We start from the raw sequence: 72,089 nt of genomic DNA on the forward strand, positions 1-72,089 counted from the left end.
CTCCCCCTCCTACCACCATTCCCTTCCCCCGTGAGAGTTCAGCGGATAGAGTACCACAGGGATAGAAGGCGTCGCTGCTCAAAGGGTACCGGCCGAAGAGCATTCGACTGCGGTAACGAGGGCAACTCTTGAAACAAGGACCTAAACAAACCCATATTTCGAACTGCCAAAGCTATTCAAAAGACTAAAAAACCACGTCAACAACTCCAATGGTCAGCTTCTCTCTTACGAAAAAATTGAGAAGCAAGGTGTGAGAATGCAAGTTACAATTATTTAATCGTATTTTCTACCAAATGTCTCAGAACATCAAGTTTTATTTTCTGATTGCGGAGGTAATGCTTATTTAAACCTCCAAATCTGGAAGTATTTGACAGAGGAATTCCAATTAGAATATCTTTGGAAAGCAATAAAGTTACTATAAGTACCGTACTCTGAAGTGACTACAAGCTTAGAAAACACACGGATATGTTACTTAGCTGTTACATAGAAATACCTATAAAAGGGATCTCTTAAATATTCAGAATCCTCAACTGACTCAATATCTAAACGACTTCGGAAGAATTGAATGACTGGCATAGAGCCATTGCCATAAGTTTAACCGTACTGCAGATACTAACACAAGGAAATATCAAAAACATTTGTCGATGAAAAGAATGGAGCTAATTTCAATTTAAGATTATTAAGAGAGAGACGGCTATCTAATAAGATTATTCAATTAGGTGTAAATTTGAATGAAAGCCGTAGAACCAATAATAAGTAGCATCTGGACTTTTAATATTCCAAAGGAACCAAGCTACTGATTCACCAAGTGCCAGCATACTAGGAAAGACACTCGTCAAGCGCATTCAGAAGAAGTTGATATTCAAAGCGAATACGCAAGTGAAGTAAAGATTTAGAAGCCACTTAAGAAACAAGTTAACAATGCAAAGGAAAATTCATCGCCTATATCTGAAGAATTGCATCAAGAAACCGAAACGCACACATTTCCACGCATATTTTCCCTGGAATTTGAAAATTTCAAGAACTCCTTACAAGATTGTTTACTCCTTTTTTTCCTAGACTTGAGCATGTGAGAAAATACCCCGTGAGAAAATCTTCCATTTCTAGTAAAGCCTAAGGATTAGCAATGGCAACAATTTGGCATATAACATAATAAAACGTCGTGTAATATTGAAATTAGCTTACCATTCATTCCTCAGGATCACTCTCCAATGCAAAAGAATTCCAAGAAATATCAATCGTATAACTGACACACCACAACCTTCACATGGACTTGATATCCTGAAAATAATCAGAGAAAGACAAAAATTAACATAATGCCGTTATCATGCATGAACCGAGAGTAGGAAATACATAAAAATTGAATGCTGAAATATTATCGCAGCACTATCCGCCTATTACGACGACGGAAAATATTAGGTAAGGAACGAGGTTCGTGAATAATGATAGTTCATGCACTAATTAAGAGGCCGGGAAGAGAAGAATTAAGGAAAAAACCGAAAGGTCTTGGTTGGTTAAATTCCTAGCAAATTCCCGATAAAGTTAAGCAATCACAACCACTTGGCGACTTCAACATAGAAAAGGCGTCTCTCAAAACGAAATATTAAGGAATATATCTTGAGGGATCTCCGAATAATACTATGCCAGTGATAACTGCAAGGTCAGGAAATTCGCGGTGAAATGACACAGCCTTAAAAAATATTCAACCAGCTTGGTGTCAAAATCCCGAAAATTCTTTCACAATTTTCCATCGGCAAGTGCTAAGACGACGTGAAAATTCGATTACAAATACCTCAAGTCAACGATGTAAGACAAATCATTGTATTTTAGCTGTTCTCAAACCCCTTTAGAAATCACTCAAGAAGCACGTACGGATGACCTTCAAGCACTACGTCGACTACACACAAATACTCAAATCAGATAAAATTAAAGACTAAATTTAGTGACTAGATTATCACAATATCACCACTTGATCGCTACAATGGACAATTGTCATCATCTGATACGTGGGATATGCACACAACATTACTGAAACTAGATTACTGGGCATCGTACTCATTGATGGACAATTTGGACGTATCCCGTACCACAACAGCATTCAGACCACGAAAGTAAATAAGCGATAACAATGAGGCACGGATTGGAAAAATATTCCCGCTATCCTTGTATCTTTGGCAGGAACAATGAAAGCATAAAAATCACTGCCGAAGATATCACGAAAACACTACCTTCAAGTGTTGAGGTTCTTTGCTTAGGGTTACACATGTTCTTAAACGGAATAAATCAATTAGCTCACGCATAATTATCGGCATTAATGACATCAATTTCACTGACATCTTAAACACTAAAATAAAAAAAGTAGATAGCGTAGATATAAAACAGGGAACCGGTAACTGAAACATGGCTTGGTGACATACCTCTTAACTCGAAGACGACTTTCAGCAAACTGAGACGGGTTGAGGCTCCCGAAGATTCGTAGGTTGAGCCGGCACGTGATTGGATAACACCTATGACGTCACGAACATATGGCCGATGTATTTTCGTAATTATTTATTAAAATAGACTTTCAGTTTTAAATAAATGAGTAGAATGTTATCGAAATTATTTTTAAAATGCAATATTTTATTTAAATTCATTTAAAATAATTTAATTTTCCAAAGAACGCTTATCCTTTCCTTGCGGTGCGTAATAAGTTCGACAGTATCAGTGCTTGGGCGCTTTTGACTCTCAAACGCTTTCATTGCTCTATTCAACCAGACGTCGCTGAATTCCATTATCGATTCCCCCCACCTCCTAACTTTGGCGAAATTTCTTGTCTTGTGACCGTCAGAAGAATATGACTCATTCTCGAGTGTCATTTCAAAGACTACTTCCTCACTGCGAGTGTTGCAGTGTCTACACCAACGGACCACCGTCCCTAACTTCATCAACATCGGCGGGAACACAGGGCACGCTTGGGAAATTTAAAGGAGTGAGAAAATGTGTGCATGTGAGGTTAGAGTAGGAAGATAACCTATTGCAAACAGTGGCTTGCTGAGAAGAAATTCACGTATTGACCGAGATTTAGTGAGTGAGTAAATTATTATGATTTTGTGGACTGTAAATGCTATCATAATCAGCATTCCATTTCTTAAAGCGCCGGTTGTCGGCAAATTTCTGTCATATTACGACAATTATGGTCGTATTTAGCATTTTATGTTTGAGTTGCATTAGTTAGCTATCCAATCAACAGCTGCTTTGGGAGTGATGCCGGTAAAACTGATATTTTTTCAAACTTTGGTATTCTCCGATAGATTCTCAGTCAAAAAAACCGTCTTAGTATTTTTTGAATCTCTCTCTTGTTGTGTATCTATCTTTTATTTTCGGTATCTTATGCGCATTTTTGCAGCGTACTTCTTTGTTACTGTTTTCCTGGGCAATGATCCTAAAGTAACCTTGGATCTGTTTTACTACTTACAAAGAATGTGAGTGCGGAGTGAGGTGAAAGTTTGGTGGTGACGTGCTTGAGGAGCAGAAATACACGAGAGGGATAAAGATTGCGAGAAAGTTAATGTGCAAGTCCTATGACTTTATTGCACTCACCATAGATGACTCAGCTCTCCACTCAGTTCTCCTATGATCTATCATTTTCATGTTTACGTCTATCCAAACCAACCTTCGGTCTGAAGCATTGAGTGAGCGATAACATTTATTACGTTTTTGAAAACCCCTCAAGTATAGTATTGTACCGCATCTTGAATTTTCAATGGCGAACTACGCGCCGTCACCATAGTAATTGGGAAGCCCGATTAATAAACCGTGAATTTAACAGGTTACATTGGATGGACTATCTGCATTGTTTTTCACATTTCAGTCCCAAAAGAGTTTTAAGTATTACTTAGATTTCTCGCGTTACCTCCCTGTTTCGCATAATGATTTAATTAAAATCCAACAAATATGGTCAGTGATTGACATTCTCAATTGCCGTTTTTCGTATTGAATCATCTCATCATCAGTAATGTAGATAAAGATGACACCTTAATACCAATAATTTATTAAAACCATAAGATTCATACTATAATTATCTAGTATACCAACTTCCAATAACCTTTCTCATGTTGTTCTCTTATGTGTTATTTTTCAGTAACGCTGAACAATACCGTTTTTCTGGATATCAACCCTAGTTTTCGTCGGGACTGCTGTCACAGATATGACCATTAATTGAGAAGAAATTTGTTCGAGAGGAGAACATATGGTACGAGCACGTCGGCGGAGCAGAAATTCACGGGAATAATCCTGAATACGTGAGTGAAAGAATTAATTGTCATTTACATTCAAGTGAAATTGGAGTCTATAGAGGGCTACAAATCCTCTCCCAGGCTCTACGTCGTCTCACTCTCACAAATGTGAATACTAAATCCTCCAAAAACAAGATGACCCACCTCCTGTCCCGTAACTTTTAATTATTATCTCAATAGACCACTATGTCTCACCGGAGGAACTCCGCACCCATCATAAGTGATATTTTGGGCAACATTTCACAGTGTTTGGTGATTATTCTAAAATTAGTGGGTACCGCCGTATAGCTCAGTAGGTATGAGGACGGGGAATAGGGTTACTCGAACATCCCTGCAAAAGGTCCCCTCTTGGGGAGTAAATTTAGCCTTAATTATCGTCTATTTATGACTATTTCCCTTGATAAATTTCACCATTTCCCGCATTAGTACTGAGGCTAGGGTTTCAATGCTGACATCATATTATTGGAATTGCGCGTCTCCTGTATATAATGGAAGAAAAAGATCGAAATATTGATTGTATTCACTTAGACACATGTCCTCCGCCGATGAAATCCATGGCTGTAACAAGCGACTATCGGACCGATCTTTTTCCTTCATGACCTTCAATTCTCGGTACATTTCTGAGGAACTGTTTGAGCCACCACTTTCAAACACTTTCCTCACACCTACTATGACCGACGACCTCAAATTTGAATAAATGGCATTGTAGATTGTAGGAATGTAAGGGAATAGTAGAAACTGTAATTTCGTTGTTATTGTTTCCAACAGCTCTTCATACAGGCTGTATATCAAGTGCACAATAGACACAAGAATTAATATGAATTCATCACATTTTGTTTGAATCAAATATAACCTTATATTAATGTATGTAAGTGAACTTGCTTTTCGTCAAATGTGAATCCGTATTTTCGACGTCCGTATTAGTAACATACTGCACTGCAATGCTAAAGTCCTTTTCGATAAAAAGAATCATTTGACTAACGATGGGTTAAAACAATGAATGAATTATTCTTATAATCTCAGAACATACTGCGCATCAATCCTGAAATTCAATTTAAAGGAATTAATATAATTAAGAATATTTTCATTGGGTAGACACATCCATCTTTCCTGCTCCCCGATAAATTCAAGTGGAATTTTGTCTTATATCAACTTATCACTAACCTATACTTATGTTACGGAAATTGAAGCTATTGTGAGCCAACAATACCTTCTTTAAGAATTTAATTCCATAGTTAGTTCAAAGCGAGGAGGAGAATACGCTGGAATGATAAGCAAAATATTCCATGTGGGCCTATTTTTACCGGTAGTTGAACCTTTAATGATAATGTATCTAAGAAAAGTCTCTTTAAATTTGTGGACGTGTTATAAAGATTTTGTGGGTGTGGATGCATGTGGAAATGACCGCTTATTCTATGAAGTTTATAGAAAAATTTTGCACATATGATCGACGGAATAAGGATTGGTAGAATGACGGTGACGTCACCACTTTGGTCCCAACATACGTCGAGCGTCAATGGTAATTTTGTATTGCATCACGTAACTTCCATGCGATCAGCGAAAGGGTGGATTACTTATGTTTATTTGTGTACCTACCAAGAACTATCACTCAAGATAAGCTTAGTAGCCTTTCATCAGTGAGTCGACTTGAAAATAATTTAATACATTGTATTTATTAATTTTTCCCTGGGCTCATTTTGTTGAAATTCCCTCGTCACGTTAAATATTCGATTGTCGCATGTGTTTACTGAAGAGATTTCGTGCTATCTAACCTCTTCTAATTATTGCTCTAAGACGGAAAGGCATCATACTTAAAGAATGGAGAAAGTGAAGTGTACGTAAAGGAGGGGGGACGACGAAGTGCTGGAAATGGTGGGTTTGGAGAGACAGCTTCTAATTGAGATACGAAGGAGACAGGGGGTATGGATGGAGCGAATACTTAGCGGGGAAGGGATGTTGAAAACAGTGTTAGAGGGGAGAATGTTAGGTAAACGAGGAAGGGGAAGGGAGAGAATAGGATTTTTAGGGTGGAATGCACGGGAGTAGGCCTTATTACGAATGGAAGGGGGAAGAGCTTGAAGGAAGGGAAGGCTCCCAGAATGCTTTGTAAGTGATCCAGGCAAACCTATCTTAATCGGCTGAATACTTTAATAATAATAATCCACCAATAACACAACGATGAATAGATAATAAGTAATTGAGTTCGTCTCGGGCATAAACTGGAAGATAGGTGGGAAATAAAACCTAAAGTCACATCACTCAGAATATTACGTCATTTTCGTATTCATTCGTTCGCTCGGTCGCGGACACAAATATCACCCAGGAAGAGAAACCTTCTCCAGAATCGACTGATTATGGATCATATCAATCAATCACTTATTCTTTAAATAATAGGAAAACACGCGCATCGCTTCTGAAATTGAATTTAGAGGACTTCAGTTCATTAGGATTTTTATCACCAGGTAAGCACAACCATCTTACTTAATATCCCATTATAACAAGAGGAATTTTGGCTTATAACTTGAGACTACCCAAAGCAGAGTTACGGAATTTTAAGTTCTTGCGAATTAACAATGCCCTCTATAATTGTAAGGCCGCTGAACCACGCACCGCATCGGAGAACAACAAATCCACTGAGTTGGGGGGTTGGGTCTTCTCTTCGTTACGGTCTAAAAGGAGTATGTTGCTCATCGAGGAAGGGAATTTAACCATCGCAATGATTTTTATGATGGGGTTATTCTCGTAAATGCTTTCTGCAGATGAAATGAGGGCTTCGGGCGACTTCATAACTCATTTACGTGAGGAATTCGCGGTTGATAGGAGGCCATGACTCTTGTGCACTCCATAATAACAGTCGCATTGTTGTCAAATTCCATTCCTCGATGAACTACACACTCATTTTGAACTGCACAGAAGAATAGGCCCTCCCTCCCAACTCGAGAGGGGTTTTCGTTCTCCGAGGCGAAGGCGTGGTTCAGCGGCATTGTCAATTCGGCGTCTATTCCGGGCAACAATTTCGGCCCCTCCGCGGGGCGATTTTCGTTTTTTTCGTTTATTTTAAGTTAGGGGAACGATATAAAAATTTCGTAGCATGAAAAGTTTGGAAATATTTATTTCATATAGCATTCGTAACTTCGAAATACGTGTACTTTTTTACGCCTCGGAAAATGAAATATATCTTTCGGCCATTAAAAAAAATCGAAGAATGGGTTAAATTTAATTTTAAAAAGCTATTTATAATTCGAAGATGTCGTTCTCTCCATAAAAAATGCAATGAAATGCACCAATCAAATGTTTTGCCCGTTACGAATTGAAGAAGACGATCGTTTCGCCGTTCTCATAGTTTTTCGCGTGTTCGTCTTCATTCTTTCGACCGTAGAAGATAAACTTTTACGTTTAACAATGTTTAATGATTAATTGTTGTAGTCGAATAAACAATAAGTAAAACGATACACGATGCGACCCTACAGAGCTTCGGCAGAATTTCGTATAAATGCTTTAAGTTCTGCCTTCGACCGTTTTTGCGGCGATAGTAGGTTATTTTTGTGTACGAGATGAACTTATGGTACACCTTAAAGGCGAAGAATTCTAAATACACCCAGTGTGATTAATAAAGCCAACATAATTGTTCTCTCCCAATCAGTTGTGTAGAAAAATATAATAATTACGAGTAGTTTGAAAATGTCAAAATTATAGTTACTTGGTTGTTTCCATGGATCTGGAACCATTTGACTCTTTCTAGGGAAATGAAGCCAAATCCTAAGATCCTAGTATCATTAATCCTCTTCTGTAACTCTCATGGTAACACAATAGGTAACACAATGTAACACCATCACCACAAGATATTTCCGCACGCAAACCATCCAACATACTTCACATGCACTGAACCATTGATTTCCAAATTCAGATATTTTCGTACTCCACTCAAACCAATGCACTTCACATTGCCTAACGAACGATTTGCGTGTTTTAGATGCACACATTACTTCCTTCATGTTACTGGAAATTTGAAATAATTACTTCACAAGAAGGTAAAGGCAAACCACTCAGAAATGAATTCCAACACTATCGTCACACAGTTACCCAGTAACTGAACTATTTTATGAGTGGCTTCGCACCGATCCCAAATTTTTCCACCCTCAACTCTGAACTGCGTCATGCTGAAGGCATAAAGACACGACCTCCTTCTGCGGATAGTACAAAACGGCCATTCACTACCATTTTTAGTCCATTAGGAAGAAAACAGATTCTGCCGGTTGAGCAGGAGTGATGGGTCGTTTCAACCGCACGACTCAAAGCTAACGATTATCCATGATAGCTTTGTACGGAATCCAGGGTAATCCTTCCCTTCGAGAGCATTTCCAATTATAATATGAAGCGAGGGATGTAAGACCAGCCCTCACCGCGGCATACGATAGAGTAAACTCAAAATTGAATGTGTACGGTGAGACGAGACACATAAGTCAATACAATGGAATTACGAGCGCCATATTTCGCCATTATCTGAAGCATAGTCACACATGAGACGTAAAGTAAGTCTGGCAGTGCACCAGCTGTTGTTTCCACTTAAAATAAAGGAAAGACTGGAATTTATCCGCACTCGCAAGTGCAAATGCGATTACTCATGAAGCTATACACGTTGCTCGGTGCCCCTCCATAACAAAATTCTTCTTGACCTAGGGTGGGCACACAAAAACCCTTGGTTAGATGGTAAGAAAACTAAACAAAAAATGAAAATATGGAACATACATAGGGGTAGACTTTGCTCTAATTTTCGATGGGACGTACCACATTGGTAATCTGTGGAGGAACCGCGTAATAGATAAAATGTTGAGGCTTTATAACAGAGGTTCATATCAGGGGCGGATCCGGGATTTTTTTCTGGGGGGGCACAAGGGTCTGATAAATCTTCTCATATTTGAGCTTAAAAACAAAATACAACAATTACAGTAGAGAATATTCTCTTAATTTAGATATTAAAGTTATTTGACATTATCTTTCTCAAGAGAGGAGAGGAGCCGCTAAAGAAATTTTACCTCTATAAAGCAATTACACGTCTGCTGAGATGACCACTAGCCCAGAGGCAACCATCTTCTGACCCTCCATTTTTCTATACATTTCATTATGTCGACCAATAGCCAACGATGAATTTACCTTTAGGTATTATTCAATCGAAATTTTCAGCCGATTCAATGAAATTTTTTGTTCCCCAAAGACGGCGAATTGACAAAAAATAACAATATATGCAACGTGCACATCGCACCGGCATCCCAAAGAATATTTTTGGAAAAAATAATCCAAGCTATAGTTTGATTTGAATTTAGAGCAGATTATGATTAAATACAGTATTTTAGATATGTGTGCAATAGTCCATGGTTTTATTTTTCATACAGTATGAAAAATAGAGTTCATTATGATTCTGGAAAGGAGTGATCAAGAAGGGCCTCTTTTTTATCCTACATTATCAGTGCCAAATTATATTTTGTGATATAATTAATGAATTACTCTTTCTACTCTCCGTCGTATATTTCTATCGATGACAATTTTTTATTTAGATTGCGAATCGCGAAGCCTGGAATTACTCGTGAATATGTATAGAATCTGTATTTTATCATTATTGGTAATCTGTGGAGGAACCGTGTAAAAGTTGAGGCCTTATAACAGAGGTTTATATCGGGGGCGGATCCGGAATTTTTTCTGGGGGGGAAGGCATAAGATTCTGATAGCTCTTCTCATATTTGAGCTTAAAAACAAAATACAACAATTAAAGTAGAGAATGTTCTCTTAATTTTGTTAAGAGAGTTATTCGACATTACTTTTATCTTATTTTTCAGGTTTTCCTTTTAGCGGCCATTTCTAAATTTGTTACCGTTGTATTTCCTAGTGTTCCTTTCGTGCACACTGCACATACACACGGGCGGCGCTGTTCTTCTAGCTCTCGCCAATTCTTGTTTTGATGCTCGCGAACCTCTCTGCAGCATTTTATTTCTCACAATAATTCTCTTTTCAATTGCCGTATTACATTCATTGTCAAACCAAAAAAATCTTTTTTTGTGGTATCTACATCTACATCTATATAATACCCCGCCAGCCGCCTAAAAGGCGTGTGGCAGGGGGTGTTAGGACACCAGCCGTTTACAGCTAAAAAAAATGAAGTACTCTAACGAGGTTGGTACTAGCGTTTATTAAAGTCCTTTATGGTATGGTATATGGAAACCAAGTGCATCGGAGTCCCACGTTTAAATTTTTACAGGTATACGTTTAAATATACAGACTGCATGTTCAACCTCAAGAATATTGTCCGCATTATTTTTAACATCTGATCAAATTGTTTCTCAGTAAACGTTCTACACAATGACGCTGCTAAACTCTCAAATACATGATGACGAATTTTTATCACTGCAGCATCGAACCTAAAGTAAATGCGCCCCATATTTTATTTTGTTTTGAACGTGTAATTATTAATTTTGGAACAGGGAAAGAGGTTTATTTCATTCTTTTGAGTTGGAGTAGAAACTTAGGTTTTATAGGAACATTTTAACACTTGTAACATCCTATTCCTTTTAGGTTTCTATTCCTATTATTTTGATAATTATATTTTATAATCATATGGATTCTACTCCCCGTAAATATTATTATAGTTTAAAAAGCAAGAATAAAAAAGGTGATACACCCCATTACGGTCGAGCGGTGTAGATGTAAAATTGGGATGCTTCATTCACGCGGATACAGAACACAAAAAGGATAACAGTGTTATGAGTTCGAAAATTGTTAATGGCAGGTGTTGGTTGTCGCTCCCGACAGCCGTACCTCTGAGTAGGATCGCTATGAATTGGCTGGCGACGAACTATCTGTCTACATTAATATCTGGAGCTCCTCCATCTCCTCACTCTTCCATCTCCGAAAAGCCTCAACAGAAAACATACCGGTCATGTAAATCGGGGAAACAAAAATCGGGTGAAAGTCGGAAATATGAAGTTCCGATTTTCATTTATCTGAAATATGAGGGATATTATGAAAACCAGATGAGCATTTCGTTCCTGCTACAAAGGGTAAAGGGCATCAATAAATGCGAGGTGGGACTCGGATGTCAAATTACCGCAACACAAATCTCATATTCCACTATTTTTTATGAGAAAGCCGGTGACCTAACATCCCTCGCTCATAAGCATATTGATGATAATTAGGGGCACCGAATTTTCGCGAACCGCGAAACGCGAAATATAACGCGAAATTTCCAAGGTTGCGCGAAATTCACTTGGTTCCGCGAAATTTCGCGTTTAAGCACTTATTCTGCGAATTTGGCGCGATATTTTCCACCGTTGCCGGTAAAAAAAATACCCCGTTACTTTTAAGTTTTCTTATAAAACCGGTATCAAGTCGGTGCTTTGGAACCGGTTCGGAATTGTTGCGAGGATTTGAATTTGGCGCCCAAACCCGAAATGGTTCGCAGCGTATTCAAGGCCAAGAAGTAAAAAAAAAAAAGATTTGAAAATGCATATATTACTTTCCGATTGCATGGCGTCAATGTTTTCTTTTTCTTTTGAGAGTTACTCCCTGGCACGCGCATTTAAGGGGTCGTCAATTTGTCGCTCTCGCCAACATTGTAAAATTCTGTAGCCGCTGCCACATAGGCCGCTTTCAATCAAGCTGACTTTTCGCCGGCCACGGCACGGTGACGTTCTTTCAACATACTATAGGTCTATGGATGTCTTCAAACGAGTCGAATCACACCGTTGCGTTGACGGCAAGGCGCCCATTTCAATCCGGCCCGGCGATGCTCCGTCTACGGCGTGAAATATGGGCTATGCTACATTGAGGCCGCTTTCAGACGAAACGACTTTTCACCGGCCGCCGTTCACGTGAAATTCGGGCGGCTTTCAGACGAAACGACTTTCTGCGACGCCGTGTGCTGTGCCTTGAACGGCACCAGCGGAAAATTGTTTCGTCTGAGAGTGGTGTTAAGATTGATTCATGTGTATATACAGCAATTCTGCGATATACGAGCAAGATGCATTTCGAGAGCCTATTCGTAAGTTGATAAACCTATGCAAGGCGTCGAGAAGTGTGGTTATCCTGCAGAATGCAACCCCGCATTACAATTTTGCGTTAATTCATGGCCGCTCAGTTTATGAATGTTGTCGCTGTACCGGCGTGTTGAGCAGTTTATTGTTGAGGTTATTAGAACTGTGACAGTGAAGCATGCAAATCAGTTGTCAATTAAAGTAACAATTTAAACTAGTTACATGACAGAATGTATTTTAATCTGACTTGGAAGTTACAAAAAAAACCTGGAGAAAGAACCAGTGGCTGCCTGATGTAATGAGACATGTTGGTCGATCATGCATTCTTAACAATGTGTTATTTAACTTTTTTACTTGGTAAATAAAATTATGGAGGCGATCTTGAGTTTTTTTAACAGACCTTTCTTGCTAATTAACATTTTTCGTGAAATTATTTTCATTCACTTCTTGTGGTTGTTTAATTACCTGAATTAATGGCAAATTTAAAAAGATTTCATCCTAGGAACCGAGTATCGAGAACTGATGGGGGAGAACTAGAACGGTACAGAGAACAGAAATTTTTTTAGAACCGACTCAACCTTAATTTATAGAATTCCTTTACCCTAGTCATCAATGCACAGTTTGGAAAAGAATATGAATCTTCACTTAATAGTCTCAAAAATCTGTGAAACTTCCCATGTGTGAGGTCCTGAAGCAAATAGGATAAAGACTAAAATCAAGTTGTCATTCCTTGCATACAGTGACCCAGGGAGGAATATTATTACAGCCATGGGAAGATTATTCAACACAAGGTGTATATTGACAACTGATGTGAGGGACTTAAGCACAATTGTTGCTAATGTCCTCACATAATCATTGACAGAAACTCAAGAACTTTTTGGCTATTCTGCTTTGAAGGATTCTGTTAGATCAGTTCAGGAAGAAGGAAAAGAATTTTCAGTACTTCCACTAATTCTTGCCCTTTAAAATGATTTTTCCCATTTTGTAGAAAATTGTGTGAAAACCCTGTGGATACCTGTGGCAAATGTAGATGCAGAAAGAGGATTTTCCATGCATGGAAATATAAATAAAAGAACCACTAAATTTCCAAAAAATGTAGAATTAAAGTCAAGTTTGACCAATGGATCTCAATTCCAGTAAAAGAAGGATTCAGCCAATTTTAAATTCCAGAGTGTGAATAATTTCAAAGGGCATATTAAAAAAATTATAGATTATAGATAAACACATACTTGCATGTGTTGATATAATATTTTTTGTGTAAGACCTTATAGACTTTTGTTATCAATGTGTTAAGTAAAAACTATAAGTTTTTTACATCATGCAGGCCAATGAGACAGTGAAATTTAGACCAATCAAAAATATTTCCCATCTATACAACTCCCGCATTTGTCTAGCGGTACGCGGTTGAAATACATACATACATAGAAAAGTGTTTATGGTATGTGTATCTAACAAATGCTTAACTTATTCCTTCAGCATTTGCTTTGACCCTTCTTTATCAAGGTTTTTACCATTAAAAATATATTTCAGATGCTAATAAGCATTTTTATTGGTGAAATTATTGTTCTTGGGAAAAAAGAATATTTGTGACGAGTGAATTTTTATGACGAAACTATTTTTTTATGACGAAATTTTAAACCGAAATTGACAGATTTTTATGACGAAATTCACAGTTTTTATTCACCGATAATCTTTGCCTCTAATGATAATTGAAGGGCGCATTATAGATCGTCATATAGGCATAGATATTAGGAATAAGTATTGTATGGTTACTACATTGATATAAAAAGGGGGAAATAAATAAATGGTCTAAAAATCAGGGTATAGTCAGGTAAATTGAAAATGGAAAGCCTAGAGTTCATCCATTGGTAATCTATCTAGGTATATGTTGAATCCTTCTTCCCCGAATCCGGCTCTAAGGTTGGTGTTGAGTAGTCGTATCAAATTTTTATTCTATATCGGTAAGGATTCAAAAAACAATAAATAGATTGATAAATGTATGAAGAAATGAGTAAAATGCTAAAATGAGATAATGAAAATAGTATCGGTGAAAAAATAAAATACATTTATTCTTATAACAAATATACACAGTAGTCAGAACTGTCGTATTCCATAAAACATTCCAAAATATAATTGAGATTTCATTGGATGAAATCTGGAGATAGAATTTGTCACAAAGTACATGCATCATCTGAGAAAAACTTTTTAAAAAATATTGGGGTATATGACCAACACTTGTAAATTTCATCATGATAAAACATAGCAAAAGAGTAAAATCGGTTTAAAACATCAAAAAGAGTACAAAAAAGGCGTGTGCAGGTGTTTGTCACGCCATTCTAAAGAAGCAATTGGAGATCGTAGTCCTTGAGTTCGGGGATTACGGAGAAGATGTCTTCCCAGTCAATGGTATCCGGGAAGGCGGCACTGGAGTCCATTGATGGGGCGATGGCCGCGTCCTTCGCCAGAGATGGCAAGTTGGCCATCAGCATCTCATCCACTTCATCGCCATCTGGGACCGCCTTCAGCGCCTGATGAAGACGGAGGAATCGTAATTGTTAGCAACATTATAAGAACTGACGATGTGTTTAGGGTGGTTTAGGGTTTCTAGGATTTTAATGCTAATTCTACATATTCAGACGCATCATATCCCTACAAAGAGTAATCCGAAATGTTCCTTGGGTCAATAAAGAGAGGAATAGTGATGGGAATGGCTTTGAATTATGTAATGAACCGCACCTCCTTCCCCGATCGCTTCCGTCTTCCTGCATTTGTCTTCCGATTGCCTCCCTTCGTGACTTTCGTGCACTTCGCCGAGCTCTTCTTCCTCGTGACAGGGTTTGATGTCCGCCGCAGGATGCGAATCACGGATCTCGTCGCCGTGTGCACGTTTCGAATGATTTGTCCGATCGGCGCGAGGGAGTCATCGATCTCCAGCGGGAGGATGATCTTCGCTTGGCTGTTGTTGTTTATTTTGGTCGGCAGATGTTGTTGCGAAGACACGGCGACTCTCATTTTGTCACTTTTATTTGACGATATGCCGTCTCTTTTCAAATATTTCTTTATGAAGCTTATTCAGCAAGCTGTAGATTGGCAACATATATTTATTAAACAACCATTTGTCTGTGGAAAACATTTTACGGATAAAATAATTAATATTCGACGGTGCTGACCTCTGTTGTCGTCAGGTTCTCAGACAGGAATGCATTTTCAGCAACCATCCCAGGTATTTATAGAGAAACTGGGTAGTGACGCTTGTTTATAAACAAAGGCATAGCAACCCAGATGACAGTCCCCGGTGTGATAGTATAAATGGTAAAATTTTAATTTTTCTGTTCATTTTCTTCCTCGTTCCTTCCTCCGAGCATCCGATGATAAAGCGGTTATTGCAATTAATCGAACTGATAACGATTAAGTTGATGTATTGATGACATTTACCAGCGGTGTATCAAAATGAGAGTCGATTTTTTTTATTGAGGTACTGTTTCTTTCGATAAGAAATATTGTTTTATTCATTGAAGGTAGCGTATTATAATTATTTTTTCCTCTTGAATTAAGGTTTGTAAAATGATTTACAGTTTCAATGTGGATCTAAAGCAGGACTTTTAATGTATTACTTAAGTGCTAATCAATTGGAGTGGATTGAAAATTAGTCATTTTCTACGCTTTTTCATTATAGGTAAATGAGTAGTCATGGTATAGTCCCATTTGATCTTTCAGCGATATTCATGACACCGCTTCTTAGATGTTATTTAAAATTTCACGATATGTGGTCGTATTTCCGGCCATAAATAACTTTTTCCGCCCGTAAGTAAGTGCTGATACTATATGCGGGGGAAATAGTGTGTCCCAAAATGTCATCCAATGCGCTGCCTCTATTTTTTAATAAAATAATGGTCAGTGTATCGGAAAATGGTGCAATAAGAACTGCCGGTTAGTGTGTCGTCTGAATCGGCTTTTGGGCGTATCGCAAAGGCCACTTATTCTATTTTACTTGCAAAATTCAACATGATATTCTAAATTAACACATTCAGTGCGGATGACATATATATATGTCATGAGGGCTTTTCCACTCAGGCGGATGACATAAATGTATGTCTTCGGGAGTACGTTTTTCCGCTGGTCACTAGGGTGCTCCGAGCGCGCCTAGCGTTACTTTTTCACCCTCCCGCATTTCGGGATTGACCTTACACCATTGCGGAAGTGTCCGTTTCTAGTTCTACGTGTTCCTTCATTTTTAGTGTTTTTTTGTTTACTTTACTGCTGTTTTTGGAACAATTTGGCAGGTTGAGATTTTTCTTTTCATTTCCTTCGTCTCTTTTTCATCATTCTTATCGTAAATATCATTATCATGTCTTACATATGGTTTATTCTTTTAAGTTTGTTTTTTTGACCTTTATTTTTAATTTATTCATATTTTATGTGCTATCACAAAAATTATGATTAGACTAACTTTTTTATTGAAGATATTTATCCCCGTTTCATACTCACTACATTATAAAAAAAATGATCTTAGTGCGGTGCTTCAGTTAATGATGTTATATTTGAATTTCTTTTGCTAGGAACATTTTTTATTAATGCAAATTACGTTTATCCTGGGTGATTTTTTTTGGGTCTTTTTCCTACTTTTACTGCATATTTTCTTATTCGTTTCCCTAGGTCAATTACCAATCCTCTATTCATTTCTATTTTATTTCATTTTCTGAGTTATTCATACGTGTTGGGTTAGTTGCGGATTTTCTTCCTTTTCATAAAAAAAATAACATATTAATGGCGTATGCAACACTGCATTACATTATCTACAGTATTGGTCTGTATTTTTTTACTTGTTTATTTGTTTCCTTAGCTTTGTAAACGAAATTGCGGAAAAAAATAGACTCAGAGGTATTTTAAGCATTACGGCATTTTACCATTATTTATTCCCTTGAAATAGTATTTTTATCTTATTTTTTAATTTATTCATATCTTATGTACAACCACAAAAAATATTATCAGACTTAGTTTTTGTTAATAACGTGTATTCCCGTCTCAAAACTTACTATTTTATTCAAAAATGTTTCCATACGGTCCAAAAGGTCGTATTTTATACTTTATTAATAATTTTAAAATAATTATTGCAAATTACGTTTTTTTACATAATTTGGGTTTTTTTTCCTAATTTTACGGCATATTTTCTTAGTCATTGCTCCGCATCAATTACTTGTCCTCTGATCATTATGGTGTTTTCATTTTGTAGGTCATTAATACATTCTAGTGTTAGGTACAGATACAGTCTTAATTTTCATAAAAACTAAGGTATTAATCACATATGCAACACTCCATGACACAAATGGTACTATTTTGCTGGATAATTTTTAAGGCTCAAGGTTGGAGTCCCTCCCTACCAGCGGCACTCCCAGAGATTATTTCAACTTGCAAATGATATTTTCTTTGAAATAATCCTCTCATAGACGGAGAAAAATGCTGTAAGCATTTTCCTCCAAAATCCTTCACCAAGGGCCTTCACTAAGGGCATAATGGATTGGAAGCTGTTAGACAGGGAGAACTGGAAACTTGGCTGGGCCTTCTTCTCCACATGGGCGCAATTAGGGTTAACACGATTTTTAACGATTGGAGGTCAGAATTAGTGTGAGTACCGATATTCGGGAGAAAATGTGCCGTGATAGGTTTTTAGGAATGATGCAGGCTCTTCATTTCTCCGCTAACCGTGAAGGCATCCGAAGGACAGTGACTGCAATTTGCCCAGAATGTGAAGGTCAACCAGGGCTCTAAGGCCTTGCTTTCAAATATATCATAAACATTTGTGAGAATTTTTATTGAAATGTTTCAATTTTGCAATAACTCTGAGGTAACATAGATTTAAAAAAATGTTTATCCCATAAATTTATATTTTTCTTGCCGTTCATTGTGTGTTCTACTTCTGTGACTTGAAAAAATTAAATCTACGGCCGTTGAAACAAAAAAAATACACGTAAAGACTAATTCCAAGATATTTCCGCCATTAACCTAAGGAATCAATGGTAGAAGAAGTATTATAAACGGAAATATGAAAAGTTCACTCCTTCATACAAGGAAAATTGCATGTGTGTAATGCGGGTTGCGTGAATTGTCAATTACTGGTGACGGGTGGCATACATGTATGTCATTAGGGTTTTTTACTAATTGCTTGAAATAGAAACAAAAAAAATTGCAAATTCTGTTGTATTACTTCCAAGACCACCGTTATGAAGCAAAATCACCCTTCCGTCACTGGAGGTTTCGGTGAAAATATCATCCGCATTGAATGTGTTCGTTATTTCAAATTAAAGTTGAATACTATTTATGACAATGGTCATTATTAAACTTTCCGATGAGATTGGACTTCTCCTCTTCCATTAGCAATATTGTGATGCTGTCTTGGACTCCGCTGCGATACCTTCATTTGCCCCATGGGGTTTTTGTCCACTGTCTGCCCTAACTTCTGTATTTTCCACTCTTATACCTCTTGTATATTTATGTTTCACTTTTTATGTCGGTGCAAAGGGTTTAGTGGATTAAGAGAGGGAATTTTGGCCTAGAATGAACGTCCAAAATAAGTATGAGCCATCAGTTTGACACACCATACGAAGTGGTCGTGATTTTTTTCGTCCCAGAATTCCAAGTTTTTACTGAATTATCCTCAGAGTAAGAATGGGGAATCCTTACTCTGAGGAATCATCTTGAAATAAACGTGGTTTTTCTCCAATTTTCGCAATGTTTTACTTTATACGTATCATCTATGCCAAATCAAAATCTAGTTTCTCATCAAGCGTGAATAGAAAGTAATTTTTCCCAAACACGCTCATCTTGTTTTTATCGTCTTCAACCATTCCAGCGATTGTAGGCCCTTTTAACAACTCTTTCAGTCTTCATGTAGTTTCAAAATTCTGACAGTAATATGTGAGGCTGGGATCCGGTTGGTGAGGTGGCTTCAATGTCTTTCCCACCTCCTGCTCCCGGGTTCAAAGCCCGGCAGTGGCACAGTTTCTCTCTGAGTCTAGGCTATCCCTGCTTGACTGGCTTGTGCCGGGCACTTCGAGTTCAGCACTCCGTCCGTCGGATGGGACGTTAAGCCGTGGTCCCCTTGGCACCTCTCGATTAGAGCAGGCCAATACCGATTCTGGGTTTATCTCCAAAATTTTTCCCCATCACATCCCTAACGGCGCCAGTGACCTGACATGTTGGTCCCCTCCTTAAATATAATGCCATAAAAAAATTACAACGCACTTGCACTTTCGGAATCAATCAGCTAAAGCTAAAAATATAATATTTTTAAAAATGGAGATCTGCAAAATTTGTCTCTTGGCTAAAAGGCCTTGGAGCACGAACGAAAAGTCGTCGGGAAAAGCCGTTGGAATGAGAGGGCATATTTATTTTCTTTAATTTTTAATCGATGAGAAAGATGTCAGCATGTCACTTTTCCTCAACTTTATTGAGTAGCGTACGGACGAGAACCGGTGTATTCAACGTGGTATGGCCGTTGGCGATTATCTAACAATTTTATCGTTGGGTCCTTCTTCCTCATAGAATGATCCTCCAAGATCGTTAGAACATTAATGGCTCTGCCTGGTTTCGCTGTTAGTAGGGCCCTCTTCGCTTCTATAGCGCTGAGGTATTTTCCCCGTCCCGTTCCTATCCTTTCCCAGAGGCATCGTGAGGCTCCCATCGCGGCGCACAGTGGGCGGAAATCGAAAAAAGCTGGCCAAAACCCAAATTTTTCACTATTTTTTTTAAATGCAAAAGTTACGTAGTATTGTTCTAGAATGTCTATACTTCCAAATACGTTGACTTTTTTAAATTCATTTATGCTCTTTATTTGTGTAATATCCCTCAAAAAGTGATAAAAAATCGCGAAGTTCCAAATCTACGTTTTTTTTTAAATCTCTATGTTTGTTGCCCTGGTGTGTGAACAAAACATAAATATTGTTCTATTGGCGAATACAAAACGATAATATATATATTTTAGATACTATAACGCTATTCATCGTGGAAAACAACACTTTCTGAATGACCATTATATATTAATTAAAAATTAACTGTTTTTCGTTTAAATTTGAACTAAATCAGAGATAAACTTACTTATCTCCGCGGAGATATTATCATCAACAGTTAGAGCGAGGTTTATTCTATGTAACGGAACGATAAAATCCTGCGCATACTAGCAACTTTTCCACTTTTGTTGAATAATGTAAAACAACGCACGGCGCGTAGCTGAGCGGCGTCCCGGCGCTCGGGACAGAGGGTGTTCTGTTTGTCCAATTCTTTGGAAAACTAGGATTGTAATCACACTTGCTGTTCATATTGTATTTTCCACATATTCCCTTTATTCCTTTTTGGGCTATTCCCAGCTCCTGTTTTTTAATCCTTTCCTAGAACTCCGCAGTGTTCAAACTTTGCCCGCGGTTCACCAAGACGGCAAAAAATAGCCTTGTCCGGTCCTCCGCAGGATGACTGACGGACGGCGCGGCATCCGCGGCATTGATGACCGGTCGGTGTATTATCCTCCTCGTCCGGGGTATCCATATGAGGCAGGAAACGTGGACGGCAGTCGCCAACGCGTTGAACGAAGAATTCGGTATTGGCTGCATAACCCCCAAAAAGGAGCTTGAAATCCTTAGACGTGCCTGGATTAAAACACGAATTCAATGTCAACGTTCTCATGGCTAAACATGGACGGAGTAAACATGCCATCAGAGAAGTTAAAACGCTTACCTCCAATTATGACTGCAGTCACCACCACCGACCTCGTTCTCCCCTTCACCTCAATTTCGATTAATTCTTGCCGTTAACAACTGTCGAAGTACCGGGAAAATATTTATGCCATCAATCTTTGCATGCCAAAACCCACGCTCACCACTCGTCTTTCGCTCCTAGCAACTTGAGAGAAATAACGGCAACCGACAGCTTGACGCGCGGGAAAAGATATACGTGTTGCCAAAAGCTAAATTAAAAAAATACATTGCCGCTGAAAACAGGGGTCGCGTATATGTCCGGTAGAAGGGTTCCGTATGTTGGCAAAACTTACGGTGGGTAGCACACTCGCGGCAAGGGAGAAGCAGTTCAAATTCATGAGGGAGAGGGGATACCCAAATGCTGCAGCAGCTCAGTGGCAGGGTAGTAAAGGCATACGGCAAGAGAGATTCAGTGGAGTTATTAAGTTGGCCTGGCCTATGAACCTATAGGTATACCGTCCAGTTCAGTGTCAGTGGAGCTCATGTGCAGCAAGGGAGAAGCAGTTCAAATTCATGAGGGAGAGGGGATACCCAAATGCTGCAGCAGCTCTGTGGCAGGGGAGTAAAGACATTCGGCAAGAGAGATTCAGTGGAGCCATAAATTCGACCTGGCCTGAGGCTATTGTCCAGTTCAGTATCAGTGGAGCACACATACAGCAAGGGAGAAGCAGTTCAAATTCAATGGACTTGCAAGGGAGAATGGCATCAGAGTTTCAGTTGAGTGCTCTTTTTCTTGTTGAGGACAAGGCAGTGCAGTGCAGTGACAAGGTTGTTTCAAGGCAGTTTGAGTGCATTCAGTGGAGTTTCAGCCCAGAATCAGCTCTGTTTCAAGGGAGAAATTTTTACTTGAGGATTTATTTTCGGAAATGCTCCTAGGTCCTATGTGCTCTACATTTTTTTGGGCAAGGCAGCTACCAAAAGTCTGCTGGGAGTGACTGCCACCTGGGCCTCAGCCAAGCTGCTGTCAGCCGTGCAATTGAAGAAGTGATTGGTGCAATGAACTCTCCTCAAGTGCTGACACGTTGGGTTCATTTTCCACAGACACGCAATGAAAGACGGCAGGCCATACAGGAGTAAGCCATTGTCGATTTCTCTCACAGCATACATAAAAGAATACTTTAAAACACAAAGATGCATTTGCCCTTAACTTGAATGTCCCTTACATTTCCATAAGTAGTCATTGATGGATTTAATAGCAACATAAATTTTCATTAATTTTGGATACAGGAACCTTTGACTTGGTGTCAGTCTTTACTGTTACACTCTTTTCTTTAGGCATCTTCTGCACCTAGCAATTGCTGATGAAAATTCCACCTTACCCAGTTCTTTTCAACAAAATCCACAAGTTCAAGGCTTTATAAATGTAAAGAAATAATACAGCATCTTCCAGGAGTGGAAGTATTTTATTTCAAATACATATAAAAATTTGTTACCATTACGTCTGCCACCTCAAATACTTTATAAATCTGAAATGAAAAATATATTGATGTTAATGCCAAAGATTTCTGCTTCACAACAGGAATTACCAAGCAACAGGATTTCCTGGTGTGCTGGGATATGTTGATGGCACACATGTGGCCATAAGAGCACCAGCAGAGAGGGAAAATTTGTATGTAAATAGAAAATCATACCATTCCCTCAATGCTCAAATGGTAAGTATTGTTGAATAGGTGAAAATAATTTATTTATATGGACATTAAATTCGTTTTTCCGTGTTATACTGCATTTTCTAGGTGTGTGATAGCAGGCTAAGAATTTTAAACTGTGTGGCTAGGTATCCTGGCAGCACACACGATTCTTTTATTTGGAGGAATTCTGAGGTGTGCAGAGAAATGAGGGCAGTGTGGGAAAGTGGCGAGAGGTGCTGGTTACTAGGTAGTTATGATTCATGTCAAATTATTAAATCTCATTCCAATAGAAACCCATAAATTGAATAACTATTGAAGAAAATGCCTGAGCAAGATAAGATTGATAGCTAATTGTAAGTTGTAACTATTGCATGCTCTGAAGAATACGTTAAAAATGGTTTAATGACTCAAACCAAGCGGGAAAAGTAAAAAAAAGGAATTTGGGAAGGAGAATTTAGATTGGAATGCAGTTGAAGTTGCAAAATGTAATGTTATAACAGTGATTTAAAACAGAAATTTGTGTTTAAATGGAGAAAAATACACCTGGAAAAATGGTACTGTTCACCGCATCGCATATTTCAACATAAGATTCAGCCTTAAGGCTGAATCAAAATGCCAAATTCCAAATGCCAAAAAAAAAAAAATTTGTGAATAATGATGGGCCAAAATTTTGGCCCATGAATGAAATATTGTGGAAAGTACTGTTGCATTTAATTAAATTCCAATTTTTTAAACCTCATTCCTAAGGGGGCAGTTAATATTATCAAATTTTGCTTGTTGGGCAGCTCCAGTTTAATTACATGAAATGCTTGTTCAGGTGACTCAGGCTATCCACACCAGCCTTGGTTGCAAACACCCATACTGGATGCTGTGGAAGGTTCACTGCAAGAAAACTATACTAAGCTTCATGTGCGGGCTAGGAGTGCTGTGGAGCGGTGCTTTGGTGTGTTAAAATCAAGGTTTAGATGCCTTCACCGCACACTTGAGTATGCTCCTGCCAAAGTGGGAAGGATAATAAATGCATGTGCAATACTCCACAATATGTGTATTGGGCATGGTTTGCCCATACCGGAGGAAGAAGAGGATAATGGGCAAATGCCAAACATCCCACCAGAGCCTTTAAATGCCCATCCTAAGGCATTATTGGGAGAAGCAAGGAATGTGAGGGAGTCCATTATTCTCCGTTTGCAAAGATAAATTATGGGTATGTGTTTCAAAATAATGTGCTCGTTTTTACCACTAACTTACTCTGTCTTCACCTCCCTCAAAGTTTCACAAAAAAATTGAGCAGTCTCCTTGAACGTTTCCGCCATGGATGTTGCAGCAGCAGCCCTCTCTTCCGCTGCTTTTACCAGTCTCTCCTCATACTGGTCTGGTGGGGTATCTGCAATGGAAATTGCACCAGAAAATATTGATGAATGAACTTATTTCTTTTCTACTACATAAATTGTTTGAACTCATGAATTATATTCATCTAGGTCAGGTTTAGATTAGGTTTAGCAAACGCCCCTTCTAATTGAAAGATTATTTGATTAAAAGAGTCTTTGATTACTTGTTGGAGTAGAAGTAGATGATTCAAAAGATTGGCAATATGCATTACCTACATGCTCACTGGTATTTCACTTTCCCACTATTCAACCCTCCTTGAGTAAGCTTTCCTATGTTATAATGGGTACAATGTAATATATAAGAGATTTCAATAATTAACCATAAAGGTTGATGTTGCTGGTTAATCTATTTAGGCATCTTATTCATTCTACTCATAATTCAGAGTAGTATCCTAGTGCAAATATTCATTCATTAATGCATCTAAGAGTGTTTTTTCATTTTATGGAGTAGCTTAAATTTTTCCCTCTCCAAAAGTACAAATTCATGTGTTATTCTGAACTATTACCAGTTAACAATAGCAACAACAGTACTTCTAATGTAACTTTTTAATTTTCAGGTTTACTTACGATGGGCAACTGGCCTTTTCCTCTTACGGCTGCTGGTCTGTAGAGGTGGAGGAGATGCTGTCGGTGTTGTGTCATCTAGGATGGGCTGAGGGATAAAACTGAAGGGCTGAAATTGGGAACTGGTGGATGGTGTAATGGGTGGAGTGGTGGGAAAAGTTGCCGTTTCAGGGAAAGTGTTATGTGAGGTATCAATTTCAGTTGAGGTAGATAAGGTCTGGGTAGGAAGTTGCATTGGTGGGTGGGAATCAGGAATGCCACCACTTCGTTGCTTTGTAACCTGTGAGAAATATTGAAAAGTTTATGACACATGAGGCCTCAGATTTCTTTGATGGTCACAATGGTAAATTCGATACAATGGTTAACTGTTTGAATTAAATTCTTTTCCATGTTGCTTCTACGCTATACTTAGGCCTATTACTATATTGGGATATTCCAAGGTATTGAAATACCGGTTGGCTGATTCAGTTCAGCATTTGACAGCACCAATAAGAAGGATAAAAACTTCCCCAGAAATGACACTTTTCCCACCACTCCACCCATCAAATCATCCACCAGTTCCCAATTTCAGCCCTTCAGTAATAAGTGTATTCATTTAGAACAGCCAGCAATATTGAAAATGAGGTCAGACACCTACCTCCATTTAGACAATCGGAAGTCTTCGTTTCTCATTACAAATTCCTCATTAATAAGGAATTGTTTTGGTTTCACCAATGCCAGGCTATAAGAAAGTGTACCCTCTGCAATGCACCTCATATGACAATAAGTTTCATTGGAGAAAATGAAAATATACTCATTATTGGGCCTGTTCCCTCCATAAGACTTGTTAGACATTCTTCATAGAGATTTCCATTATAAAAAAATATCAAAGTCTGTATCAACCAAGTCTGTATTGATACCAAATAGCCCTGATGCACTGAATTGTGGATTTTACCCCGAAATTGCTGCACCGAGTCAAAAAAGGAACACAGCTGGACATCAGAGAACAGTTGGAAATTTTAAAAATTGTAAAGAGGAAAGAACCCATTGCTAATGACCACCTTTTCCCTTTCCACTCCCCCCTCCTAGACATTCCACTACCACAGAGTATATATACCGGCAAATTCTGATGTGTATCACTAGTCTTGAAAATGGTACAGTGTAACCAAAACTAGTCGTCAATAAAGTGTGTGTTTTTGTAGAAAAGCTAAGAAATTTCCTTCCAAACATTAAAATATCAAAGCCTTTTGAATACAAAAGTTTTTGCTGAATCGTATCAGTCTCATACTTTGTGTGTGAAAACCTCAACCTCATTCTCAATTAGGAAATGAATAAGTATTCTCATATCACTAATGCTGATTTCTTTGTATTCAAACTGGCACTTTAAACCAGTCTTCTTTGGGTGATTGCAACAACATTGATAAAATGTGTTTCTTATTCAATAAGTCAACATATTTAAATCTACTATTGTCAATTAAAAATATGCTATACCAATTAATTAAGGCATATTAATTCTTCCTCGGTTAACAAACCAAATCAAAATGTTTTATTTGATGGGAAAATGGTTTGATCAGCAAGAAATTGCATAAACTTTGAATATACCATACTAAATTAATATTTCTTCTCTATCTCAATGTAATGCTGTGTCTAAGTTATTTCGAGCAAGCAGTCATTGTCATTACTTTTTTGGTCCCCAACTGTTCCTCTTTTTTCCTGGATATAGACAGTTACTTATACCACTTATTTTACCCCCAACTGTTCCGTCTGAAGTGAAGAAGGTTAATTTTAGCTAGTTAATTTTAACTTCCCTAAACTTAACACAGGTAGGAGTATTGATATAAATCATCAGCATTATGGATGTACTCCGTGGTATCCACTCCCAGCTATTATGATGTTTTAAGTGACCTCCATTTTCTGTTTCTAATACTTCCTTGCAAGGTAAGGTTTATTTCAACACCATCATGTTTTAAGAGAAATGTTAATTTTTTTTAGCAGAGAGCCTTATTATTATTCACTCTGTTAATTTTTTAGAAGATGAACAGCCATATTAGGAGCTAAATTAGTATTTTTTGTTTCACAGCATATTATTTGTGCTATTCCTGCCCTTTTATGTAACTGCATTTTTTAATATTGGTTCATGTTTGACCGTTCATTCTACACTCGTCATGGTCTTCATTTGAACAGTAAAGGGAAAAATCATCTGTGCTCAGAAATAATTAAGTGTGTTTTGTGACTAGGGAATCCCAACTTGGTGATCACAAGAAGTGCTCCTCTTGAACCAACAGCTGGTAAGGAACTCATTAATCTTGCTGTCCTGAATGTACAATGTCTCCAAAATAAAATAACTAAATTAGAACTATTTCTCAACTCAGTAAATTGTGATATTCTGTGTATCAGTGAGCATTGGCTTCATGTTGATGAAGGTAGCCTTTATCAGGTGGACGGTTTCAATCTTGCCTCAATTTTCTGTCGCTCTCATCATATACATGGTGGTGTGTGCATATTTTTATCAAAGAACCTTCAATTTAAAGTAATCGATACTACTAGGTACTGCATTGAACTGCACTTCGAAATCACAGCTGTTATTCTGTGTGTATACAATCTCATTGTTCTCTCCCTATATCGGTCACCTAATGGCGACCCTGAAAAGTTTCTTGAACAGCTTGAAAAGGTACTATGTCATTTAATGCAGTTTAATGCTAACATTGTAATTGGTGCTGATTTAAACATTGATATGAGATATTCCTCTAAGAGTAGCAGGCAACTGTCTAATCTCCTGAGATCTTTCAACCTCTATTGTGTAAACAGTGAACCCACGAGGAACAATTCATGTATTGATAATGTGATAACCACTCTTAATGTTCATGCATATAACCTTACTGTCATCGATCCTCTTGTTGCAGACCATATGGCCATACTCTTTCAGTTGATTGCAATTAACAATAGTCCACCTAGGGAATCCAGCACTAGGTACATAAGTCCAATCACCATTCACGGCCTTGAAGTCTTTAAAGGCCTGCTTGGTGGTGTGGATTGGACTAGCTTACTCTCACTCAACGACAGTCATTCAAATTTCTCTTTGTTCTTTGAAACCTTAATCTCCCTTTTTAATGAATCCTTTCCCAGAAAAGCTGTCCCAGTCCGAAAATTCTTTAAATCACGTGGCCACTCAAACAATCCCGAGGTCCAAATACGCAGGGAAAGTGTACTACATGCCTATCATGAGTACAAGCGACTACCCACTGAGGATTTGAAACAAGTGTATAAAAGATTGAATAAGGAGTATCATTTCGCAGCAATAAAAGCGAAACAAAATGCGAACATGGATTTCATTAATAGTGCCTCTAATAAATTCAAAGCTGCCTGGAATGTGATCAATAGGGAAAAAGGCACTTCTATAAACAGATCTCCTATTACAATTGATCCCGATACCTTCAACAATCACTTTGTCAATTCCGTGGACACCACATTATCAAAAATCACAAATAACAGGTGTGATGCCTTAGCACTACTCAATAAACACCTGATATCCCCTCCTAAATTTCAGTGGCAATGGATTAGTACGAGGGATATTTTCAATGTAGTAAAAAAATTTAAAAACTCCACCAGTCGTGACATCAATGGGCTTTCCAATGATCTGATTAAGTCCATAATACATATTATAGCTCATCCTCTATCTATTATTATTAATGCCTGTTTTTCCACTGGATACTTCCCAGACTCCTTAAAATATTCTAAGGTCATACCTGTCTTCAAAAAAGGAGACACTACTCTTCCCAACAGCTATAGGCCCATCACCATTATATCAGTGATCGCTAAAATAATAGAAACTATTGCCTATACACAAATTCTAGTACACTTTGAGAAACACAATCTCTTCACCCCTTCCCAGTTTGGATTTTGCCCGGGGAAATCCACTGAATTGGCAGTTGAGTCAGTGGTAAAAAATTTATCAAGGGCATTTGAAGACAAGCAATGTGTCTCACTCACACTTTGTGATTTAACCTCTGCCTTTGACTGCGTCAATCATGCTACCCTCCTGCAAAAACTCCAATACTACGGCTTTCATAACAGTGAGCTGAAATTCATGACCTCTTACCTCACTGATCGAAAGCAGATGGTACAAGTAAATTGTAACCAATCTGATTTTCTTCCAGTGAAACATGGAGTTCCTCAGGGGTCCGTCCTTGGTCCTCTCTTGTTCCTTATTCTAATCAATGACCTACCTTACAATCTTTCTATGGACTGCATGATATATGCAGATGACACCACTCTGGTGCAGAAATGCAATACTCCTAGCCAAGTCAGACTTCTTACAAAAAAGGCAATAGAAGAATCTCAACTCTGGTTTACAGCCAATAATCTCTTTCTGAACAATGGTAAGACACAACATCTTACATGCTGTCTTAAAAGTACTGAGCTAAACAATGATCCTGTCAGGCTTCTAGGCTTCAATATTGACGCTAAATTGACATGGAATTCACATGTTTTCCTAGTCAGCAAAAAACTCTCTAGGGTTTTGTACTTATTGAGGAAACTTAAAACCTGTATCAATGTAAAGTACATGAGATTAGCCTATTTTGCTTTTTTTCATAGTATTCTTGCCTATGGTGTTCGACTCTGGGGACATGCAAAAGAAACCAAAGAAATTCTAAAACTGCAAAAAAAAGCAGTGAGGATTCTGAGTGGTGCTGGGCCCCGTGACCACTGCAGGCCAATTTTTAAAAACTTTCATATCCTCACCATCTACAGCCTCTTTGTGTTTCGCAGCATTATGCACATTAAAGATAACTTAGATACCTACCCCATTCGATCCACCATCCACTCTCATGACACTAGGGCTAAAAATAGCCTAAATACTAATTACTGTAGGCTGTTTAAGACCAACAACCAGTCTGACAATTTGGGAGTAAAATTATTTAATAAATTACCCAGCAAAGCCAGATCAGTGAGCATCACTAGACTGAAAAATGTGCTGGAAAAGTGGCTGTGCAATTATCCACTGTACTCAATTCATGAGTATTTTGAGCTGGACTTTTCTTCTCTTTTATTTTAAATGTAAATTTAAATTGTTTGTTTTTAAATTTTATTGTGTTTCTAATGTTTTAATCCAATGTACATGTTTTGTATGTTTCGTTGTATTGAATGTTTTCATAAATGTGTTGTATACAGCATCCGCGAGGGCCAATCCTCGCCGTGGATGAATAAAGATAAAGATAAAGATATGTTAATATGTATGATACTAAATGGAAGATAAAAACTTCTACGTTACTTAGCATGTGGTTTTTTTTCAAAGCATCCTAGGGTGACCTTGGGCAATGTAAAATTTTTGTCTTGGGCAATGTAAATGATGTTAATTTCAAGGGTGATTATGATTGACAAAAAATGAACAGTTTGATACAAAAATTAGATTGCACAAATGTAACACTAGGAATATGTTGTCATATGTTGATCAGGTGATCATAAAAAGGTAATGGATATCTATATGTCCACATAAAAATAAAACATTACCTATATCAATTATGTCTAATCAAAATACCACAATATTATCTATTTGGCTCTCTGTGAGTAGTTATGGTGATGTGTTCATACTGGTAAACAAACTTGTCTTTAAGGGATATTTATAAATAGATTTATTATAATGTATCGAGCTTTTTGAACTAATAAACTGATAGTATTAATTATTCATCGATTTCTGTTAATTTTCCTCTTCATTGAGATTTTAAATTATCTCACAGACATAGTCAATACTATATTGCATGCCATTTGTGACTAAAACGGTTACTTATATTCTCCTTATTAATAGTTTATTATTGTTTTTTATCACTGAAGCCAACACTGTAATGTGACAAGTATTGCCATTTAAAGTTTCTTTTTTTTTTGGTAGTACACTACTCAACTTCTCATGAGCATGAAAAGATATTATCCATTCCCCTAATGTTGACCATAATAGATTGAAATATGTAGTCTTATGTGTAAATAGGGTGTTGGCACTTCTATGGTTTGGTTTTGGATGAAATAATTGATGAAAATGGATTAAAAATTGTTATCTCTATCTATATTATTCTGTCAGCATTATCTAGCAATTGTATTCTGTTTCCATTCAATTTGATTGCTCAATAAAAACAAATTATTGCCTTCAAACTCCATTTTATAGGTTTCTACGATTCAGCAAATAGTTCTAACTGCATGGAGTCGGGTACATCTAAATGGCCCTCCACAGCTACTTGGCCCAACAACCCAAGCAATGTCTCCTCAAGAGGAGTGAGGGCTGTCACTTTGAGGGATGGCCCTCCTCCTGTCCCTCTGGCATGCCCCATAATCCTGGCAGCTTTCTGCTTCGTGTCGCACCGCCAGTCCTGCCAATAAATATTCCTCTGATACTGTCAAAAAATCAAATTAGAGACAATGCTATTGGATTAGTGCAAGCACAATATTGCCTTAGCCCACTTCTCCGCCGTTTTTGTCGCTCCACTAGAGCAGGCGTTAAGGCGTATGGTTAGCTGTGCCCGCAGCTGCTGCTTCTGGGAAGCAGCTTGTGGGCCAACTATTCTATTGGTTGCTAACCCCGGGTGGTCGTCCATGAAATTCAGGAGCTCCTCCTTCTGCTCCACTGACACGAGTATTAGTGTTATCTGTTTCCTCGTGTCTGCCTTTTGCATTTGTCAAAAAACCTTTTGCTTTGAGATTCGCACTTTTGCGACCAATTCCCTCGTTTCTGTCTTCTGTATTCTGTTCAGTTGGCACGGCAGAATGATTAAATGAGCCACGGTTCACAGGTTTGGAATGCATTGAATTTATTACCTCACCTTCGGCATCTGGACGAACGTCGGTGTTACCCCTTCGATGGTCGTGTCCTTCTCTTCCCTTTTCAGCCGTCATGGAAGGACGGTTTGTGTCACCAGGCGAGATGTCACTGGCGATGACAGGAATTTGTGTCACTGGATGCTCTTGAACACGCCCTCTTTTGCCCGAATTCGCACCATCACCTTCCTCTCCGTTGAGTTCTGAGCACAAAGCGTCGCTCAGGTCTTCTCCAATGACCTCCGTGACCAGCGATTCCTCCCCGGTGTCGTCGAAGTACATTCTCGGACGTGGAGGCATTGGTTCCCCTGGATTTGGGGGATTTGTGTTCTTGCGTACACCCATTAGGGTTCCGGATGCCATGGCATTGCGGAGAACGAACAGGTGGATGTTTCGCCTCTCCTTTTCTTCCAGGCTTTTGGTAGTCACTCCGACCAGGTAAATCAACCATTTCTCTGCCTGATTGAGAAGCTCGTTGGGCATTCCATTCAAATTCGGTTGAATATGCTCCAGGTGGGCAATATACTCATAATCCAGCCTCTCCTCCAGGCTGTTGCCCAGCACACTCCCGGAGATGCTCGATGCAACTCTCTTTAAAATCCGTTCCATGATGTACGTGGCGGAAAATATAGATGGCGAGATCTGCTCTTTGGTATCAACCCCAAATCCACTGAATGGAATCGATTATGAGATTCAATAGCAGGAAATAAATGCAAGCTCTTATTTTCAGGAGTTATTTTCGAGCTCTGTTGGTTGAAATCGGAACTCCGCCGGCTGTAGCTCACTGCAAATCCCTGCGATATGACTATTTTCTTCCTCTGCTACTCAAGTGATCGATGTATTATTTACTGAAGCTGTTTTATACTGTAACCAGTGCGTTTAAACTTCGTTTTTAACACCACAATATGCTATCGCATCCGCTCTCTATCGCTTGGAAAATCCAATTGATAAAATGTCACCGTACGGATACGTTTTACTGGTTTCCAAGGTGAACGAAAGTATTGTTGCGGCGCAGGATATGCCCTCTGCTGTCCCGCGGTAGTATCGGTAGTATGGCCTTTCGCCCTATGCTACATTCCATTGTTTTGAGTTGAACTCAGTTCAATATGGGGTAGGATGGAAAAATTATGCGTTTTAAAGATTATCATCTTCTCTGAGTGGTAAAAACCATTCGCATCCTCCATCCTTTTTTTTTAGACATATTGAGTAATGTTCAATGTTGTTTTTATTTTGATGATGGGGGAATGAATGAGCTAAAATGATTTTATATCACTACGATTCGGCAAAAAATCGCTCTTGATTACAATACTAATAATTAAAAGCAATATTTCTCTCACCGTGTATTAATGTTAAGTCTAAAGGTATTAGCTGATTCGCCAAAGCCACATGTAGGTATTTATTTTTTACAATATACCGGTTTTCTTGAGAAGGCTTCCGCGGTGTTCCCACGATGAATACAATTGTGTTTTCTGGGATACCACCGCGTTGTTTAATGCCTGATGACGACGGTGTCGCTTTAGCTTATCGCGGAAATAGATGAAGAAACAGTGATTACAGAGTTTTTTTTTTATGACACTCCACTTTTTGTCGGAAGATGGGTTAATAACTATTAAATTCAGTGGCGTAGAGAGGTTGATTCAGATGGGCCGGACCCCTCCCCCTTTCCCCTGAAATATTGATACGTAAAAGAATAAATTAACTATTGAGCAGGGGAAAGTCGCAAGTGATAAATTATTACACCATCATAAAAAAGATTGCTCTTTTGTTTAATCATTAAAACTAGACAAATTAAATAAAAAGGCTATGATATAAAAAAATCATGAATTTAGAAAATATTTCTTCGACAAATTAATTTTTTCGATTATGAAAAGTGTTAAATTTAGTTAAAACCCTTCAATCGGTACCCTGTTCTTGAAAAATTATCATCCGGACCTCCCTCGTTTTGGATTCCCACCCCCTCCCCCAAAATAAAATTCCTGACTATGGCACTGAATGAATTTATTCAATTACATTCAGGTCAGAGTTAATGGGAAATACTTCACTGAAATGATATTGTTTTTTTCTTCGGTATCTCTCAACTGTCAATTTATGAAATATTATTTTCTCGTACTGTGTCACACAGTGCTTCAGAAACCATTTCCCTTTTGGTTCAAATGCACCGTGATTCTTTTTAAAGGGTCTCGATGAAAGAGAGCGAAAATACTTTCATATGGTGCGAGATGTTAGCGGTTATGAAACGAAGGAAATAATGCTGGGGCGAACTTCTTTCTCTCCGCACCAAAAGTATAGAGACTCCAGTTTGAACTCTTATAAAAACCGTACCCTTTAATATTTTTATATGATTTTGGTAGCATTACCTTTCTTGTTTTTTCTCGCGTTGATTTTTAACTTTGGTTCAAATAGTAGGGGTATGTGCGCAAAGATATTCATGGCTAGCCGTAGAATGAAGGAGCCACAATCATTTGGAACAAAGTGGGTTTCCATTTCAAAAGGTCACCATGAAGGCAGTTGTCTAAAGGATAGAAGTTCTAAGGAATGCAGAACGAAAGAAAACATAGGAGAAAAGCGCGAATGTGTGAATGAGGATGAGCTGAAAGTAAGTTAGATTGTATGCTACATAATCGATCGAGTTTAGTACCCGAGTCTTCATGAAGCAAAAGAGTAGGAGTAGCTACATCACAGCTGCGATACACTTAAAACCATTCATCATTCACACACTCGTTCCTTTGCCCCAAGTGGATTAATATTTAAGCGTATTGAGTGTATTAATAGATAAGTGTGTTAAGTGTGTGTGAACTAGATGTCATGTTTTGTGGACTGACTTTCGGTTGATTCTTTTCCATGCTTATGCCCTAGCTGGGCGAATTACACTGATAGTGTCTATTACATTGATTTAATTGCTTTCGCTAGAGTACGCGTTTTCGAATTTTCGTTTTTTTCCTGAACTACCGCCCCTTAGTTAATTTGATGTTAAAAGTTTTGTAATGTGGATTACCTCGGAGGGTAGTTTTAGTTAAGTAAATTCAGTCCTTTACATATACACCACAAACTTTTTCTTGAGTCGTCTGCTAGAGTATGTTAATGTTCAGGAGATCTTCTTTAAAAAGTGAAAAAAAGTTCTATAATTTCGGCTTCGAATCCCCCCCCCACCAAATTTACTTATACTACCGCGCACAGTATACATCTACTCGGCCACGGAGCGACATAAGAGATATTAATAAGTATTAATAAGAGATAAACGGTGAGTCCAAATATGAATCTTAAGATCGGAAAAACACGAAGCCCGAAAGAAAACACTCCGACGGGTCAACGTGAGTTAGCGCAGTACCTACACCCCATCCGCTAATCTGAAATCCGATTGGGCTCAGTTTGATTCCAGCTTCGGTGGCTAGGTCGCGTCCACCTCCGTCCTCATCGGCTCTTGGTGGTATACGAGTGAGGGTCTCTTTATGTGCCAACCTCACAAGTTTTCTTCACTTGGACCCATCTTTTAAGTGGGAATCTGGGGTGTCAACGTACTATTGAAAACGATAGTACAATCGATACTTCTGTTTTTCATGTATCTTAAGAAAGTTATCCTTACTTGTTTCTCTACGTGGATTTAGTGATTTAGGTACTGTCATTATCTGTTGACCGTGATATCTATGATAGGATCGTGGTTCGGTCATTTTTTACCTATTCTTTTGCCTTGATATCGCGATAGCCTAGAAATTTATTTCATAGTGAAAGCTCTCGCTGATAATCACGGCTGTATTTTGTGTTTTCGGATGTACTCCGCGCACTATGCTCAGCTGGTCATTTTTGCGATCAAGTGAATAGGCATAGTGAATAATACACCATTATTTTAACATACGCATTTGAGATACACCTGTATTTCGTAATTGGTATTTACACGATCTTAATGTATTTTATGTTTCAAATACAAATTTTTGGTATTTTCCCGTTCTAAAATAAAAAATACAATTTTGAAATATGTACTTTTGAAATAGCTCTGATAACATTTTTGTGACATTATTCTCAAGAGATTACTTCGTTCTCATTAGAATCGTTTTCTTCATGTTTGCAACTATTTTTACGTGCCTAATCAGGTGTTATTTTTTAATATCTCTTTGTTTCCATACAAATGTATTTTGTATTTGGAAAGGTATTTAAAAGGTATTTATTCTTGTTCGTTTTTCAAATACTCAAGTCTAAGGAATTTTGTATTTTGCATTCCAAATACTTCTCGGCCTTCATCTTGCCCAGCCACGTGAAAAGGTAAACTTTTCAGTGGAGTGAACTTACATCCCTATCATGGAAGCATATGGCATAAAACTGTTGCAATTGTGGTATGGATATGTCGGCTGGACGGAAATCTCTGAGGGACCCAAAAACAAACAAATTAAGCAAACGTCTGTCGTGAAGCGAGAATGAAATGTGCAAAAAGTCACATTATTGTACCAATGTTTTTGCAATTATATAATTCTTAGTTTTCATTAGTTGCTTAATCATAGCGTGCTCAGTCCAAAGATTTATATATACAACAAATAAAATGGAGGTGTCTCGAGATATATGAGAATCTGATGCTGTTTTTGAAGGGGCTATTTCATAATGTTTATTTCATAGGTTTTTTTTAGATTTTATTGCAGTTTCAAGGAATAAATTCACTATGTAGATAATTCAACCGAAACATATTATTAAAATGTTATATAAGTCTGTGAAATTATCACTTATGGACTGTATATTTCGTTATGGAATTGCTATTTTCATAAACTTAGATCTGTTCTTTTATGAGCCAGAATCAAATGAGGAAAAATTCAAAAATGTTTATGAGTCCAATGCCATCTTCAGGAATCTGACTTCCTAAAATTTTCCTGGGAAAGAACCACCGAATCCTCCGGATATTATAGGGGGGGGCATAATAAGCCCCCCAGACGAGTGCCCCAACCGCCTCTTCATAGAGACAGTGGCGGATACACGGCGTGCACACCCCCTTGCGGCGCCGCAGGAGGCTTAGCAGGGAGTGTCCGTACGCCCCCCCGAATTGTTAAAGGATAATTATTCCCTTCATAAAAGAAAAATTGAATGCTCATGAATTTAAAAAATATTCATTTGACAAATTATTTTTTTTCGATAGTGAAAAGGGTTTAAATTAATTATAAACCCTGTACTTGGTATCCTGTTTTTCGAAAAATTTTCCCCTGCTTTTAAACCCCACCCTCCCAGCAAAACCCCCTTGACGAAAATCTTGGCTACGACCCTGATTGTGAGTGAAAATCGAAGTGACCCCAGCCGGAGAAATGTCTGTTCACGTATCGTTTGGTTTTCTTACGAATTCCCCACCAATCGGCGCTATCAATAGAAGTCTTCGCTACTCCCTCCGTCCGCCTACGACTCGTGACGTCACGATGGAGCGCCCTTGTCTCTCGGTGGTCGTGGCACAACCACCTGCGGGGCCGCCCAAATTGCCAATTGTTGCAGAAACACAATTGCAACCAAGCTTTTATATCATGAGATGGCATTATTTTTTTATGTGTGTAAGTGTATACTCACATAAATTAAAACTTTCATGAACATTGCACGGTGGCGTAGTAAGGGCGGGTTCCGGACTGCCCCCCCCCCCCCTCTAACCCCCGAAATGTAAAAGCACAATTATTTTCCTCCATTAAAAAATCAAAATATTGAAGAATCACGATTTTACCAAATATATCCTTAACAAATGAAGTTTTTTTCGGTAGTGAAAAAGGTTAAAATTAGTTTTAAACCCATTTCTTAGTACCCTGTTTTTCGAAAATGTTCCCCCTGCCTTTGACCCCCGAACGAAATTCCTGGCTACGCCACTGATAGAAGATCGAAGTGATCCCATTGAGGAATTCATTGAAATTGAATAAGATTCCGTTGGTAAGGGATTTCACCAGCATGAGTCAAATGATTTGGAAAGACATTTGAGTCTATCTCAAATAGATTGTCACCGATAAATGTCCCCAGATTAAGTACTCTAGAAAAAATCTAGAAGTGGAAATGTTTAACTTAATATTTATATAAATCTCTTGGAAAAAAATCACTATTTGATTGATCGCAATTTAAACTCGCAGTAACTCTATATAACCCTTGTATAAGTTAAAACATTCTGTGCGGGCAATATATAAGGTAAGGTATCCCTTTAAATTCCTGCACACACAAATTTTTATGACTTATGAGACAAAAATAGCTTAAGTAACTTAAAAAGTTGACGTGGCTGATAAAAGCTAAGGTTATTTTCTTATCCACAGGCCAAAAATTTGTCAGAAACAAGTCTCAGATGTAAGTCAATAAAATAGCTGTTCCCTAGTGTAATGATTTTGAGGTCTGATTTTCATTTTTCAATTATTTACAAACCGACTTCATGTCATTGATAATAAATGAAAATTAGACCCGATTTACTATAGAGAATGATATAAATTACGCCATAATTCAATTATTAATGATAAGTCTTCCTAAGAGCCTTGCAATGTACGCCGCATGAAGACATTGTCTGAATGTTGAAGAATGTTGTCTCAGCGTTACAAATGTTGCATTGTAATGCTAACGTGGACGCAACGTTTTGACAACGTTTAATGGCAACGGTACTTTGCAACATTGTGGCCAACATTTTCATTTGCCTATTAGATATCCTATTCCATAATCTAAGGTTTAATCGTTTCTAAAATCCATGAATCGCGTGTTAAACAGCTTTTTTGGGGATGCATTGACTTTCGTCAATCGATTCCATTTACAATATTTTCAACGAAGGCGCCATATAAAGCATATTGAATTTAAATGGATATCAATATATTAGATGTAACCATATTGGCATACCCCGGAACTTAACTCAATTACTTTGTCTAATTTCACGGAACTATCCCGGAACCCGGATCAGCTGCGAATCAAAACAATAAGTTTTCGCATATGACGCCCAATCCTTTTTTACCAGCATACACGACATCTATTGAGTAAAAAAGATAAACCAGGGCACACATAATTTTTATGATTCGCATCTTTATCTCTAAAATATTGCTGATCATCGAGGATGCATGCATGTGTGATGTTTTATCTTTATTTATTACATTACTGTCTTGAGACAATATCTTTTTCTGCTAAATTTAAGTTGGAGCCTCTCGCGGCTGATTTTAAAAATTTTTCCGCATACATTGTCATCAGCATAAATCATTACCTTACAATGTTTAAATGAAAATAATACATCATTTCTATACAAAATAAGGAGATGGATAGGCCCCAAAATTGAGCCTTGAACACCGTGTGGTATTTAAAAAGTTATAATACATTCAGCATGGCTCTCGTTTTATGAATTCATATTCCTGAAAACTTGTCCATAAATTGTTAATAATTAAAAATATATTTTTGAACAAGTAGCAGGCATAGAAAAATCAAAATCATCTGGAACTTTCTTCTTCTGGTATGGCTTGTGATCCGACATTCGTCCAAGACATGAGGTAAACCGGCGAAAACAGCAAATAAACCGCCGTGTACTTATTAGGACTGGGCAATGGATGAAATGAAGGGCCCGCAAAGGTATCTGGCGATGCTGTCTCCATCTCCTTTGTATTCCTGGAAATATGAAAAATAAATTTTCTTCATGCCTCAACAAGAAAAGTTGAATTAATAAATAAAATAAATTTTAATTAATAATAATAAATTGAGGTTGAGTTAGAGCGATAAACGATTACATTCAATGCGTAGAGTATTTGTTGCGGTCTAATACGTTTTTTGACTCTTGTCCTAGCGACTCGAGCGCCGCTATTTATTTCGACCGGTGGAAAATCAATGGAACTGCGGGTGTGGAGAATCCTGTGCATAGCATTTATTGTCCGACTACAGAAATTGTATGACGTGAAATAAGAAACGGTATTGAGAAAACGACGCATAGGACGCGTCGAACACATCCAGAAGTAGCACTAAAGGCTTTGGGAGCATGGGAAACTACGTATGAACTTTGGTTGCAAGCCATTCGGCTGTATGGAAACGCATAGCGGACCGGCACACAGACAAACTATTTACATACATGTATAATACAGATAGGTAGATAAGTATGCTTCGTGGGTATTTGATGTCAGGAGATAAATGTACGGACTTATTGTGGTGAGGGTTGTGCCCTGAGTCCCTCACTCCCCCCCCTCACATTCACCGACGCTCTCAAACAGTACCACCCCCTAACAACCGACCCCCTTGCTCACCCGACGACGCGCAAATCTAACATCTCCCGTCCGCCTTAGTGATGACCTCGGACTCGAAATCTTTCCGGCATTTTTGACTCTCGCTTGGGGAATATGTGCAAGGTAACCTCCCCTTAATTTCGTAGCAATTCCCCGCCCTCCATCACCTCTCAGAGCTGTAAGGAAAAGCAATGCGTCACTATGTTTTCCCCCTTATGTTAGTCGTCATTCTGTTATAGCGAAGTGTCGCTGCAGTTCGGTTAGCGTTCAGAGATTGACGATCCGTCGCTCAGGAGTACTGTTAAGTCCTCTGAGTGTGAACAACTTATTATTCCATGCTATTTCTACACAGAAAGTCATAATTTTTGATCATTTTTAGACTTAGGCATCAAGGCTCGTCATACATTGCCCGAATTTAGTGCTTGTATTTTAATATTCTATTCATTACCACGTAATAGTCACAGTATCATGAAACCGGGCATTAAAGATTAGCTTTAGTTGGTATAAATAGCATGCATTCCTGCTGCTTTAGTTCTTTCTTGGCATATAAAATGCGGTATATTGACATCAATACAAGTTTTTGTGTTAGAGCTTGAGGAATGTTTCTTGCTTGTTTTTAGATTTTACGGCAGTTGGAGTAAATAATTCAATTAATCCATTGAATTAATGTACACGCCTGAAACCAAGCTTTCAAAAATCCCTTTCAAGCCTTCAACTCAACTCTTGGAGAATTATCATCGGTGACACTGTTAGTAGAAAGCGTGTATCATCGGAAGAATGTGAAGATACTTACTGTGCTGCCCAACGGAAGAAGAAAGTGATCATCTAGTTATGCAGTGAAGTTTATGTGTCAAGTGTTTATTAGAAATGTCATGGCCAGTTGCGCATTCAATGTGAAGTGTTGGTGAATATTCGTGTTTTGGATAGATAGCCGCTGTTCTGCTGCTTAGCTCTGCCGCCGATGGGCATTGCAGCAAATAAAAGGTAGGGAGTCTTCTTCTCTCTTAGGAAATAGCCTCTCTCCCTCGGCCGAAGACATCTTCTAAAATATGGTTATATTCTTTCTCGACACATTATTTGCTAAAACCTATGCTATTCCTTTGCAGTTTTCAGAATATATACTTTTAATAGGTACTTCACATACCGTCTGTGGCGGATTCAGAGTGGGGGAAGGGGTGCTTTAGCCCCCCTTGGATATGCAATTTACCTTAGATTAAATGGTAATTTTGGTCGGACCCCCACCACTGCCAGGAGGTTACCCCCCAGGCATACCACCAAGTTCAACCCCCCACCCCCATGTCCCATCCGGCGATGCATACCGTCTAAGTCTCTGAAGCAACATATGTTACAAGATAATTTAAGATTTCTGCTTTATTTACTTCTTTCATTTGTTTATTAAACATAATTCTCAAGTAGTTCACAGAAATAGGAAACTTCGATACAGTTTTGGAGCTGAAGCCAAATGAGTAAAAACTTTCCAGCTGTATCTATGTAACTGATTGCGATTGACGTTAGAAATTTTCTCGTTTGTCAGCTTTTATCATACAAAAAAGTGGACGAAGGCTACTTTAGATGACAACTACCGCTTTTATTAAATTTCCTAATATCCAATACTGGGCAACTTCTCAGGCCCAGCCATTTTTACCGGTTAAACGATCACAAACATTCTTATGCCAATGCATTCTTATTCATTCTAGTTGATTAAAATCGATTACCCAGTAATGTAATGAGTTAGCATTTGAAAATCAGTGCTGTGGGGGTGACCAAGGTATGAACTTGGCCAGTGCTGAATATTTTATAATTATTTCCAGACTGCGTCTTCTTGCCGTATGCAAGCATTGTTATGACGAAAATGGGGCTTCCATGATCACTGCATTCTCCTTTATTAACCGCAATACCCACGGACCCTCTAATAGGCAAACCTCCTCGTGACGCCGAAAAAGTAAATTTAATTTGAATCGGTAGTGGTTACTTCCGTGAAAATTGGACCAAAATTTGAAATGATTTGAACAAAATACGTATAAACCTTAACAAAATACCAGTTTCCACAATTATAACGTATGATAAATTCAATTAAATCATCCATGCTTCTCCTTGAAGGCAGTTTTCTTTCTCAATTCTCATGTAATAAGCTCTTATAAAAATTTTTTTTTTTTAAACCAGCCTATATATTTAGATTACAGGGGATGAGCAACGTTTATATATGACACAAAGCAAAAAAAACTTAGTGACCCCGAAAAACCAAAAGTGACGTATTAAAAAAGTCACTATATTTATTAAATTTTCAGTGAATGGTAAGCCCCCTATGTTTCAAAATGCCACCCCTATGCTTTTAAATGCCTACTATGTGGATATGCCTAAAGTGTATTCAACGGTGTTCGGCGAGATGTTGTGGAACATAATGATACAATGGTAAATGAAGAGCAAACTTAGTGCATGTCCACAGTAATTTTATTTGGTACGACGCGTTTCAGCGACCTTACTTCGCTATCATCAGGTACAAAAAAATTTTTTTTGTACCTGATGATAGCGAAGTAAGGTCGCTGAAACGCGTCGTACCAAATAAAATTACTGTGGACATGCACTAAGTTTGCTCTTCATTTACCATGCCTAAAGTGGATAACTTTTACTGTGGTCGCAAAACACGAAAATCGACCATTTGGAACTTCTTAGATCAAAAACATGTTTTGGGGGGCTATAGGTTGACTGGGGGGTGGTTAAAGGGGGGTTGGAGAGAAAAAGTTATATTTTCATGTATTGTCATCGGAAATGAAGAAGTGTGCAAAATTTCAGCGTTTTTGCTTCACAGGAAGTGAGTCAAATTTGAGTTACAAGATTTGTACCAGACAAACAGACAAACAAACAGACAGGTTGGTGAGTTGATATAAAGGCTCGAAAAAGTGACAGCTTTGCTGCTTTGTCATTATAATTGACGATCATTGAATCGTCTCACCTAGTTGTCATTATCACAGCACGTAAGCCTTCGTTGCTGGCACAAAATCGTAGGGTGACATAAAAAGGATATTGTAAGCCCAGTGTGATGTTTCATTTGTGGCAGTTATTGGGTGATCCTGTTCCAAGTACCTACCCAATGGGTCATCATTCTTCCTATTCGTCCATCCTTCGAACGTCGAAAATGGCTGAATAGAGGAAAAAATTAAACGACCGAAACGTTTTGCACGTTGTTGAGGCCGGTTCAGGAATTCCTCACAATAAATCGCTGAGGTGTTTACATCCCCATCACTTCTAGATTTTCTAACCCGGGTTTTCCTTGATAATTTCCTCGGAATTCGGGGGAAACAGTGGGCCGAAATGGAAAAAGCTGGACCAAACCTCAAAAATATTTTTTTAGTCAGGAAGTTGCAACTTTGCGCAGCTGTTATCAATAACTTAGTGACGCAAAGAGTTTTTCCTAAGTTAAATATTCAAACAAAATACATAGCCTCAAAGTTGAACAAATTTCGCAAAAATTGTCCGCATTGTTTTTTTCGAAATTCAGTACGTTAAAACTAGTCACTCACCTTTTATAGATATTCAATAGTTACAATGTTATTTTATTGTTTTTTAAAAATAATTCTCGTCAAAACTCACAATTTTGTGGTATTATTATTGGCCAATGCGATGGAAAAATCGCGGACCCTGTTTTTCGTCAACTTTTCCCGTTTAAGTAGAAATGTACAAAATTATCACTGAGTCACCTCGAAATATTTACGAAAGGGAAAAGAAAATGTTTATAATGTATTCTTATGGTAACACTCTGCGATCTGGTTGCTGTGATAATTATAGTTAGATATTTTTTCAGTTATAACTAACTGCTCGCTGTGTGTCCGGATGCAAATACTAGTGGAGGAGATTTTTCAAAGATTGCACCTTGCATGCCAGAGCATTTTCAGGAGGGCGTTTGGAACACATGACTCTTTTCTTCGGATGGTATGACAAGCCGCCATTAGAGTGAATACTTACCACAAATGCTAACGTGATAGAACAACTTAACCTCTTAATTCTCTCTGCTGCTGCTGCTCCATCGTGGCTGATGTTTTATATTTATTTATTATTATTTTATTGTTATACATTTCATTTTCTAAAATCAAGTAATTGGTTCTGATGGTTGGTTACAAAATGCTAATGGTACAAATTATGACATCAACATAAATCATTGCATTACAATATTTTACAACAGACTTGGGCATTGCCCCAAAATTGAGCCATGAACCTCATTTAATAACTTACAAAAGATAAATACAATAGATCCTTGCTCTAGTATATATTCGTCGTCAAGTCTTGTCAATAAATTATTATTATTTAATACATTTATAAGTGACAATGTGGCAGACAAAGTTAAATCAAAATCATATTGAAATATCTTCATCCGTGTTTCACTTTGGTCTGGTATTCGTCCGAAACTTTAGGGAATCCGATATAACCCCCAAAGAGACCACCGTGTCCTCATCAGGGCTGGTGAATAAATGACGAAGAGTGCCCGCTGTGTTGTCTTGCGATGCTGTCTCGTTGTCCTTTTTACTGTCGGTACAGCCAATTTCATGGTGATGCTTCTTGTGAGGTGCTGTATTTTCATAAAGCGGAATTAATTTACTACATTATGTATTTGAATTCTATTGACAATAATTTGCAATATATATTTGAATTCAATGGTGTAGAAGAGTTTCCACAGGTTCTCATTGCGAAATCAACTGTTTTATGGTACACACCCATTTTCAGGAAGTGATTGGACATTTATTAAGCGATGGAATCATGTAGGCTCTCAATTAATAGATGTGAAAATTTTAGAAGAAAATATAGACAAGATGCTGCCGAAGGAAGATATTAAGCAAAGAAATACATAGTGCCTAATGGGCGTGAGAAGAAATTTAGTATGATTAAATGAGGTAGGTTTTAATTCTCTTTCAAACAGGAATTTTTAAGTATTTTATGTTAATTTTGCCTAGGTTGCGAAGAAATTTTCTTACAGAAATATTTGGCAGATATTAACTTCGACGATATTGCAAATGTTGGATTACTTTTTGTCTCGAGTAAGATTGTGATGCGATTCTAAAATGGATTGATGTCAATTGAAGAATTACTAATTAAATATTAATTCAACCGTGTGATAGGAAGTTACTCTAAATTTTAAGATAAAGTAGATCTCTGATAGTATGGGTATCATGGACGACTACCTGAGATTATAATTTGATGAAAACAAAGATTTCTACTCATCCGTTCGCCTTCCCAACGGCCATCACCTGCTCATTCCAGGAACACACCGACTTATCTCTGCCCCCCTAGACCATCGCAAGCCGCGCTCTCCTGGACTTTCTCACGCACGCAAGGGTATCGCACGCAGCGGGCAACTCCACGCCCTCCTTACCACAAGCTCAGTCATCTGCGAACACAAGTAGTCAGTTTAAGACGAGTAGCAGCAAGCCTCATTAGCAAGATCACAGCCATTGATTCTCTCCCTTAGTGAGAACTGTGGAGTGGCAAGAACGAAATTTGATGAATGGGAATTGAAAATTCTTGTCCTTTATGCTGATAAAAGAGAAATATTTAAAAAATAACTGCGACTAAAAATGATACGGATTCCGTATGGTATGGTATTTGGAGGAGGCGACCGACAGCTGAGGTCATTTGCGCCATGAGGGAAGGGTATGGATGGAAGGGTGGAGAGAAACCCGGCGTCGGCATTAGCCTGCTCTTAACGAAAGGCGCCAAGGAGACAACGGCTTAACGTCCCATCCGACGGACGGAGTGTTGCGCTTGAAATGTCCTCCACACAACGCTCAAGCAGGGATCGGGCAGTCTCTGAAAATTCTCTGCCACTGCCGGGATTTGAACCCGAGCCCGCTGGGTGGGAAGCCAACACTCTAGCCACCACACCAACCCGATCCCCACGGATTCCGTATGACAGACCTGAATCAAAGATACAGTCAAAGTAATGGAGGCATTTAAAGTGACCAAGAAAAACCAAGAAAATTCATGCGATCCTTAAACAATCGAAATATTATGCTACTCCGCTTTGAAACAAAAAAGGCGTGTTACTTTTATATTTTATTCTGCCGGGTTTAACGATAATTGCAAATGCTTGGTCGATTGCGCGGAGCCATTCAAAAGAAAATAAGAGACGTGCTGAATTTTGGAAGTGTTCTGATACATGACAACACCCGTCCTCTAAGCGCTGGTGCAAGCCAACTGTTCTATGAGTTTCAATGGGACGTTGACGATCACCCTCCGTGCAGTATTGAACTTACGATATTTGACTTGTATATTTCGCCGGATAGACAATTTGGCTAGGAGGGAAACGTTTTAAAGCAGACGATTGGATTCTGGATACCGGTGAAATACATTGAAAGACATTCGCAGCAACGATCCATGAATAAAACCATTGCCGAGGCCATTGCGTCAAGAATTAAGCGAAAATGTTCTTATTATTATTATATTTAGCGATGAAATGATTTTTATTCGATCACCCCGTATTTTATTCTTGACCCATTGGAGATAAAAAACAGCCATCGGAAATAAAAAAGAACATACAAAAAATAAATAAAAAATAAACAATACTCAGACACGGAAAATTAAATCAGGAAGATAAAAAGAAAACAGAAAATACTGAATAGAAATGAAAAATATTCAGGTCAATAATATTACCCATTACATCTTAACTATCTATAGTTGAGGTGGTTTATTGGTCGGGGGATCAGAAAACTAAAAACCTCGTCACCTACCGCCATCGTACCAACCTCCACCCAGGTATAAAAATTATGCAATAAATGAAAGCGGTGATAGCATAGATAAGATAGGTATTGTAGTTCTTGATAGCACAGTTCATACTACGACAATGAAGTAAGATTCGGATGGAAGTTAATCCCGTGATACTTAATAGTTTAGTTGAAACTTTAAACACTACTGTAATAATCGAATTAGGAATTATCATGAAAAACATTTATCACATGTTTCTTTTGTGTATAATGAATAAGAACTTCTCCTTGGTGTTTATGTTTGGTAATAACATACATAAAAACGTGAAAGAAAATGTGTAAATATATAAACTTATTAAGATACCGAGTTACCAAATCCAATTATGCAGGCGAATGAACAGAAAATACTGCATGTTCTAATTCTTCCACATCAGCATAACACTCTGCGAGCCACTGTTTGGCAGGAGGTGATTATTCACCAACTTGCAGCATGAAGGGGACAACCGCATGCACAACGCACGGTCATTGTAATATTACGCATAATAGCAAAATATACGTCCATATTCATGTGATTTGGTTAAAATATTCACGCTTTAACTCGTACTTGTAAATTCATTGCTTTAACACAGTTAAGTTTACATAGGAGTAAACTGTGCGACTATTCGCAGTAAAACGAACCTTGCGACCATAGTACGTGACGTCAAGAGAGGAATGTAGAGGGTCTCTTTTGTGGCACGCCGACTCCCCTTCCCCTTTTCTTCTCCTTCAATACCTCCCCTTAACAACCAGCTATCCACCCTACAACGCGCCAACCAAACCCCTCCCGAAGGCCTTCGCGATGTACTGGGACTCGAAATCCGACCGACAATTTTGACACTACCTTAGGGCTCTCTGTGCACGGCAACCTCCCCTGACATCCTTAGTGATTCCCCGCCCTCCATTACCTCTCAGGACTGGTAGTAATAAGCTGTGCGTCACTTTGGGTTTTCCTCCTTATTCTAACATACCTAGTGAAGTTTTAGTCTCACAGTAGTTCGGTTAGGGTATGGAGGCGTATCCTGCGTCGCTTAAGTGTACGGGTGAGTCCTATTCTCGTAAATAACCTTTTAATCCATGATAATCTACAAATTTAATCATAATTGTTCATAATTTTTGATCAAGAAGGAAACATTCTTTCGCAAATTATTTGGTCACAATTATTGGAGTTTTTGTACCCACATCCTTGATTTTGACTACATATTCCTTTCGAGTATAATGATTATGAACTGTTCCTTTCATCAGTACCAAATTTTTAGTGCTACAGCTTAAAGCTGCTTCTTGTTATTTTTACAGTTTACGAAAGGTGGAATGAACAATTCAATTACTCCAGTGAATGACACTGCAATCCTATAATGAAGCAGTCAACGATCTCTTAAAGCCTTTCCTCAACGCTCGGATATTTATAATTGGTTCTTCATCACGATGGAAGCAGGGTGCTTGTCTCTTGCAATTATGTGAAGTTACCAGTGTCTAGGGTTCATCAACTGATTCATTATCAGTGTTGTGTTCAATGTGAAGTGCAGGTGAATATAAGTATTTTGGAGAGTCGCTGTTGTAAAGCTGAGCTCTGTCGCCGATGGAACTGGCAGCAAGTAAAAGGTAGGGAGTCTTCTCCTCTTGCAGTTTTATTCAACATGGAGGTTAAACAGTTTTTGCAGAAAGTTATTTTTTAAATTGATTAATTTCCATTTTTTAATGGGAAGGAAGATTCTTGTCTCAATTCGTGGGGTCTCTTTGAAAATGAAAAATACTCTTTGAACGTTGGAGCTATCGGTTTTTGTAGTATAGCGGGATAAATAAAAAAAGGATTTTCAGATTAGTTCAATAGGTAGGTATAAATGCCCTAGTATTGCTTTTCGCTATCGCGTGATCTCGGCACATATTTTCACAGGTTCGACTAAGTTGATTTAAGATGTCTTGGGATGAATATTCGTAAAGCTCGTATAAAAATTCGCAATGCTGTAATACTTAAATTTTGCACCCTATAATGATACTGTACTGATGCGCCATGCCTGACAGTTTTTAATCTGTAAAGTGTCTGAAAGTGCAAGCAGTGTCAGATAAAAAGAACAACTGAATCGCATCTTTTGAAAAGTGAGTTGAAGTGAGAAACGTGTTCGGTTGGGAGAAGTAGGTAAGCTTCTTTTCCACTTCCCACTGCGCTGTTAACACATGAACGTGCAAATGTGATACCTCGGATCAACTAATAACTAATTAATTAAGTGAATAATTAACTTGAATAGTTACGGAGAAATCGAAACAGCTTGAGAGCTGAAGTAAACCACGAGACCCTTCTTGTTGTACTGCCATAACTCGTGAGTTGCGAAAGAATATTCAAGGAAATTGACCGTATATTTTGTCGGCTTACCTTGTGTTTAAAAGTTACACGCCTGACGATATTTATCTCTTTAGCTTTTGTTGACTATGACCATTATCATTAAATTACACAATACTGATAAGTTACACATTCAAAGATATTCCCATGCAGAACCGCGTTGATTACAATACATAAACTCATTTAGTTTCAATTTGTCAATTGAAATTTCCCTCTATCAAGGGTGACCAAGCTAATACCAACGAACTTTGCTTGTGCTGAAGCTGGAATTCATTGATTATTTCCGTACAGCTTTTTCTTGAAATTTGAAATAATTTAAGTGTCGAATCATTGTGGATTCGATGACCTGATGCGAAATCTCCTTCACTTAACCTCTTCAAACACAGAACTTCTAATAGGCATGCCTGGTGGCGCAAAGAAGTGGCGCCTAAAATCCGCAACAATTCTAATTGACAATGGTTTTATTTCGGGGAAAATTAAAGCAAAATTTGTATTAATTTAAAATATGTTTAAACCTACTCAAGATGTCAGTTTTTATGCCTTCAGTGAAGAATAAAATTTACCATATCAAAGATAATGAATTTGAGTCGTTACAAACTGATTCATTATACTGATGAAATCATAACGACATGACTTACCTTGATAAAGATTCGACGATTAAGACCAAGAATGTTGTCTATCTTCACGGGAAGAAATCATTTTCATCTGTCGGTCCGTGTGCTCTCGTGGAAGTAGTAACTTTCGCAGGTGACTTATATCTTCAGTTGGTTCGTAATGAACCATTTAGCAATCTCCATGTATAAAGAAAGCGGCATGCGGTGACTGCACCCGGACATGACTCAAGTTGAGCTTGGCCATCAGGGAAACGAATCTGCGAATGAACAGAAAAAATTGATACTACTATGTTGTTATTATTATAATTCAATCAGGAGCTATTAATTTCATCGGCGTGCACATGCAAGTATAATGACATAATTATTCAGGCTAAACGACGCTATTTCGAGTCCAAGAAATGTGTGATAGCTGATAACGCCATTATGAATGAAAAATTGTACAAAGGAGCATGCAAGTTAGCATCTGTATCATAGTGAAAGAAGATGATCTTAATTAGTGACATGTTAATGCTTGTGGGTAATAATGATTAAAATTACTTTCTTGGTTCACTATTTCATAAAAGATACTTGTGCTCACTTACCTCAGTCAATACCGCTGCATTTCTTCGTAGTAGTTCCGTTGATATGCAGATTGTAGTTATCGCTCTCCATCCTCGTTTCCGCATAATGAGACGGTGACTTCAACGAACGAAGGAAAGGCTAAAAGAGTCCAGGATATTAATGTAACAAATTTAAAAACTTTCATAAGTGTGACTATACCGAAAGGACGGTTGGTGAGGGTATGGGGTGTGCTTTCTTCGTAAGTAGTGGGAGGGGGTGGTGCAGCTTTGGGGACCACAGTTGAATGCGGACCGTTGATGTACTGTTTTACGTAATGCGATGACGTATTTTGCAAACGTACCTGATGACCTTCGCAGATGACTAGAAAATTCTAGAACATTGATCACGTGTGGTTCGACCGTTGGCCGCTAAAGAAATTCCGCGCTATTTTTGTATAACAGCGGCACCAAATGAACGAATCTCATTGGTTAATCCTATTATTGATTTTCCGCGGGATATATTTTATTATTTATAATATAGAACATGACCGTATTTATTGATGTATTTTATTGGATAAAATTTCAAATGACCTTTACGATATCCAGCGGTTTTTTAAATAGATTTATCGTTGCCTAAATAAATAAATCGGTTCGAAATTATCGTGACGTCACAGGCACACGTGACATGGCTGTCGGAGTTTCGGAACATCCCCTCCCTTTGTTTCCGGACTTCAGTTCGCGGCAAGCTGTCTTGGGGTTAAGAGGTGAGTACCTTGTCTGCTTCTTTGGTGAATCCTTTTCATATAATATATAATGCATTTTAAACTTATTCTCTGAAGTGTAGGATACTTCGCAAATACAATTTGTACAAAATCATTCAGTTATCGTGATGAGAGTGGCATATATTTTGAGTGACGATATGTATTAAGCCGACTGCTTTCACATTCCAACTTTTATTACCACGTGTGAAATTGCCTCGAAGTTAATATTAGTGTCACTGTAGTTTTTTAAAGAACGCTAGTGATAGGGAAATATCCTCATCGATTAATACAGTCCTTTATTTACGCTTTATCTTGTGATCTAAGAAAGTTTTCTAGATTTTGTGAAAAGTATGTCGGCAATGGACTAAATTTGGAACTGTGTATTTCATGCTAGCCAAGCTGCTTCGTTGCTGATTGTGAGTGAACCTGTAATTTCAAAATGTAGCCCCTATCCGCGAATTCTTCAGTTGCAAGCCAGGAACACTTATTTATCATTTAAAAATTTTCCGTAATTGGTGCCTGAATGGCGAGTAATTCCGCATAATTAAAGTTTCTACGAGGCATTTTAAAAAGTCCTTGATATTTAAGCTTCGGAAATTGCAATCTACTTAATTCGTTAAGACATGCATCTGCCACTCCGTGACCGCTCCGCATTTATTGTTCATATGATTTTGATTTAGAGGAAAAATAATAGAACATTTGCGATCATAATTTGATTTACAGCCCTTCAATTGGCCATTTATTTTTTCCACTTTTTGGTCGTTAGTAAGATAATTTGTTATAGCACATAATTTCACTTAAGTTATGCTCCATGTATGGTGTAAACTTTTGTTGCGTGAATATTGCCAGCCATTAATGCGAACTTTTTCTTTTCAGGTCCTCGATTAATATTGGGTTAGCGGATCAGTGCCGTGAAACGGTTGGGGTTGAATGGGGTATTCCGATAAGGTTTCAAGGAATAGGAAGGCTAACGGAATATGGTGAGTCAATAGCAATCACTTCAGCTGATAAGTCTTTGAATATTCCCATACACAGATCTTCTGCTTCTCTTTTCCCTATTAGTAGCTAAATAAATAATAAATCCTGTGCGGTGCGCTAAAATTAACTTATTCGGTCGTCGTTTTTGTGACGATATTTCATCATTCACTATTTTATAATAGTGTTTTATGCTACGAATCCTCAGCTGTTAACTGGCATGAATCTCCGTGACTACGAAGACAACAAGGAGGAATTGAAACTGCTATAAGTTTTTGTATTTCACGTGAATTTTCAGAGGTTACATTTTAATTTATAATCATGTCACGGTGAGAGCGATGGATTATCTCAAATGCTTTCATATCCTTCATATCTGTTTTTTAAATACGAAATCATAGGTCTTACTTTTCCTCTCTTAACATCGTCGAGGATTGACTTCATCAGGCCATGAAGATCAGTTTCTCAATTTATGTTCGATTAAGATGGCGTGTATTCTACTTTAAGTATTGACTAGGCTTTCTATTCTCTCCCACTCTTCTGAGGAGTCCCGTAGTTTTCACTCGAACGTTCCATTTAATTTTCATACAGCCGAATAACCACCAGTTTTTCCATTGCTGTCATCGCCCATGATTCTTTGCTATAGAGAAGAATACTCGAATTGTAAGTTCTGATAGAAGGTTTCCGAATTTCAAGATAAAATTTACTGCTTTCATAAGCAAATTGATGCAATATTTTTTCTGAAAGCTTCTCTTCGCCTCGGCTATTCTACTGATTATATCTCTCTTGTTTCTACACCTGGTTATCCTGCTTCCGAAATATTTAAACTGGCCGACGTCTTCCAATGTTTATTTCCCTAGTTTTATACTATTCTTGATTTCCTGTCGTTTGCTACACCCTAATACTTGGTGGTGATTTTCAGATGGCATTGGCCGTTGTTGTACCCACCTTTTCTAGGCTCTTTTTGAATTTTGTAAATATGTTAAGCGCATGCTGATTTCTCCTCTTGGATATTCATCCATGTAAACTCCCAGTACTATCTTTGATGTAATCGGTGCCTTTTTAGATGTAAACTATCACAATTACATATGAAATAACACTACCTCAGATCACTTGACTTTGTTCGTAAATATTCATTCTTCATAGCTTAGCCCTATAAGATATCACCCAGACTTGTTTTTTAAAAATGAATTGTGGGTCATTCACATGTCATTGCTCAACATTATTTAATTAAATTCATTCACAATTCTAAGCATGGAATTCCAATCCACACTACTGCAGCGTCAAATTATTCGTGGAAGAAGGAGAGTAAAGGAATTTTGTGAGAAACTGGTCGACCTCGTCCAATGTTTGTCTCCATATTTGAATGCTCTTTTTTTGCTACACTCTAATATTTAGTATTCGATGTCCATTTAAATTAATTTCGTACTTAGTCACCCTCCTATATACGTCTCATACAGATAGTCAATCCATCTCTTCACTTTTATTAGTCATCGGTCATACGTTTTCCGTTTTTGTCACTTATGGTATTCATGTTACGCTCATTTTTTGAAGAGGTTCCCCTTGCGAGCCTCCACTTTTCCACGCGCACGATGTTTTTGTATTCCCGACCACGTTTCTCTGGTCTCCCTGGATTTACGACAAATATCTTTCCTTATTCTCATTTAGAATTGGTCAGCTTTAGCACTCCACTTACTTTAGTGGTGCCTTCAGTGAGATTCAAGACTTTTTGCGTGATCCATTCTGATGATTTTCCTTCTACTAAGAACTTCTTCACCTGCTTCCATTAGGCCACTTATCAATTTCTCTCGACTCTCTTCATCTGATTTCTCGGTCACATCCGATGCTATTTTGTTCTACGCTGCCTCCTGAAATTACACTTGATACCAAGTTTTAATTATTTTCAACTTGCCAAATGCTTTTCATCGCTTTCTTATTTTTTTTATTTTTTAAAAATTAATTTTTGGTACATAATATCGCAATGGGACATAGCATCGGTCTTTTGTATCCCAAGGTAATGTTTGACGTCCATTTTCTAGTTCATGAATCAACTTGAAACAAGTTCCTAGCATTTCATCAACTTAGAATCTCTCATCTCTACTAGCAATTTCCTTGTATATCGTCTTCGGATGTGTTTATTTAATTTTGTACTAGCAACCACTGGCAACGTTCTTCGTTAGTATTTCATTTTGGATACATCATTTGTGTTTCTCGGTTTTTCTCCCGTCTCGAAATTCGCCAGTGAAAGCATTACGTTCATTGAGAATAATTACATTTTCTTCACCTCTAACCTGCTTGAATATTTCCGTGAAATCTTGATACGTTTGCTACACTTCTGCAATTTATCAACTTTTATACAGGCTTACATAAATTCGGAGATGCAATAGTTAATGGCTTTGTTTTCAACCTTAACCATTACCATTCTTTCATCATACATTAGGTGGCTTTTTAATCGGCGCTTTTGCTAAGCATACGTTCGTTACCGTATTCCAGCATAGCCTTAAATAATTGACCCGGCATTGAATGCACTTACCCTTCGTGAATTAGTCAGTAGCTTCCACTCCATAAGTCTTCCACTTCCGGCATTTTATTTCGCTTGCTCTTCATTCGTCGAGGAGCATTCCTCGAATTTCCACCTTCATGTTATCTGGCCGTTTTCAAGTTCGAAGCGTACTCAGTAGGCATGTAATTGATATTTCTGCGCCTGTGATGAGGAATGTATCGATTTTTTAATCACTGTGAACATAAACAAAGGTATTTCTCTACTTCACCCACAGATTCCATTATTTTACATAATGGTTACATAAAGATACTCCTAATTGAAAGGTAAATCTCCTGATGGATTTTATCCATTGGGTTGGGGCAAATATCTTTCGTTGACGGTGGAAGTTTCATGGCTCCATCACCATGGCTACCCATTGCCTTAGAAAGCATCCTTAAATTATTCATCCTGTTCGGGTTACAGCCTTTACCCTGCATTCAATGTACTTAAGACCTTCATTGCCTCGTAAAAATTCAATGGATACAATTGTCTGTCGTGTGTCAGGGAACAGACTCAGTGACGTGACCACAAAAGAGAACACACACCACCACATCAAAACAGTGCTGCCAATATATCGCAGTGGGTTTTTTAGTTACACGTAACATATTTACAACACAGCATATCCTCTAACTATATATGCTTTTCACCCAAAAAGAAACAATATTCATAAGTTAACATTTTGTACTAAACTCAACCTTTATCTAAATTTTTTTACTGTAAATGCTTTCAAATGTTTCCTTAAAATGCTGGCTACCATTTCTTTAGTTGAGGTGTACCTTTAAGGTTCATCCTTAACATACCTACTCTAACCCCTCTGTGTTAGTGAAAAAACTTTTAAGGCTATGTCGCTGCGTCACTTTTCGGGGAGCCCCAACATTTGCACGACGAATGCTGGTCGCTTTCTCAAGGGAATAAGTTGAAGTAGGAATTTTTGTTCATATATTTAAATAGGAACTTGGGGATGGGAGTTGGAGGTTGGAGGAGTAGGTTGTTGAATGTTGTTCCGAATTGTTTGTTGCCAAGTACGAATTATTTTAACTCCGATGTCACAGTTAAGATTATTCTTCTCCCTGTTTTTTTATTTCAGTGGCTTCTCTGAGACTCTCTGTTAAAAGCCTTTCACATAGGCGACAATTTCTATTCTTTTAAGGTGGCTGCATGGCCTCGTACTGCGTGTTCGGTTACCATGGACTTAGTTGACTACCCCAGTCGACTCGCCCTCTCGTGTTCATCCTAGCGTGTTGTAACTCATCCACCTGTTTCGCCGATGTAGTTTTTCCCACAGGTTTGACAAGGGATCCGGTAGACCCCTTCGACTTGTATTGGAGATCTGTCTTTGACGGGTTTAAAGAGGTTTTTTTATCTGCACGTGAGGAGAGAAAATTGTCCTTTTCTGACATGTTCTTATGATATTTCCAAATTTTTCCGTCGTCCTCTTTATATGCAGTAGGCTTTCTTTCGGTCGCTGAGGTTATTTGTCGAGGAGTTCGCTGCTTCTGCGGTGTTTTCTTTGTCCTCATAATTGTTTTTCATGACTTTATTGAATGCTGGCGAGATAATTCTGTCGTAGCATTCATTTCGCCGCAGGAAGGCCTCTAGTTTCCGCCTTTCTTCGGCTGAGTAGTTTCGGTCGATTATTGTGTTGCAGCGGTGTCTCAAGGTGTTCACTACTACATTTATTTGTGCTGAGTAATGAGTATATGCCCATGTTCCAATCCCCTCTTTTTCCACGATAACGCCCAAAAATAGAAGTTCTCCGTCTTCCTCCATGGTGAACTTCATATGGTCGTTGATCCCGTTCAAATAATTTTAACGATGAATTACATAAATATGATTTGTTCTAGCTTTATTCATCGCAAGTTCTGAGCGGGCTGGTTACCATTGAAGATAATGAGTATGCAATTCATCTTTCCAGTTAATTCATGGGGAAGATTCTATATACATTAAGATACTGAAATAAATAAAATATACCTTTAGTACCTTCAGTGAGGGACAAGTGTTTTGCTTCCGTGCTGTAAGTCGCTGCATTCTATTTCTTTCTGCTGTTTCATGTATTAAACACTTTAATATGACATAATCAAGCCTTGTATATTATTTTCAATCTAGCAGTTAATTAGCATGAGATGCGTCTACATGACGCAGTGATTAGTTACCTATTTTAAACATAATCCGTAATCATAAGTCCCCTTTAAAAAGCGTAATACTCTATTTGCCCGTTTGAAATTCGGTCTGCACTTCATGAAATCATTTGCTTTAATCTACCAATATTCTATCACTTCTATTTGTTACAATCATATCAAGAGTAGTTTTCACTGCATCGAGGTCTTTCAATTCAAACATAATCAGATTATTTACTTTTGTGCACAACAAGCCTTTTCAACACAGTCATTGCAATAAACAAAAATACAACTATCGCGCAACAAGAATACAACCCTCTCACCCTTTCTTAAACACATGGTTCGCTGTCACTCTGATTTTAATTTCATTGATGTAAACAGAATATACCTCCTCATGCCATTCCTCAGACGATTTTATTGAAAACGAAGCCTTTTTTTTTAACTTGCATACTTTCTCTTTTCCTGTTATTTTCATATCCTCTGGTTGCATCATATAAATGTCTTATTTTAGTGCTCCATTAAAGAATGCCGTCTTAATGTCCCAGTGGCCCATGTACCAGCCAAATTGGGCTGATAGATCAATTACTTCCATCAACGCAGAGTACTTAACTTTTGCATAAAAGTCGCAAAAACAATATATAAACACCATATTTTTTAGTAAAACCTTTGGCCACTAATCTTGCCTTTGACCTAATCACGTTACCCTCATTATCACTTTTTATCTAAGGTAACAATTAATAATGCACTAGTTTCTTACCTGCGAGTACCCAAGTATAATTTGCTTTCAGGGAATTATACTATTCATGCCTATCTTGCACCCACTTTCCTCTTTCCCTAGAAGACAAAGCCTGAGACAAGAACTCTGGCTCCACACTTGTACTATTGAGTTTTCAATTGAATGTAGACACCCACGAGCCCCACTTAACTGATGGAGCCGGTTCGCTGAGAAATCGGAATTAATACCAGCAGATGGAATGCACTGAGGAAGAAGGGAGCGTTTTCTTTCGGGCTACGTGTCGAAGTTTTTCGTCTCTTGAAGTTCGTATTTATATTCGCCGATTGTGTATAGCTAATACGTGGTTCTATACTAATAATGGCCATGGAGTTCTGAGAGGGTTCGAGTTAATAATCGAAGTAATCATCCTTTATTCATTTTTTAAAAGAAATCATAACATCGATGAGTGCATACAGTTGGCTCAAGAAATGGTTAATACTGATTTTTTAAGGTTAAATTTGTTATAACATTGGTTTGAAACGTTTTCACAATCATTTTAAACTGAGTTAACCAAAATGGATTGCCCCTTGTCTTCATACTTTTCATTAGAATCACAAGTGATTTTTCTCTGAGGATTTTTCTGCTGTAGAATAGGAGCTTAATTAGTTAAGCCATAAAATGTATTCTATTACATAATATAGAGTAGAGTCATTCGATGTCTCTACAACTTTATGTTGACGTTTAGCCATTGATGCGACTAATTTCTCTTGTGCATGAGGCCGATATGTATTATACAAGTCGTAGATATGCGTTTGATCGCTAGCACCCCCGGTTGCCATTTGTCATAATTCCCAATATTTTTTTTGCATGGGGAGTAGGTCTGGTGAATGAGCCAGCATTATGTTCTTCTTACGTTTCTAGTTACGAAATCAGAAGGCGATACCGTGATATTTCCACATAGAAATATTTCGCAATGATTACTCAATAGTTAGTGAAATGTTGAGGTCATAAATTTATATGAATCGATAGTTGTCGTATTATTTAAGGTGAAATAATTCATTTATCTCCTCTCATCCTGATATTTATCGGTGTTTGTGGTTCGCAAGATTCCCAGATTTTTTCGTGACTAAGTTTTCCTTCACTTAGTACTCCACCTAGGAGTACCGCCTTCATGTCCCAATACTTAATACCCTATCCACAGAGGGGTTATAGATCAATGAATACCGTGGACGTTTAGTAGCTTTTAAGTAAATCCTTTTGGCCCCTTATCTAACCTTTTTCCAAATCCCATTTCATCACTATCATTTCACCTTATCCTAAGTACCCATTTATTTTGCACTGCCTTCTAACGTAGGGGGATATAATAAATAATAATTTAATTCCTGTAGGTACAGCAATTACTATTATTCCTTAAGTAAAGTACGCTCCTGTATCTACATCTATTCTTATTATAAATATATGATGGACTTATATTGTAATGCCTAGGATTACCAATGAAATTTTAGCATAAATCATTCCTAATATTTCAAATGTATTATTACTGCTACGAGAACCTAAGTATCATTTGCCTTCAGGAAATTACTCTTCATGTCTCTTTTGCACCCAATTACCTTAACCTTAGAAGACAAAGACAACGACTCAGGATCCACGCTTGCACTATTGTTTTCAATTATGTGTATATACCCAAGAGCCCTATTTAACTGATCGTCGGTGAAAACTCGGAAGGTTGGCACACGAAGCAACCTGCATCCTTCGCCGTCACTACACCTAGAGCCGTCGGGGACGAACGCGGACGGGACAGATTTTCCAAAGCTGAATTCAAACTCCACGACCAAAGGCCTCATCGTAATTAATATTAGCGAATAGAATGCACTGAGGAAACTCACGTCCCCGCCGACGTTGGGCCTTCGGAGCGTTTTCTATCCTGCTCAATGGCAAACTTTTTTGCCTCTTTATTTTCATATTTGGACTCAACGTTTGTGTATTACCAATACGTGTTCTTATAGCATAGTAGGTGTCTTATTCTGCGCGGTAGTCGTGGAGAATTTCTGGGAAGGTTTGAGTTCGAAGTAATCATACTCTGTTTCTTTTATTAAATATTAAAATATTGACTCCATCAAAGTTAACACAATGATTTATAATCGAAGTGACCATAATGCATTTTCCAATTGCCTTCCAACTTTAAATCATGCTCACACGTGATTTTTCTCTCTTTAATTTTTTTCGGGGTGGAGAAAGTGCTTATTGAGTAAAACTATGCATTTTTCGGTTAATTAATATTGTGTCTCATCACTCACAGTCTCAGCTACTTTTTTAAGACGTTTTGGTATTGATGCAACTAATGCTCACATATGTAAGGCCGAAATGCTTTCCATAAGTTCTGGACATGCTCATCTAGCACGTGCACTGATTTGGAGTCCATTGGTAGTCATGCCTTTATCATAATTCCCAATAAGTTCTCAATGAAGTTTCGTTTGAAAGATGTTGAAGATAAAATCAGAGAGTGAGACCGTAATTTTCCAAATAGTTATATTTCGGTATGACTACTCCTAATTTATTGAAGTAATGAAGAAATGGATTATATCCTTTCTATCATAAATTTATAATTGTTAATGTCCATCTGATTATGAAGGGTGAAAGAGTACATATACCACTCTATATTTACTTGGTCCTCAGAGCTTAGTGAGGTTAGCACACCTACTCGAAGGAAAAGCTTTGGTACTTTCAATCACGCTACTTCCAAAATTTTTTCGTTACAAACTGCTCTTGATTACTATGAATATAGACGGAATTACAACCATTTCTCATACTCTAGGGTAATTAAAATGAAGACTAAGAATGTGTGCGGTTATTTTTTGGGTATTGTCGATAGGAATTTTAAGCAAGAGAGATTTTGACAGTAATTACCCGCAAGGACACGATAATACAACCAATGCCACTTCCCCTGCTGATTTCCTCTCATTAATTTGATCTGCTTAGAAAGAAGTGAATGTGCTTAAGTACATAAATTCATTATTTTTTTTATTAAGCCTGAAAAAATCCAGTAATGACTTTTTCTTGAGTTAACTGTATCGACTTTATTGATGTTAAAAATTTCTCTTTTATTCAATGAAAAAATATTTACTTACTACGGATTAAAACTCGAAGAGAAATTTTGTAGTTTCACCTATCTGATTCACAACAAACAATACGTCTTCTTTGAACGACTCCAACGCATCTCCTTTACTCTTAAGGAAATATTCAAATACCTTTCTGGAATAGTCAATCTTCGTCGCAATTAAATACAATGCTCCTCAGAATGACTATTCCTCCATTATAAGCATGAACAAATTCCAATTAATTCTTGGCCCTTGATGAAATGTCTTCAAATGCAGCTCTCCTCATCATTCCACCTTTGCAGGTAGTGCAGCTTATCTCTACAGCGCATGTAAATTTGACACCGTAAGCCAATGTCTTTCATTTAGTTATCTCTTGCCTTTAGAGTTATCCCAGTCTACAATGCCACAGTGCCTTTGTTTTCCCTTGTTCATGCCATTTGTTTGTACTGGTACCGTACACGTGGGCTACTATGGCTCACATGTCATCAACTTCAAACAAAGTTTTCCATAAGAAAATAGTTTTTACTAAATTTAAGCTATGGCAACATTTTAAAACTTCGATGAAATCATACACTTTAGCTGGCGGCTACATTTTGGCTCAATTCTGTTTCATAAAAACTTTCGTAGTTCTCAATTTTGTACCAATGTTACACTCTGGATATGCTAACTTTGGCCCAAGATATATTTTTTCACTAAAAAAGACATGTTAAAAGAAGTACTTGGGGCAAAGAAGTACTTGGATATTTAAAATTACAAGCTATTGAATGAAAATATTATATTTTTGGTTAAGTTAAACATATATACTTTAGGCAAAAAATGTTTAGAATATCTTCAAGTTCCTTCAAGAAGGATTTATTATGAATGAACCTTAAAAAACCCTATTCTTTAAAACTTTGGGGCTGAATAGCTTTGACAATCTTATTCATCCTATGATGTAACAGGTCCTTATCTTTCGGTCACTTCCGAAATTTTTTGGTCGGCGACATGAAATCCATCACTGCTCTCTCCACTGTCCCAGAGAGCACCAAACCTGGATGTCGGAGTCCGTTCCAATGAACACTCACATATTCACCCTTTTCTACGGATTTGTTCAATCCCTCCATGCCATCTGTTGCATCTTCAGTATTTTCAGTGGGGAAGCTTGTTCTTGCTTTTCAACCGTTGCGCCATCAATCCACCCCTGCTTCGTTCAACAGTATCGCGTCCCTTTAGAGCCATTTTCAGTCCATGTGGTCCATAAATGCACTGCCTTATACATATATCGTAAGGAGGCAGCGAGTCTCCATTGGCATTCCTACGCCAGATTTAGTTGAAATCATGATATATTCAGGGTACTGGCACCCTCACCGACAAATTATTTTTTTTCCTTCCAGAATCATCCGACATGCAAGTTCGTTGAAGTTACAAAGCTAGTCAACCGATACTTATTTGACTGTCTCTCTAAGAATGTCTATGTAGTCTGTGATTAATTTTTCATTATTCTTAGCACGATGTCATTATCAAATCATTGAATTTGGCAAGCTTTGATTGAAGAAATGGCAGTTTACATCTGCAATGTCTGATATGATAATTTGGTCATACCAGCATTATTTGATCTGGACGGGCAGCTTTTTTAAAGATTGGCTATTGACAATTTTTAATACATCAGGCGTTGTGACTGGTTCCAAAAAGGAGTTCAGGCTTAGATGATTTTTACTATTTGATGAATTATCAATCATTGAATTACATTTAACAAATGTATACAATTTAGGAGACTCCAATATACTTACGAACTCCTTCTTGAAGTCAATATCAATAATAACTGGGTCATTAAGGTCCGATTTCCTTGTATTAGTTCTTGCATCCAAAGTTTGTTTCGCTCCACCTAATTCCTTGAAGATACTCCACTGTTTCTTTTTATTTCGATTTACTTTGTCAAATGGTTCCATGTAATAGTATTTAGCCGCATTACGAACACATATACACAGTTTATTACATATTTTTTCGCACTCTTTTCTCAAGCCGTTATTGTGCGGGTGATGACGTAGTTTTTGAAAACGATTTTTTACGCGCAACTTTGCAACACGAGGAGTCAGTGACCCAGGGCTTTAATTTTACGGAACGTTCATTCCTGGCAATACTTAAGACTCATTTACACATGTTAACAGTATGTTCGAAAATGTGGTAAAAGTTTAGGAAGTTTCATGTTCTTCATTCAATACTTCCCAAGAATAGAGTCGAACATTTTCATTCGATGATTTACGGCAGCAATACCATAGAAAAGTGACATTAAATGGTGTACTTTCATTTTCTTCGCGAGCAGAAAGATGGAGATTAGGTTGGACTGGAGGGTGATACGTTATACCTAAATGCATAACCTTGGCTTGGAGGTCTACATTAAATGTGTTGAAGAACCCAGTGATTACATGATCTGAACAAGTAGCTCATTGTCTAGTTATTCTGGTTGCTTCATTGATTAACGTAGTCAATCCAAATGAACTCATGAGAATTGTAAACTACTTGGAATCGCAGCTGGGCATTAGTAACTGAACATTAATATCAGCCACCAATTCTAATTTTTGAGATATGACCCTTGATTAGGGTTCAAAATCTAAAACAAATTGATCAATAGAAATATTTTATCCCTGTAGACGACATAGAGATCAAATATACAAAACTTTCATGAAACATTGATCAACAATAGGGCTAATATGACAAGGCCTCAGTACGGTTGTTATGTCATGTCTTATAAACGCTAACACACCTCTTGCTCTTTCAAACTATTATAATTTCAATAAGAATAGTACCTACTCACTCACTGTATATAATTTAATCTGATTACCTTTATATTTCATTCAAAGCTATAATATCCGGTAATTGTGACATGCTATTTAAATGTGAAAATAGTAAATTGAAATTGCGTCAAGCACTTCGGATATTTTTTCGGGCCGACGAGGTCGGACGCGGATGAAGCGCGGACGATGTGTCCTGGTACCTGCTCCCGGATTTCGAGGGTACGGCCTATGTCCCCGCTTTGTTGGGTCCCGATAAGACTTCGCGAAGCTGCGACCGGCATAAAAGGGCAACGAAACGTATATTTGCGTCATTCGTTCCTTTGAGTAGGAAAATATGAGACGAAAATTTGCTGTTTTCGTCTTCCGTGTCAAAAAGCTTCCGGGCGAATATTTACTTTGTTAGTAGCGAAAGGGTTAATTAGATGTGGCGCCTAGGAGGGGCGAGGGGGTCAAGCCGATTGTCACCCAATCTCACGTGGGGGTCCTTGCAAGTATCACGTAATTTTTCATTAAAAATGATTAAACACTTTAAAAAAATAAATCCAACGAATGAAGGTTAAATTAACGTATTTACACTAAAAATACGCATTCAATTCTGTCGCGATAATAACGCATGGTTATGGGTCATGGTTTTAAGTTATTGAGTTTTTATTTTACCACTAAGATAACCCGTAAATCATTGAAATAAGAATCACTTAACAGTCTCTTTTGTTTCCAGTATCATTTTCAACGATTTATGTGAAAAGAGAAGGAAATTTTTACATAAATATTGACTCTGATTATTGATGCTTCCGTACTAATTTATCCAAAATAAACTAGATAAAGTTAAATAGTGATCTCAGTGGAACAAAGAACTTTGAATTTCAATTTGTACAAGCCTAAATAGTTAAAAAATCTTGCTCAACTTGTAATATACTAACATCGTGTGGTCAAGAACTTCAATTTTTTAGTTACATATTTAAATACAGTTGTCTGCCTATTTTTTTAAAACAAAGTAGTTGACACGACGTAATATTTCCTAAAATGTTTGTTTGCTATGTATTTCTTTGTTATCGCTTATTCTTCGAATTCTCTAGTGTTGCTAACATAATAATTAAAGTTATATATTTCTAAGTTAGTTTACATTTTTATACAAACCTTTCACTGCTAAAATCAAGTGGATATAAAGAAATCCACATTAAAGTACAATAATTTAATCTGTTTACGAGATATTTTAATATACCTACCCTATTCAATATCACTTTAGCAAGCTTCCTAAAAAATAGCCTGTTGTTTAAAAGTCATTGAAAAAATATGTGAATTTCTAGAGAATTTTTGGGTGTCCTTTTTTTCAAATAGACAGCCTTTGATTTAGTATCCATTTCCAAAAAAGCTTGTCCCGTTAGGTCTCAGATTTTTGATGAATTCATGGTTGATAATTATTTAGTTGAAGCTGTAGGTCATACTACTATGATAAAGATTACCAGTCTATGGGTACACGTCCATAGACTTGAATGAAAAGTATCCGGAAAGCCGCACGGGAGAAAAAGTAAACAGTGTTTTTTAACATTTAAATATAACAATAATGGGGAGGTGCACTTTATAAATATTGTACTCAGAGTGACTTCCGAAAGAACTTAGCTGTAAAATTAGCAATAAATAAAGGCTCTACGACAATTTGATAGTTAAAATGTGGGTTTTATATGATTTAAGGCAACTTTTTTGGAAAAAAGTTCTATTACGTAATAAAATCGCATTAAAAAAAGATCTTAGGGTATTTAGTTTGAGGTTGATGTAGACCCATACAGACATCAAAATCTGAGTCTCTTAGGGACAAACGCTTGTTGAATTAAGGTGGAGTGACCCATATTTATTAATATGACCCCCGAAATTAATTTAACTTAATTTTTTGCTCTCTCCTTAGGTGCAAGCCATCCACGGACGTGAAGGGAAGGATGAAGGTTGGAGCAGGAAGAATGAAGAAGAGAAGAATACGATGGCCTCGCGGGACATCCAATGCTAATTCCTTTTATGTTGTTGGGAGAGATTTGACGCAAATTTTAATCCACATTTTTGCTTTTTCAATTTCAGAATGAATATTGAAGAATAAGAACACCATGCATCGACTTGACTTTAAAGCTGGGAAGAGTGCAGTTTTCCTCGGACGCTGTGCATTGCCGTACATTTTCATCAGGTTTACATCAGGTTATCATGAACGTGAAATGGTAAATTAGGGCCGACCTGAACCACACATCTGGAGTTATGAGAGACTCCTGGTGGAAAGTGAATTCACCCTCGATTATCAAAGCACGAGCTCTAGGTAAAAATGGTACACGAAGGGTGACGGCTCGAAGGAGCAAGTTTAGAAAGGTTTCGAAACAGCGCTGAATCAAAGGTACCAGAAAGTGCACTTTAAAGTTATTTACTTCGAATGAGACCGGTCCTAGGAGACAAAGAATGCATTCTGAGGCAGGAAATCCATGTGGGTATTTTTGTGTGTGTAGTTGTTTCAAGGTATTTGGGTGGGTTTTGTACTAACACCATTTATTACAGGAGTGAAGAATGAAGTAAGAAGACGTAGCTGAGGCCCCGAAGATTGAAGACATCGCAGGGGCCTCGAAGAATGAAGAGAGAAGATAATGCGTGTGTGTATCGGGAATGAGTGGATATTGATAACCCCTCGCCTGAACTGAGAGTATTTTTTTTGTACTTAATTGTAACATGTCTGTAACCCCTTCCCTTACAGCCAGAAGATTGAAGACATCAAATTGAGCTCGAAGAACGGCAAGAATCCGATTGCGTGTGTTATTTTATCTATCGTGTGATTTCGTGTGATATTTTTCTGCGTGTGATTATTTATATTTGCGTGTGCTGCGAGTATTTGTGCGTTGCGTCGCGTTAGGGCTTGCATGTTAGTGTCATTTATTTATTTGTTTGTGCATGCACTAATCTTACCTCTTCACAGAATCAAGCCATCGCTGGACTTCAGGGAAGGAAGAGTGAAGACTGCACGAAGAAGAGGAGATTGAAGACGCAAGTATTCACAGAAGAAAGAAGAGGAGCATCGTAAGAAGACGCGTGCGATATTTGCGGCTTAGTTTTGGGCTCTTGTGGCCAATAAATAAAAATTTGCGTAAGGCTAGGCGTTTTTTCGTGCGTTAGTTTTAGTTTTTTTCCGTGGTTTTGCATTACGTATTCCATTGCGTCATGCAGGAATGTGGCTGTGGCTAGGTAGGAAATTTGATTTCCTATTGATGCCATTGTCACATTCTTGTGTGCTGCTTTGGAGTGATGCAATCCTCGGAAGGGCTATTTATTTGTGTATGCACTAATCCGCTCTCTCCCTAGGTCCGCAAGACATCGCTGGATGTGAAGAGAAGAATGAAGATTCATCGGAAGAAGAGAAGACGGAAGAGGATGGCATCGCGGGACCAGAAGAAGACGACATCTTAGCTTTGGGCCCTTCAGGCCAGTGAACATAAATTTGCGTAAGGCTAGGCGTTTTTTTCCGTGCGTTAGTTTTAGTTTTTTGTTCCGTGGTTTTGCATTACGTATTCCATTGCGTCATGCAGGAATGTGGCTGTGGTTAGGTAGGAAATTTTTGATTTCCTATCGATGCCATTGTCACGTTCTTGTGTGATGCTTTGGAGTGATGCAATCCTCGGAAGGGTTATTTATTTGTGTATGCACTAACCCGCTCTCTCCCTAGGTCCGCAAGCCATCGCTGGACATGATGATAAGGAGAAAGAAGACACTTGGAAGAAGATGGGATGGTGCACCTTACCGAGCCGGCTTTTTGCTGCTCTACATGAGTTGCAGCAGATAAGGAGCGGTATGACCTCATAATATTAATTTCAAATTTGGTTCATTTTTCCCACATAAATTTTTAAGTTAACGAGCTGCTTGAGAATGTTCAATTTTGCATTCATTAACGGAACTCAATTGTGCTCATGCTTATTCTGAACTTCTAATTTGCCCTTAATGCCATCAAAATTAACAAATAAACTTAATATCCTCCTGAATTTAGTCATTGACTACTACTACTTTTAAATCTAATTAAAAGGTGAGCCTTGTACTGTGTAACGTCCATGCACCATAAGAAAATTTATTGATTGATTCGGCCATGAAGCCGATTTTCGAGGACATTGCTTTCTCTCTTTATGAGTGTTCGTTTTTTTTCAATTGCAGAGTTCGTTGGATAGTATTGTGTGAGTTGACTACTCGAGGCCTCGATGAAAGCACGTGCAAAGAGATCGAACGAATACAGCTCGTTGGCGCAGGCAGACGGTAAGATTTCATTCATTCTTCTTCCAAGTTTTGAGTTCAGTTCTATTATTAATTAGTGTTCACATAGGTACACTACAATTTTTAAATTCAGGAACCTCGATGATAAAGGTAATGATTGCATGAGAAAATAAATTAATATTTTTATTTTTCCAACGCGAAAAAAATTAAAATAAAGCACACCCAAAAAGGTAAGATCTCTTGCTTTTTTTGTAACACTCACAAAACTTGCATCCCGCGGATCCCGCGCTGAATCTCAAGGCATTTATTGGTTGACGACGATGATATCTGTATGCTTTCGTATATTTGATTTGAAACTTCATTTCCATTAAATTTGTTAATTCGAATGAAGGACAGTTATGGGGGTTTTTGTGAATCTATCATAAGTATTTACTTTGCTGCTTAATTTTCTCAATGTAATGTGGTGGTCGAGGTTTCCATATTGGCCTTGCATTTGGTTGGTAACTCAGCAACCGTCATGCGCGCTCAAGTAATAACTTCCTCGGAAACCCTACCTGAGGGGAACGTGAGATTCCGGTCATATTTTCTACCTGTCTGAATTTTTCCGTGAATTATATATTCCGAGTGTCTATAAGTAACATATTTTTAAAAAATTCGCAACAATAATGTCACAATGATCAATACTCTTTTTTGTTTAATTTTGGGTAATTATTTCCGTAGACGCTTTTTTCCTTGCTATTAAATATTCATTACGCCAATGGTGTCGGAAAAATCAGTATATATTTTTCATTTTTTTCGGTTGCTTTGTTTCTGCAGTGATTACTTAGACCTCTTGCTCCATATTTCATGGATGGATTCCATATTTGTATAATTTCATCGTATTGCTTTTTATAATTTCATTAATGTTTTCCATTTCATAAAAAGTACATACATTAAATATATGTTGAATGGTATATTTTTGCTATCAATTTTTTGTATTACCCATGAAGTCCAAGTAAGTCGTAAAAAAAGTTATATAAATAATACATTCAGCTCACTGTAATGATTTTCGGGAAAATTTTTTAATAATGCGCATTTCTATCTTTAAAATGTTTAAATAAAAATGTAAATACATTGAAATATCGCCGATGAGATAAGCGTCAAATAATTTGGAATTACCCACTCTTCCATTTCTTTAAATTAAAAAATTTCTGGACACAAAAAAAGTTAATATTTTCTAAATGTCTTCCTCAAAATGATATTTCTGAGCTGAATGTTAACTTTTTAGGTCTCCCCTTTGTTTGATTATGAGAATTTCTTTTGGTATATTACCACAGGTCAAGCTTGTGGACAACGGCAGCGATTGCTTTTGGAGACAACTGTTCAGGTTCATGAAATGGACACCTGAAGGTTACTGCGCTGACAACTAGAGACTTGAGGATTTTTCCGTGAAGAAAGGAAGAATGAAGATAGGAAGAAGGAAGACACCGAGCCTGAAGATGGTTGTTTTTTTGCATTTTTTGTTGTAATTATTGTACAGGGTGTTTGTATATTTTTTATTAATGCATGTATTTTTTCCAGCTATAGCTAGGATTTGCGGCAGGAGAGTAGGGTTTTACTCCTCCTTAGCGTCCTACCGTCGAGTAGAAATAACTCAGATAAGGCAGGTCTTCGTATATCGTGGCCACGATTCCGTATTTAGGCGTTTAATTAATTCATGCGTAAAAAGCAGTATTTAGGTAGGCAGGGCTGTATGAATGGATGAATGTGATTTGATGAATGAGTGAATGGAATGTGGGTTTATGAATGAGTGTGTGCTTGTAGTAGTAGTACTAATAGTAGTGTTAGTAGCAATACTGACACTAACTGTCCCTTCCTTTCACTAAAAATCCCTACCCACCCTCCCTCCCCCTCAAAATCCAAACTGCTCCCTCTACGTGGGGAGGGGGATAAACAGAGGAAAGTCTATACCAATCAATTGTTGATTTTAATGAATCATTAATGTTATCTCATGCTTGAATTATAGCGTTGGACTTTCTTCTGGCTAAAGCAGTATGGTACCCAAGGGCAATTTCAAATTCTGTATTTGTTCTTTGTACTTAGGAGGTTTGAAGTGATAGAATGTTATCAAATTTTTGGCTCATATAATTTCGTTCTGTTTATAATGTTTTCATTTTTTGTTATTTTTATTATTTTGTTTGAAATATGCTTCATGTTGACATTACTGATTTATTTTTCATTCACTTTTTTTAGATCTTAGCTGATTTTATCCACCAATATTTGGTGTTGTTTTTTATACTTTCTCATTACTATGATATGGTGTATAAATATTACTCTGTTTTTTTAAGGAGTTAAAGTAATTTAAAATGTATTTACTGCGTTTATTCATTTTCACTGCTCTTGATAATGTTGTGTTGTGTAATGGTATATTCTATAAAATTAAATATTAACTTATATTCCCATTTGAGCATATTTTTTTGTAAAATACATTTTTGTTCCTCCTTTTTTGTTGGTATAGGGATTTTTTTGTAAAATGCATGATTCAACTGTCTCTACATGCTAAAATTTGGCAATAATTTTTCTATTACCTTGGTGCATATTTTTTTTGTAAGTATATGTAGAATTAGTTTGAATTAATAAAAATTTGAAGTACTTTGCTTTTTGAATCCCTTTTTTGGTAGGCTTTTCTTCGATGCTGTTATTATGTGCCCAGTCAGATTTTCTAACCTGCCATCCATGTTGATGGCTTCCGCAGAGAGTATCAATATTGTAAGTGTATTTGTATTTCATTTACTGGTGATAAATTCATAATTATATGTTTACTCCTAGTTTTCAATGTAGTTTCACTAATAATCAGTAGAAATTAGATTATTGTTGACCTCGTAATGTGGGTTCATATGTAAAATTGTGCATGGGTTTCGCATGCCAATAAATTTCGAGATTCAAAAACTTCACAATACTTAGTGGAAATGATACAAGCGCGTTTCAAGGTCTTGAGAAAATGAAAAACACTACTTTTTAATCAAAGAGTACTACTGTGGCCCTAATGAGGACACAGGGGTGGTAACCACCAATGTCAAAGGGATTGCATAAGCAGCATGGTTGCTAAGATGTCAAAGTATACTCAAGTCAACAAACAGATATTGTCAACTTGTGATCGCCAGGGTTCATGCGTGCAGCAAATATTTATGATGTTTATTTTGCACTACCTGGGAAGGCAAACTGACTTACCAAAGCATATTTTCTTGGAAAAGTTATTGTCGAGGTGTGCAGATCAATCAGTTCTCCACCAATGGCTATAAGGAGGTCATTTGTTATTGATGCATGGGGTGGAGTATCTGGACAAGCAAGGTGTCAACCCTAGTCTTGGAAGTATGCGTCAGTGAAGTAGTATGTGATTAATTTAGTGAAACTTCTCTTTCTTTGACCCCCTAAAACCTCTGATTTTCCAATTAATGTGATCTAAGGACAATAATTTTCTCATTGTAATATGCAGGTCAAGGTTTCCATATTGGCCTTGCATTTGGTAGGTAACTCAGCAACGGTCATGCACGCTCAAGTAATTACTTCCTCGGAGACCCTACCTGCGGGAAACGTGAGATTCCTGTCTTTTTTTCTACCTTTCTGAATTTTTCCGTGAATTCAATGAGTATAAGTGACATATTAAAAAAAAGTTGCAGCAATAATGTTACAATGATTGATAATCTTTTTTGTTTAATTTTGGGCACTTATTTTCCGGTGACGTGATTTTCCTTGCTATAATATATTTATTAAGCCAATGGTGTTGGAAAAATCAGTATGCATATATTTTTCATTTTTTTCGGCTGTTTTGTTACTGAAGTGATACTTTGACCTCTGGCTCTTTGCATGATCTTGAGAATTAACTTATATTACTTCTTTCATATCAGAAGACTTAATTATTAATTAGATCCTGCAACAAATTATAAAAATTCATCCTCCTGGATAGGTGTGCTGTCCTTAATATGATTGCCGTATTTGTAACTTCTGTTTTCGTCTTTTTAAATAATTTCATCGTATTGATTTTTATAATTTCATTATTGTTTTCTAATTCATATAATAGTAGATATATATGTATTAAATGGAGAATGGTATATATTTGCAATTATTTTTAGTGATACACATGAAGTCCAAGTAAGTCCTGAAAAAAAAGTTACATAAATAACACACTAAGCTCACTAGGAGAGTAGAAATAACTGAGATAAGGCAGGTCTTCATGTATCGTGGCCATGATTCCGTATTTAGGCATTTAATTAATTCAGGCATATAAAGCAGTATTTAGGTAGGCAGGGTTGTATGAATGGATGAATGTGATTTTATGAATGAGTGAATGGAATTTGATTTTTGAATGATTGAATGGAATGCGGTTTATGAATGAATGAATGATATTAGTAGTAGTAGTGCTTGATTGTTATGAATTGCTAATTCTATTTTGTGCAGTTTTTTTTTATTCTTATTAATTTTAGTCGCAGTGTAGTGCATGCCCCCCTCAAATCCAAACTGTTCCCTCATTGTGGGGAGTGGGTGTAACAGAGATAAGGGTAATTGATAATCATTGGGCTGTTTTGAGGTCATAAAGTCCCCCATATTTTCCCCTGGAGGTGACTACCTGCAACACATCTGCTGAGATGACCACAAGCCCTCGTGCACTCCAATTTTCAAATTATGTCCTTACATTACATAATTATGTCTTCCAGTAATCAATGAATTGTTGTAATGCTGAAAGATTATTTCATCGTTAAGTAGCTGAAAAGATTGTAACGAGTGTATCTTTGTCTGATACCTACAAAGCAACAACAAAAGAGTATCAGTGCAGGCAGGCCACATAACACCCAAACTCGTCATACCTTTCTGGCTATGTGGCTGACTGAAAACTCAGCAGCGATCCGCCAGGTCAGTTAAACCATGAAAATTAGAGCCTCATTTGCATATCTAATTTGCATTGTGTTTTTTTATTCAATAACACTGTTAGACAGTAAGTTGGACTGTTATTTTCCATCTTATTGGTGCATTGATATTTCGGTAAAAACGAATTATGATATCTGCGGAAAGCAAAAAGAGAATATTCTCCATTGAAAATATTTTAAC

General features: G+C 37.6%; 2 protein-coding genes across 2 annotated transcripts; both read right to left on the reverse strand.

Moving 5' to 3' along the window:
- Positions 1-14,351: 14,351 nt before the first annotated feature.
- Positions 14,352-15,543, reverse strand: LOC124166914. Its single transcript, XM_046544628.1, has 2 exons — positions 15,038-15,543; positions 14,352-14,829 (listed from the first exon to the last, which is right to left on the reverse strand). Exons 1-2 carry the CDS (start codon positions 15,311-15,313, stop codon positions 14,638-14,640), a joined length of 468 nt encoding a protein of 155 aa, XP_046400584.1. The 5' UTR covers positions 15,314-15,543; the 3' UTR covers positions 14,352-14,637.
- An 8,335-nt stretch (positions 15,544-23,878) lies between these two features.
- Positions 23,879-24,863, reverse strand: LOC124166926. The gene is made up of 2 exons (XM_046544641.1): positions 24,632-24,863; positions 23,879-24,060 (listed from the first exon to the last, which is right to left on the reverse strand). Exons 1-2 carry the CDS (start codon positions 24,861-24,863, stop codon positions 23,921-23,923), a joined length of 372 nt encoding a protein of 123 aa, XP_046400597.1. The 3' UTR covers positions 23,879-23,920.
- Between the last annotated feature and the right edge of the window lie 47,226 nt (positions 24,864-72,089).

This window comes from Ischnura elegans, chromosome 10 (genome assembly GCF_921293095.1).
Source record: "Ischnura elegans chromosome 10, ioIscEleg1.1, whole genome shotgun sequence".
Lineage (NCBI taxonomy): Eukaryota > Metazoa > Arthropoda > Insecta > Odonata > Coenagrionidae > Ischnura > Ischnura elegans.

Excerpts from the sequence above, each read along its gene's own strand:
- LOC124166914 (XM_046544628.1), bottom strand. The coding sequence starts at position 15,313 with ATGAGAGTCGCCGTGTCTTCGCAACAACATCTGCCGACCAAAATAAAC. Across the intron at positions 14,830-15,037 it reads GGAAGCGATCGGGGAAGGAG|GCGCTGAAGGCGGTCCCAGA; the intron begins GTGCGGTTCATT and ends CGTCTTCATCAG.
- LOC124166926 (XM_046544641.1), bottom strand. The coding sequence starts at position 24,863 with ATGCAACTTCCTACCCAGACCTTATCTACCTCAACTGAAATTGATACC. Across the intron at positions 24,061-24,631 it reads GAAAAGGCCAGTTGCCCATC|ATACCCCACCAGACCAGTAT; the intron begins GTAAGTAAACCT and ends TTTCCATTGCAG.